The sequence below is a fragment of the Passer domesticus genome, chromosome 4 (genome assembly GCF_036417665.1).
Source record: "Passer domesticus isolate bPasDom1 chromosome 4, bPasDom1.hap1, whole genome shotgun sequence".
NCBI lineage: Eukaryota > Metazoa > Chordata > Aves > Passeriformes > Passeridae > Passer > Passer domesticus.
The window spans coordinates 59,637,849-59,696,090 of NC_087477.1; the positions used below are offsets into that span (position 1 = coordinate 59,637,849).

General features: G+C 38.5%; 2 protein-coding genes and 1 long non-coding RNA gene across 7 annotated transcripts; 1 reads left to right on the forward strand and 2 right to left on the reverse strand.

Moving 5' to 3' along the window:
- Positions 1 to 11,377: 11,377 nt before the first annotated feature.
- Positions 11,378 to 21,372, reverse strand: LOC135299355 (uncharacterized). 2 transcript variants are annotated; one of them, XR_010361340.1, is made up of 3 exons: positions 17,318 to 21,372; positions 14,850 to 14,920; positions 11,378 to 12,372 (listed from the first exon to the last, which is right to left on the reverse strand). It is a non-coding gene; the product is annotated as an uncharacterized LOC135299355 (long non-coding RNA). The 2 variants fall into 2 exon arrangements; XR_010361339.1 differs by having other exon boundaries at positions 14,803 to 14,920.
- Positions 21,373 to 21,476: 104 nt separating this feature from the next.
- GNPDA2 (glucosamine-6-phosphate deaminase 2) lies at positions 21,477 to 29,162 on the forward strand. 3 transcript variants are annotated; one of them, XM_064418288.1, is made up of 7 exons: positions 21,481 to 21,621; positions 23,029 to 23,196; positions 23,488 to 23,585; positions 24,034 to 24,216; positions 24,527 to 24,711; positions 24,805 to 24,979; positions 28,140 to 29,162. In XM_064418288.1, the coding sequence occupies exons 2-7, from the start codon at positions 23,069 to 23,071 to the stop codon at positions 28,196 to 28,198; spliced, it is 828 nt and encodes a 275-aa protein (XP_064274358.1). In that variant the 5' UTR covers positions 21,481 to 21,621; positions 23,029 to 23,068; the 3' UTR covers positions 28,199 to 29,162. The 3 variants fall into 3 exon arrangements, with proteins under 3 accessions (XP_064274356.1, XP_064274358.1, XP_064274357.1); XM_064418286.1 differs by having other exon boundaries at positions 21,477 to 21,621; positions 24,527 to 24,979; XM_064418287.1 differs by lacking the exon at positions 21,481 to 21,621 and adding an exon at positions 21,638 to 22,001 and having other exon boundaries at positions 24,527 to 24,979.
- Positions 29,163 to 32,131: 2,969 nt separating this feature from the next.
- On the reverse strand, positions 32,132 to 51,427 carry GUF1 (GTP binding elongation factor GUF1). Of its 2 annotated transcripts, XM_064418284.1 has the most exons (17): positions 51,188 to 51,427; positions 49,945 to 50,056; positions 48,837 to 48,985; positions 48,561 to 48,641; positions 47,823 to 47,900; positions 46,927 to 47,010; positions 46,409 to 46,473; positions 44,400 to 44,603; positions 42,770 to 42,909; positions 41,499 to 41,622; positions 40,997 to 41,129; positions 39,482 to 39,625; positions 38,458 to 38,591; positions 36,478 to 36,579; positions 34,384 to 34,503; positions 33,463 to 33,499; positions 32,132 to 32,476 (listed from the first exon to the last, which is right to left on the reverse strand). In XM_064418284.1, the coding sequence occupies exons 1-17, from the start codon at positions 51,314 to 51,316 to the stop codon at positions 32,339 to 32,341; spliced, it is 1,974 nt and encodes a 657-aa protein (XP_064274354.1). In that variant the 5' UTR covers positions 51,317 to 51,427; the 3' UTR covers positions 32,132 to 32,338. The 2 variants fall into 2 exon arrangements, with proteins under 2 accessions (XP_064274354.1, XP_064274355.1); XM_064418285.1 differs by lacking the exons at positions 46,409 to 46,473; positions 46,927 to 47,010; positions 47,823 to 47,900; ... (2 more) ...; positions 49,945 to 50,056; positions 51,188 to 51,427 and adding an exon at positions 43,913 to 44,058 and having other exon boundaries at positions 44,400 to 44,539.
- Positions 51,428 to 58,242: the final 6,815 nt, after the last annotated feature.

Here is a 58,242-nt window from a genome sequence, read left to right on the forward strand (position 1 = left end):
AGTCAGTAGCAGGGTTCTGAATCTCCAAATCACTGTTGGACAGCAGACTGCAGGCTGGTTTTTCAAGGGCAGAGCTACATTATCCACATTACCCCCATTCAGTCAAATACTCAGAAGAGATAAGTTTCCCTGTTGGATGTGGCTGAGAGAGAGACTTGTGAATGCTCTGCCCTTGACAGCACAAAAAAGGGCACACCCATGTGCAGTAAAATCAGGTTAGGATGACCTGAGCTCACACATTTTCAGTCCTCCAGCAGTCATCCTTCAAGGCTGAGGCATTCAGACTCACCAGCTCAGCTGCAATGCTAGTTGAAAAATATTTGTGCAGCACAAAACCAACCTTGATGACAAAGAATTTCTGTTCTCTTTTGTTTTTTTAGCATACAAGATATTCTAATAAGACTGGACAGGGCAATGCTCCCTCCTAACCTTGAGAGTGCTGGTCAGGACTGGAGTCCCAGCAGGGGTCACAGTCTGCTTTACCAATCTCCCAGTGGCACACCATGCTCATCCCCCCTTTTTCCTGATTGTTGGTTCTCCTATGCTGGCAGACTAGATAAAAAGCCCAGGATTGCCAGGCACACACCCAGCAACAGGTGAAATAAAGACAGATAAATACATCTGTACATCACATCTGTATGTGATCCCATGGCAATTTCTATATGGGTCTTCTAACACTTATGATCTGGGGCAAACTGCCCCTTTACAATCCCAGAAATTTAATTTAATTTAACTCAAACAATGTAATTATTCACATAAAACCAGGAGCTTCAGTGTCTGGGTCTTTTGTTTGTTTGTTTTTTAAAAATTTACATGGTCACTCAAGCAATTCTCAATTTATGTACTCCAATGGAACAGAGCAAAGAATGCTGGGCACCAAGATGCCCATTATTTTTATCTGTGATTTAGGAAAAAGTAGTAGAACCTACATAATTTAAAATGTAATGCTTTAAAACACAGGAAGAGTGTGAAATCTTTTGGCACGGTTTGTCCTTTACAAAAAATCTTGAGAATTTAGCAATCTAAATACGTCTTAATAGGATCAGATTTAGTGCAAGTTAATCTCCTTCCACTTCTTCAACCATCTCTTTTTGTTATGTGGAAAGGCTAAATGATTTTCTGTAGCAAGCTTTTTTTAAACCTGCAGTAATTTGACAGTAGGAATAACCTCCAAGCCCTCTTGCTCTACAGAGACCGAGTTCTTACAATCCATTATCTGTCAAACAATTTCTAAGTGCTGCCAAGCAGCTACTGTCTCCTTTGTGTAGCCAACAGTCAAAAGCAGACACCATGTGCATCTGTTCCAAGTACTGCATATGAGACAGCATCAGCTTTGCTTAACTGTTGCCATTAGGAGGTGAACCGTGTCATGTCCAAGCATTTATTCAAGCCATCACATAAAATAAAAAAAATTAAACCATAGTTCTGTCTCGATAAATCAAATCTGTTAAGTTGAAAATCCAGGAAGCAAATCAGTGGCATTGAAACTTTATGGTCCCCAAACGAAATGCTTCATTTTTCAATGCCTCTAATGGGCAAAGTAATTTCTTATTTCACGGGCTGTAGTAGATGTTCCAGCTAAATTAAATCACACGTTGCTGGACTATGAATGACAACAAAACTACTGGCACTGAAAAACAAAGGAAAAATATATTGCCTTCTAGACAGCATCTGAACTCTTGCTCTAAACAACTTAATTGATATTCTGGATTGATTGTTCATATACAATCAATCTACGTAGGAGCATAGGTCTTGTGTGAACTTAAGAAAAAAAGTTTTGCTTTTAAAAAAATACATGAAAGGATATCAATTTCCAAACTATTTGTCTGTGGTGATCAATAATAAGCTAATCATTCACATGCTTACCAGTGCTAGAGAAAGCCCATGCAAGCCATTAGAGCAAGCACTTACCAGATGTCTGGGGTTACCTACAGGTGCACCTACAGATTGCTTAGTCAAGTTCATTCCAAAACCAAGATGAAAGACCATTACCCTATGCTCAAAATTGACAGCATAAATCAATGCTTGACTCCCAGGAATTTTGAAAGTGACACAGTGCAGGTAAGCAGGGATCCATTCTGTCCTGGAACTTTCTTGTCTTGGTGGTACAGGTTGAATTCCTATTGTTTAAATCACTTTCAGTTTCTCAAAAGTGCTGCTTCATGCTCACTCATGAGGGGATTAACCTATGTTTTATGACTTCTTAGATGACTCTTCCTTCACAGATTTGGCATGATTTTAAGTGATCTGGTTTCTTTCCCTGACAACTGGCATAACAACATGCCTGCTCAGTTTTAAAAGATACATTATATTGATTAAAGAAAAAGAACTAAAACCAGGATTAAAGCCATCCACAAAATCAGTACTCGTATCAAAATATAAAGGTGATAGAATTAGAAATGCCATTGTTTTGCACACATATGCATCTATAAAAAGATTCTAAACTAAAACAATTCCATCTTAATTTTATCAATACACACATTACCAGGCCTTGAAAGTTTACATTGATAATACCTCAATACTTAGGATTACATTGCTTAATAAATTAGATGTTCCACTCTCCCTTTGTATGACACATTTTTCAGTCTTGAATTGCAAATAATTAGAGGGATGTGAACGATCTCATTTTCCAAACTGAAGTTGAGATACAAGTGCAGCTCTGTCTTGAAGCTGTGTTCTGTAGCTCCAGCATCTTTTACAAGGAAAGGTTGAGGGAGCTTGGCCTGCAGTCTGGAAAAGACAGAGAGGACCTCATCAATATGCACAAGTATCTGAAAAGAGGATGTCAGAGGATGGATCCAGGCTCTTCCCAGGGCTGCCAAGCAATAGGAAAGAGGCAATGGACAGAAACTGATGAACTGGAAATTCCACCTGAGTACAAGGAAGAACTTTACGGTGCCAGTGACCACACACTGGAACAGACTGCCCAGAGAGGCTGTGGAGTTTCCCTCAGTTTCCCTGGAGATATTCGGGAACTGTCTGGACACAATCCTGTGCCCTGTGCTCTGGGATGACCCTCCTGGAACAGGGGGTTGGACCCAATGACTGCTGTGGCCCCTCCCAGCCTGACCCTAATGGGGACAGCACAAATTGGAATCTCTCATTCTGCTGACATAAAAAAGTATATGCTCCCCTACTGTGCATTGGTCAGAATTCAGCAGCTTAGTTTTCTAACAAACCATTAAAAACAAATAGATTTTTATTGCTATACCTCACATTTTTTTAATGCTGATGCTATCAGAAGAAAGGTATGTAAACAAATTTAAGATTGCAAGGGAAAAAGACAAGTCATCCCCTTCTCACTTCATCTGGTAAAGGAATTCTTGAGTTGTGACAGTTTTTCTAGAAGTCTAGAGAACTAAAAAAAAAAGCTAGCCTGCAATACTGTGAATAAGAAAAGCCTCAGGTGTCACATAATACTTGTGACAGAGGAAGCATGTGTGATATTCAAAATACTAGTGAGACAGTACCATTTTTAGGATTTCACTCAAGTAGCATATGGGAGACTTTAAATTTCTATTTATATTGAATGTATTCAGCCAATATAGGCAGGGAGGGAAATCCAGAGAAATAACCTTGGGAGTATGATTTGGGCCCCATTTATTACAGACCTGGTGAATTGAGTTTTTCTCTCTCCAGAAAGACTGAGTGGGTACTGCAGAAGGTACTGTAGAGGCAGGAAAAATGGATCTCTAAATCACTGTTTGTCTGGCTGCTGTTAAAACCAAAGAAGCATGTATCAATTTCATGAGTAATTTTATGATCATAATCCCTAAATAAGATGTTTGTAGGCATTTATACTACACAACCTCACATGCAAATTCCATAGGAATTTAATCAGGACCTGGAAGCTTAACTACTCATGACAGCCACAGTTTAATGCAATTTTAGGCCTAAAATGAAGAGGACCAACAAATTTAGCATTATACAGCTCCTGAGGATCATTTGATTGATAGAAAATTAATGCTTCTGTAGTGCTCTGTAATATGTTTTTGCTCCATGCCTGGATCTTCATTAGCAAAAGATGAATATTGAACTAGAGGTTGATTTAGTGCAGTACATCAGCTCCTGTTGTAAGATCACAAATGGATTTCATTAGGGACTAGGAGTAAAGTTGCTGGCATACACTGCCATTGCTTGGTTCTTATTTAAGCTTCTGAAAACAAAAATTTGTATTAAAAATGATGAAAAGTGAAAATTGCTAAGCCCCTAGGCACCAGAAATATCCACAGAGTAGGACTCAAGGCAGGTCAGTCTTGCTGGTTTATCCCAGATTACCTTGGTATCTGCAGTGATACATCATGCTTTGGATTCTTCCCACACACAATGTTTTGGACTTTAGCAGCCATGTATTTATGCCTTTACACAGCAATGTTGCACTCAGAATGGATTTCCCCCCAGCCAGACCTGGGGCTGGCACTGAATCACCATCAGAGGGTGGCCATTCCTGAGGATATCTCTCTGTTCAACGCATCAGTATGACTGACCCTGTATCTGGAGGTGATAACACACCAGTGCTGAATCTTCAACTGGCCTCAGAAGCTTTCAATTTACTTTGTTTTATTTCTTTCTTTCAGAATACAGGGGGTTTTCCTGGTAGAAAAGTAGCAAAAATAGTGCTAAATAAAGATTTCTGGCTTCTATTTCTATTTTGATGTTATCCAGTTGCTTGTTTAATAGCTTTGGCTTATAACAAAGAGATTGGTAAATTGTCTCATCCTCTGTCATGATCACTGGATCTCACTGGACTTACAAACCAAAACTAAATCATAGAATGGTTTGGGTTAGAAGAGACCTTAGAGGTCTCATTCCAGCCCCCCTGACATGGACATGGACACCTTCCACTAGACCAGGCTGCTCAGGGACCCATGCAACCTGCCCCCAGGCATGGGGCATCCACACATTCTCTTCTTGTTCCAGTGTCTCACCTGTTCCACCTTCTAATCTGTTCCAGTGTCTCACCACACTCATAGTAAAGATTTTCTTCCAAATATCTAATCTAAACCTACTCTCTTTCATTTTAAAGCCCTTACCCCTTGTTGTATCACTACACACCCTTGTCAAAGGTCTCTGTCCACTGGCATCTCAACAGTCTTCAAGTAGCTCCCTGCCTCTGGCAGCTTGAGAAGTCTATGCTGCACCTTGCAGCATCATGATGGAGAGACACTGCCAAATTGTTGTAAATAATCTGCCACTGGCCAAATACAGCCTCATCATCAAGCATGAGAATGGATATGCAGGTGCTGCCATGAAGCAGACTGTCCTGATGACAGCTTGTACTGCCCCCTCATTCTGAATTCTGGAGCTCCTGCCCAAAGCATTGCAGACTGGCAGTTCTGGCCCAGATTTTTCTGTTCACATGAGATTAAGCAAGCTGTATGGCCATGTCTTCAAACCATATGGAGTTCTCACTCCAAGACATAAGTTTGCATAAAGCCATAATATTATTCATGACACTTGATTAAAAACTCTTGCCAGTGTTCCTAAAACAAGAGTTCTGAGTCTTGAGGATTACTCTCTAATCACAGCACTGTCCTGAGCACATGGGAGAAATTAAATATTTACACAGTAAAATCAAAGTGATGAAGACAGCAAAGGTGAGTTTTCCTAATGCTCAAGAGACCGAACAGACTGCAGAACACACCAGAATGGAAAACAAGCTCTGGCTGGAGAGACATGAGTCAGAGGCTGCCTGCCTCTGAGCAAGGCACACAGATGACTGCTCTGCCTTGCTTATAACATGGAAACACATGGTCTGCACCCAGGGCAGCTGCTGGCACACACTTCATTGCTGAAAAATGTGTAAGGAGAACATAAAGGCCCCAGATCAAAACAATTCTCACATAATGAACACAGGTCATTCCACTGTCTAAGGCACCCTCTGTGACACACTGCCAACTGTTTAGTACAATACTCTTACTTTAAGTATTGGATTTTTGGATTGCTTTTAAACAGAAAGGACTCCACTCGAAGTGCAAGTTAAAGTATATACATCAGAAGGAACAAAAGTTTCATCCAGTGCAGCTTGCATTCATCCATCATTTCTAGGGCACAGAAGAGTTAATTCTTCAACTTGTTTATTTAGATATGCAAGCTGAGAGAAAGGGACTGGTAGATTTGTAGAAAAAATTTGCACATATTGCTTGCCTTTTTTTATTTTTTTCAGTAGTCAGTGGTCTACCAATTTTATATTTTAGAACAAATTACTGACCAGCTCTCCAATATGTACAGGTAATTCACATTTTAAGTTTTCAAGTATGATTCATTTCTATTGATATAATAGAAATACTATAATTTGTTTTTTTCTAGATATAACTTAAAATCAGTTCAACGCAGTTTTGTTAGTGAAGGACTTAACTAAATGGCAAAGGCCTCCATCAGAAACCTCAGCTCTCTGCCCTTCAGAACAACACAGCTATTGAAAAGGCACTCTTTGCTATATCTGTGTAGAAATAAAACATGTTCCATCTTCTCAGCACTCAGTCATGATCATCTTCATCTTCACTGTTAGTGAAGTGGAAAGACCTGGAAATGGGTTCTGCTTCCTTTTTTGATAGTGTGAAAGAGTGATTTCATCTTATCTGAATTTCACCCATTACTTTCCCTAGCTTTGTAGCTATCCTGAGTCATTTCCTTCTCTTCTGTACTTTCACCAAAATTAGAGAAATTGAATGCTTTGAAGGATCAAACTTAAACACACTTGCATTGACACTTGCTGTTACAAAGCTTGGGAAAACAACTTTCCTATCTATTTGGCACCCACAGAAAATTCTTTGTGTCAGGAAGTGGCACTAAATCTTCTTTCCCTTCTTTCCCCCCCTCCTGTTTTTTGTCTTTCTAATGTACACATCTTCAACAGATGGAGAGGAAGAAAAAACATTGTCGTTTTCATCACAAGGTCAAAAGCCCTATATTTCTCCTATTCTTTATAAGAGATTTGCAAGTAATTTTGTGACTGCAACTTTCTTAGTTTAATCATAACTCTCTTGCAGAAATGTTGCAAGAACCAGAAGGGCTCTCACAGGAGACACGAGAGAGACGGGGAAGAGGACCTGAGTGCTGAGGCTGAACAGACTGCAGATATCTCCCTCTGAGATATCCCATGCACTTTTCATTTCACACACAACTCCTTCTTAGATGTTAAACTAAACCCCACATCCAAAGCTTGTATGTTCTACTTTCTTTTACTGTGACTTTTGAGCAGTTTCTGGCTCTATCCTGTCTTTGTTAGATGGGTTTCAGACCCACTCAGAAAACTATACCTAATGATTATTTAACAGAAAAGGTGGAACATGATTAATATTCTGAACAGGCAGTTAGCCAGAAAAATGGAAAAAGCAAGCTGTTCTCTTGTCTTACACAGAAGCAAGGAGAAAAAAGATCTATCAAGACTGAAAGACTGTGGGCTGTAATGTCTAGGGATGGGAGAACGGAGAGGAAACATCAGAGTGGTCTTCAAAAAGAAGAAAGGCATCTGCAATGATAAAAGGAATCCTTGATGCCATGACCTCTGCGTAAGAAGAAAATGTAATTGTATCAAATTACACAAGCTGGAAATTTAGGTTAGACATCAGAACAGACATTACAATAGCAAGGATAATTGAGCACTGGAGGAGACTATGAAATAACCACCAGAGAAGGTTTTAAAAAACAGTTTAGACAAGAAACAGCCTGGAAAGATATGACTACAATTAAAGCTCACTAATGGACTTAATGCTGTCTTAAAGACAAGTGCTTTTTAATGACTTTCTGATTCCCTATAGACCTATGGCCTATTCATGCCATGAACTATTCCCTGGAAATAAAACTAAACACCAAGAATTGATTTATCTGTATTTTATAATATAAAAAACCCCCAGATATTGGAATTTTTCCTCCTGATCCAAAATGTGGGAAACCTTGATCCATGTTTTGCCTCTGGAGGTATCAGCAAGCACTTTTCTTCTTGCTGCTCACCTGTAGCACCTGCAGTGTTTTACATATTGCTATGCTCTTCTGGCACAAAGACCTACCACCATGTTTTCCAGAATGTCTGATTTAGCCCAAACTGGTCCAAATTTGCTCCTAGAATCGAAATGAGGAAATTGGCAGAGACAGCAGCAGAACTGCCAACAATTTAGTCATTTTATTGGTGACTATACAAGTGTTTAATCTCATATATTATGCAACTGTACTTATGACTGCTTAACTTCAATGACATAGAAGAGAAAGGACAGCCCAATACAATGGCAAAAGAAGAAATACAAGCTCTTCCTTTAAACATGATCAGAAGATCTTGATTTCATGCTTGGGTTGCTGTTGTCTGTGAAGGGATCCTTATCATCCTGCAAGTTATGTAAGCTAGCACTGGCAGAAGAAAACAGTGAACTAAAAAAAAAACTCTGAAAGAGAAATCTGCAGCTTTCATGCACTGAGATTGTACAAAAATTTGTAGGCAGAAAAAGCATTTTAGGAGAACCAAACCCTCTATATTCACAAGAACAACATGCAAATTGCTGGAATTCTTGCCTTGTTCTCAGGCACAGCTTTCTAACGTCTTGGTGTGCATTTTCAGGCTGGAACCAGAAAAACAGCATTCAGAGGCACATCTCCTAAATGCCCAGTTTGCTGCGCACACATCTGTCTGCATTTTGCATTGCTGAGGGACTCTTGACCAGCATTAACACACAGCAAAGCCCACCTGGCTACTTTTGAGATCAACAACAAAGGGATTATAGCACCTCTGATAAAGGCGCTATAATTTTACCCAGCTGTAGATAGGAGCATAGGATATTTTTAAGAGATTATCCCAGACCATGTGTATTACTGGGAGACAGAGAAATGTGGGCACAGCAGGTCAAGTCTTGGTGGAAATCCTGAACTGCCTTGCACAGATCACTGGATTTGAGGACAACTACCCACAGCAGCCTCTGTAATTTCCTTCTTGACATTTTCTAATGAAAAAAACTTACTTTATCAATTAAAGATCTTATCTTAGAATTATTGCTGCATCTTCAACAGCCAAAAACAACAACATGAACTTGCCCATACCTTCAAGGAATCTGAGTATGTTCCCATGACAAATAACCCTCCAGCAACTGAGTGTCTGGAATGCTTTTGCCTTCCTACCTGCAGAGCAGCAGTGGTGCATGATTACGTGACTGTTTTCACTGGGCTGTGGCCTTCCCAGCCAGAAGCACAGGTAAACACAGAAAAAAGGCCAAGGCTTGTATCAATTATCTTACATGTGATGGTCTCAAATGACTGTGACATGTTGTGTATGATATGTAACTGGGTCAAGAAGAAAGTTTTTTTCCTCATTGTCCAATATTTTGGCTCCCACAGAAATTCTCAAGTTCTAGCTGTTTTCCTCTCCAACAGATGTGACAAAAAACCAACCAACCAACCAAACAAAACCAAAAAAACCCACTCTTTGTTATTGCCATACTTTTTTATTTTCAGAAATATCCTCCCAGGATGATGTGTACATTCTACTTTTACTGTGATAATACATAGATACTGTGTCACTGTGATATTACTGTGGCAGTGTCTCTGCCATAGTAATATCACGGTGACATAGCATTTATTGAAAATGACAGTCTGACAGATGGTAGGGCAAACCCTTTAATCCTAGTTCTTGACAGTGTAGTGCACTGTACATCTGATGCCAAGGAATGTTTTCCTCCTGTATGCAAAATACATGTGCTCCCTGAAGCCTTCAAACTCCTGAAGAAATGATGGAGGTGTTTCAGTTCAGCATAAAACACCACGCACCTTCAGATGGTCAATCAATTGTCTTTGGTTTGATAGGTATTACATATTGCACCTTACTAGCTGAAGAGTTAGATAAGAAGAGGGAAACAAAGACGTATTTTGAGGAGAAGTTTTCAAAAAGTTCCTTCCGTGCAAGTGTCAGGACACAGCAGCTGACTGCTGTAAGAGGCTACAGGAGATCACAGGGCACATTCAGGACAACCAGTGGATCAGGTCCAGCCAGCATGAATTCGTGAAGGGCAGGTTCTGCTTGACCAACCTTATCTCCTTCTACGACAAGGTGACATGCTGAGTGGGTGAGGAAAGGCTGTAGATGCTGTCTACCCAGACTTTAGTAAACCCTCTGACACCATTTCCCACAGCATTCTCCTGGAGAAACTGCTGGTGGCTCCGATGGGTGCACTGTTCTCCAGGTCAAAATTGTCTAGATGGCTGGGCCAGAGCTGGTGGTGAATGGAGTTACATCCAGCTGGAGGCCAGTCAGAGAAATGTTCCCCAGGGCTCAGCGCTGGGGGCCAGTCCTGTTCAATATCTTTATTGATGATCTGGATGGGGGTCTCAAGGGCATCCTCAGTCGGTTTGCAGATGACACCAAATTGGGTGGGAGTGTTGATCTTCTGGAAGGTAGGAAAGGTCTACAGAGGTCTGGACAGGCTGGACTGATGGGCTGAAGCCAACTGTAGGAGGCTCAACAAGGTGAAGTGCCAGGCCCTGCATTTGGGTCACCGCAGCACTACTGACTTGGGGAACAGCAGCTGTTAAGCTGCTCAGCAGAAAAGGACCTGGAGATGCTGGTCAACAGCTGGCTTAACATGAGTTTGCTGGTCTCATGTGGCCAAGAAGGCCAGTGGCACCTAGCATGTATCAGAAATAGAGTGGCCAGCAGGGCGAGGGCAGCAGTGACCCTCTGACACTGGTGGGGTCACATCTCAAAGCCTGTGTCCATTTTCAGGCCCTCCTCTATGAGAAGGACATTGAGGTGCTGAAGTATGTCCAGAGAAGGGCAGTGGAGCTGGGGAACATCCTGGAACATCAGTCTTACAAGGAGCAGCTGAGGGAGTGGGGGTTGCTGAGCCCGGAGAAAAGGAGGCTCAGAGGGGACCTTATCACTTTCTACAACTGCCTGAAAGGAGGTCACTCCCAGGTAAAAATGGATGAGAATATAGGCTCAAGTTTTGCCAAGGCAAGTTCAGATTAGATATCAGGAAAATTTCTTTCATTGAAAGGGTTCCCAAGCATTGAAACAGGCTTCCCAGGAAAGTAGGGAAATATCCACCCCTAAAAGTATTCAAAAAACACATAGATGTGGTGCTTAGAGACATGGTTTGTGGTGGACTTGACAGTGTCAAGTTAATGGTTGGACTTTATGATCTTAGAGGTCTTTTCTAATATTAATGATCCTTTGTTTCTGTGAGTAAAATGGTCTTTCATGGAACACATTTCAGGTCATCAAGTGCCAGAATTAATAAATTACAAAAATATGACGCACAAGCAATTTTTGTTTTCACTAAAAAAAAAACAAAAAACAAAAAAACCACCCAAAAACAAACAAAAACAAAACCAACCAACCAAACAAAAAAACGAAACCAAACCACCAGCAACATTTCCTTGTTTGGGGCTTTTTTTTCTGTTTATTTCCATATAAACAATACAGATAAACTCAAAATGTAGGGTAGGTAATATAAATTACAAATGATTTAATGATTTGACAATCTTTCCTCTGAATCACAGTTTTACTTCACAATTACTGTCCATAGACTTACATGCTTAAATAGCACAGCATAACATATCTTTGTGATCCTATGCACAGGAGGATCATCAGAGGAATTTCCAAGCCAAAAGTTTGGTGTCTCCCAACCTAGGAAATATGCAGGAAAGGCAGTGCCTTTCAGAACAACCTCAGAACTACACAGTGAAACATGTAGCTGTTTAGATGTTTCCTGCCCTAAATCCATTGCTTTACCAGGGTGTCAGCAGTTGGGACTCAAGTGAGGAGTTTCAAATTTGGAGTGTCTCTTGCCCCAACCCATTGCCCTTGCTGAAGTATACACCCACTGCCCTAAAAACCATGCAGAACACCTGCCCTGTGGATTGGGAGAGAGGTGGAGATACAAGGCATTTAAGCTGGGAATAGGGGAAGGAAAGGAAATCACTACCTTTTGGGCTTTGATGGGGAAACAGAAGGGTGAACTGGAAAAAGAGGAGGTTTTTCAGGGAAATTAATTTAAATGAGATGGGCTAGTTCAAGAAGCACAGTTAAACTTGTACAGTCAAAAGGCTTTGCAAATTAAATGCATGTGCATGTCTGAAAACCTGCAAAGACTAACTTAAACACTGACACAAAATTGTTTTGGACCTCTGTGCACAGAAATGAAACCCAACTCATGCAGAATGGGTTCTGTGTTTTGGAGACAGTAAAACCATACTTTTCCTCTGTATCACCTTCTCTGTATGTCTCTAGTGGTTCTCTCCCACAGCCCATCTTCACGTTTCTCTTGGTTCTCTCAGATTTTCTTTGTATTTCCAGCTTCCAGTGCTTTTCCACAGGATTAACTAACAGTATGTTCTTCTCAGCTGGCTTCTTCTGTGTCAGGAATGTTCCTCATCTGCAGATAAACTCTAAGACAACGAAATTTTAATTTCCTAATTAAATTTTAACTTTATATAATCATACTAGTTCTATATAATAAAATATATTATTTATTTATATGGTATTTATAAATAGATTTTAATTTTATAATTAAATGTTTCATAAGAATACAAAAGAACATCTGGAATGGATCAAAGCAAAGATCCATCTAGCCCAGTAAATTCTATGATGGGAAGAGGAATTTAGCATAGTTTTTTAATTATAAGCAGCTAAAAGGATGGAGGCAACTGTCCCTTAGTCAAAGAGCATTTGACATATCTCCAGATTGAACAGAGAAATTGTTCTTTAAGCAAGTGGCCATCTGTATGCAAAACCCATCCATATGATTTGTTCTCAGTACACCCCTACCACACATCAGCAAATCAGTTATGAGCTGACTCCTTCCAACAGTTTGTGGCTTCTTGTTTGTGGATTCATGCCTTGCCTAAATTGAAATCAGCAGGAGCACCTACTCCTAGACATAATCTGGCTGTGTCAGTTGCCAGCAGCAATTACAGGAACTCATGGGGAACATTGGCTGCAGGTTACTGAAACAGATGTCAGCTGTAACAACACAGGCATGAGACTGAATTTCAGAGTGCAAGCAGCCTAAGGTGCCATGTGCAAGTTCCAACAGGTCCAGCCACAAATCAGACCACCACCTAAAAATCACAATTTGCAACCATCATTCATATTCAGAGCAAGCCCTACTTTCATCTGCCTCATGGAATCACAAACATATTGCAGCATTAAAATGCTTTTTTATTTCCTACTGAGTCTTTTTAACCTTACCAGAGGTATGAAAATTAGAGAGGTGGAGATGTGACAACAAGCAATTAGAAACAAAAGTTATTGCTATTGCAGGAGGACAGTCATTCCAGGAATAAGGCTAACAAAATTTAGAGATTATTTGTACTGGAAGACTTCTTTTTAATTTATTGAATTTTAAAGCAAATGAAACCAAGAAATGTTTCTGAAAGTTTTTGCTACTATCACTTCCAAATGTGCTCCCTTTGTAATTCACATCTCTGCTCTGCATAGGTGAAAAGAGGGAAACATCTTGAAAAGGCCAAATATGCTTATGCAAATAATCAATACAAGTGGCCTGTCTGCCACATGTTAAGACTTGTCCTGAGCCTGCCCCACCTTGTTTTGTAATCAATCTTATGGCCACAAGCAGAGCCCTCTGTCCTTCCAAGGTAAAAAACCCCTAAGGTGAGAGCAGGACCAACACAGCAGAGTGAGTTTTACCACTTATATTGCATCACAAGTCAGGCCCGGGTCTACAAATTCTTCAAATATTTCACAAACCCATTGGTCATCCCAGCTCCCAGAGTATATTCTGTACTTCCTCAGAGTACCCTTCTCCCTTAGGGAAAACCACAGCAGGAAATATGTAGCCTGTTTTCTGCATTATCTAAATATCCTGGGGGAGTGCTAGGGCAGCCTGAAGAAAACAGCTCCCCATGTACTGGCTGTTGTCCCAGTACAGGCAGCCACCAATCTGGAACTTCTGAAAGAAGCTCAGCACAAAGTACATGTTTTCCACTAACAGAATAAACATTCATATCACTGATAACACACAAATTAACTGAAATAGGCCATTGTTATAAAGATTGCCTATAAAAAGACTAGTTTTATATGTAGCTAGGCAAATTACTCACTGAAAATTGTCATTAGCTACATTGTTCAAACCAACACTAGGAGAGGCCCCATCCTTCCTGCCAGAGAAGGACATCAAGCACTGTGAAGCCTCAGCAGGGACAGACCATGAGAGGAAGGTGGAAAGAGTGTGATGTTTAAGGATGGCACACTGAGCATGGAGAGGCAAACTCATAAAGCCTTGTGTGCAAACCCTCAACCAAAGAGCAGTGACACCCCAAGTCCCTGCTGGGGTGAGTCAGATCACCTGTGCCACCCTTACATCCCGGCCCACAGGGAGAGAGGTTACTCCTTTTGTCAAATTTTTTGTGCGTGCAACTCTGAGTGCCAGGAAAGCTCAGCAAACAGTAGCCATCCTAAATATTTTCCTGTCTTTTCCAGCTTTTTCTACCTTGTGGCTATTTGATTTGTCCCCCTGTGCCCCTGGAAGATGCAGGAGATGCTGGAGTGGCAGACACTTTCTGCCTGCTCTGCCTGCCTAAGTCAGATCCTGGCACTTTTTCAAGATTGCCTGAGTGTCTGCTATAAGCAATAGTTAAAACAAAAGGTAATGCCAACCAAAAATGTATTTCCTTCCACAAACTGCATTTACCTTGAGGAGAATTAAGACATGTACATTTTTAAAATTCTGTGCCGGTATTATCCCACCTGTAGAGTATGAATAGATTTTATAGGTTTTGAAGTAAATGGGTTGCATTTGTATATTTTTAGATCTTAAAAAAGGAATATGTATTTGGAAAGCCTGACTCTACACAGACCTTGTTAAAGAAATACAGCATACAATGTTAGAGAGCCAGGGACAAACCTGGCCTCAGGTCTTTCAGCTCCTCTGCTGCTGATGACCATCCTCTTGGCTTGAGATGTGGCAACAGAGATCTGACAAGTCAAATAAAATAACAAACTGTTTTACACTCACACACACACACATATATACATATATATATATATATATATATATACACATATATGTATATATATATGCCAAACCATTAGTTTGGTACAATAAAATATACCTTCTGGAGGCTTTGTCACATCCAAATAGTCTCTCATCCCATGTTTTATAACTGCTGAAGCTAAGGTAGTTTTAAGACATATAAATACATTTCTAAAGGGACTATTTAACTTTGTTACAATTTATTTCTCTCAAAGTTCAAAATTACACAAAAAAGTTTATGAGAATGATGAGTGCTCTTTCCAGTGGCAGAATTTGAGGGAAGTTTTCACTGGTTCCATGATAGGGGTAGAATGAGTGGGAACAGCAACACATCTGCATTGCTATAGGAGATCTCTAAGTCCTCATATAAGCACAAAAATCACACCAAAAACCAGTCAGTTATTCACTAAGAGAGAAAAAGGGTCCATAATGGAAGTCACCAGATCAGCTGTTTTGTCTCTGAAACAGGTGCATACAAACCTCAAATGGTACAGTCAGCAGAGAACAGCCCACTCTCTGGTGACAGGCAGCTGCTCTTGTTCTTTGGGATTACGAAAAAGGAATTCTCCTGGGAGAAGAATTTGTTTAAGCCTCCTCTGTTTTCTCAGTTCTTTTGTAATCCCCAGGTTGGGCAAGAAGCACTATCTTCCCTTCCGGGAACGTGACCCAGGCAGGAGCCACACTTCAGCAGCTGCACGGTGTGATAACCCATTTTCTAAGCCCTACTTGATAGTGGGCTGTTGCAGACAAGTGTGTGTATACTGAAAAAGTCTCTGGTTAAAATGGTAGCACAGAAAACACCAAGTGAGTGTAGACAAACACCCAGCAGCAGTTCTCTGTACATTCTCCAAACTAGGTGTAATTATATTTCTGATCTGCTCAAGCCATGCCTCAGCCTAGACAGAGAGCAAAGGACACCAGCAGAGTTCCCAAAAATAAATTTCTATGCGCGTGAAAGAAATCAGCTGTAAAAAACCAATATATGAATCCCACTTTACTGGAGTCTTTTACACAGATATAAATACCAATCTATTTATGGTTCCAAGGAGTCTAAAGGTGATTCTGTGTGTTTGACGGCAGCTGTCGGAAGGCAGGCAGGCGGCGGCCCGAGCGAGGAGCGCCGGGAATTCCAGGGAATCTCCGGGAGCGGGCACTGCGCGGGCCGCTGCTGCCACCTGGCGGCCGCGCCGCGCCATCGCCCCGCTCCCGGAGATCCTGGAATTCCCGGTGTTCCTCGCTCTGGTGCAGCTTCAGCAATCACCCTGCCCAAACAGCGGCACTGGGGAGTAAAAAAGGATTAAAAAAAACAAAACCCAAAACGTTTACTCAATACACTGATAATAGGTCCAAATTACATTTCTTGAATATTCTTTATAACTGATCTCTCCATGCTTTTAATAAAAAAACAAAGATGCAAAAGGCAAAGTCCATTGCACAAGAAAGCAACAATCTTAAATTGGATGCAACGTTCAAGCACTAAAAAAACTACTTAGTGGCACTTACTGACTTTTCTGGCGAGCTTCCAGCATCTGTGAATACCTAGCATGGAACTTTAAATCCTGGTTTGGTTTTGCATGAACACAGTCAAATCAGAATATTTTCATGAACACTAAGGACTCATGAAGTTTCTTGATGTTATATGATAAATAACATATAGCCAGAAACATGCTGAAGCACTCAGTTGATTGGCATAGAATGGCCTGCTGCAAAACAGGGAACCTACTTCCTATTGCACATCTGGAGTAGCATGGAGTATTAAACACATCCTGTGTATTTCTGTGCCCAGTCTAAACTGTGCACTCTGAAAGGAAGAGGCTTTAACAGCAGCCGAGAGCACTATCAGAAATTTCTCTCACGATCCCCGCACACATCAAAATGCTCCAGGGGCACAGCCATCGATCAGTGCACCCACACTTGTGATGCAGCTGACACATCAGTAAAAGGCAAAGATCTGACCTGGACAGAATGTAGCAGGCACCTCTGCCTGCTTCTTCTGGCAGAGAGACTTGCAGAGAAATAGCCTGGTACTTCAGGCACACAGGAAAATGGTCAGCATCAGATATTTCTACAAGGCAAAATGAAGCAGTACCAAGTAGCAAACTCCCACACTGAGCTCTTACTCTCAGAAGAACTGAAGAGTTCACCAGCAAAAAGGTAACAGGGTGACCATACAAAAAATAGTCATCACCTCTACTGTTTATTCTGTAGTGACCAACTCTTACATTCAGAACCAGCTGGTACTGAGTGACTGTTTTGGTAGAGACTCCACCAGAATCCATGTAGGAAGCATCAACACATTGCAAGAAGAAAACCAGACAACAAAAGCATAGGGTACTTACCTGTTACTGCATAGAGCTTCACAAACTGACTCAAAGCCTCGCCTGTGAAAATTAAGATGGTGCTAAATATTAGCTAGGTGCTTCATGTGTGAATCTGCTGACACAGTTCTGGCACCTCATGTTTCCTATTTCACTGGAAAATGGCTCTCCTAGATTGGGAGCATAACACATAACCCAAAAGACATCACATGGCATGTATGCCTCAGCTGATAGAAATGTGGTGAGACCTAACCAGAGAAGTTTTGAAGAAAGCTGTGACAAGTACAGCAATGTAATGCACATGTGAAACTATCTTCAGTCTTTGTGAGAACTAAGCAAAGCTGCCAAATGTATTTGGTCCCCTCAGGCTTATGTCCAGAATAGAAATGAAGTTAATGCTTCCTGCTTTGATGGCAGGAAAGCAGTAGACTATTGACCCTCTGGCATTAAATGAAGTACCAGGGGTAGCTACCACTGTCTTCACATTCTTTCAGAGCTCTAAATATTAGGGGAAAAATATCTTCACTGCAGTTTGTCCCCTTCTCCCAGCACAGTTACCACCCTCTAAAAGGTCTCAGCTGCTATGTTATTTTGTATCCTTATGCTTGATTGCACAGGTGTTGCACAGCAGAATTGTGGTGGGTTGACCCTGGCTGGACACCAGGCACTGACTAAGCCACTCTATCATTCCCCTTCTCAGCAGAAGAGTGTGGGAGAAAATAAGCTGGACAAAATCCTCATGGATCAAGATAAAGGCAGTTTGATAAAAAAAAAGACTGCATAAAAGCAAATGAAAACACAAGATCTATTCTCTACTTCCCATTAGCAGGTGATGTCCAGCTGTTTCTCAGGAAACAGGACTTCAATGTGTGTACCAGTTGCTTTAGAAGACAAACAAATAATAAATTTGTTATTAACAAATACCTGTCTCTCTCCTCCCCACACCCTTCCTTCTCCAGCCTTCTTAGATGCTGTATCTGAGCAGATACCTTATGTTACAGAATATCCTCTGGTCAGTGGGTCAGCTGCCCTGGCTGTGTCCCCTCCCAAGATCTTGCCCACCTCAGCCTCCTGGCAGGGGAAATGTTGGAGAAACAGCCTTGATGATGTGGAGGGCTACTCAGCAGCAGCCAAAACACTGCAGTGTTACTGACACCCTTCCAGCTACCAATGCAAAGCACAGCACTGTGAGAAATGCTGTGGGAAAACTATCCCACCTCAGCCAGACTCAACACAAGTGTTTAATTCAGCAAGGTAATAAGAGCAAGTCTTTTTCTTTTAAAGTGTTTTCAGCAATTACTTGTTTCTCAATCTCTACATTTAATGCCTTGGCAAGTATTTTCATTGCAACCTTTTTGTTTTGTTCTCAGAGACTTTCCTATGTGTCAACATCCACATGAGTAATTTTCCCTCATAGGTCCCAGCTTTGTGCAGGATCCTTTGTTCTTCCAACTAAATCAGAGGGAATATGAAGGAACAGAGCTATCATGTTAAAAGTCTGGATTCACCTGGAGTTGAGGTGGTCCTCCTCAGGTAAAACTCAATGTAGTTTGGGTACTATTGAAGTGCATCCAGTTTAAATTCATAGTTACTTAAACACAGGTTTTAAAAAAGAGATCTGATCATAGCAGATGTATATAAACCAGATCACCAGGAGCAGAGTAAAATAAAACTTAAAAGAAGGGGCCATTTAGAAAATAAAATAAAAATCACAGAAAGACTGTTTCCAAAAGCAACATGTAAGAAATACCTGTGAGACTTTGAAATCTCTAGTTATGTTACTCAGTGAAACATAATAAGGAACTAAGATTTTTGTTTTAGCAGCACCTTAATTAGTCATCATTAGCTACAACATTCAGTGCATATAGAGCATTTTTCATCTGCTACTAATTAGAAAGGAAATTCTGAAGAATGACTTGGAAAATCATCCCCTAGGTATTAGCATACAAACAATGAGAGTAAGAATTGAGTATGTTTACAAAAGACAGGGAATTTTGTCCGGCTAATAGGAACAGTTGATAGCATTGTGAAGTTTGCTAAAAGGCAACAGACAAGCTGCTGTTCCAAATTTAGGGGCAGCAGGAAAAATGACAACCTCTACTGAGTGTGGAACAGTACATCATATATTCTCAGAGCTCCTGGAGAATATGCAACAAGGGGGAGACTATTACCTGAATTTTAAGAGTTCTTCTGTAGTGATGAAAAAAAAAAGAGAATTTTCAAGTTGTAGAAACCAACAGAGCTTTTGAGGGAGGGGTGTGATTTCAGGCTTGTAGGTACCTAGGTGTGTAGTAATACCAAAGAAATGTGTTAACTTGTCTACTGTATGCAGAAGTAGTTTACCACTGAGTTAGTGTTACACGTGGTCCACAGAGGTAGGAAAAAAACCAGAACTTAAATCTAGAGGCAAAACTTATATTACTGCATAAAATCTGAAAATCACCTCCACTGCAAGAATACTCTGAAACAATGAGAGCAGAAGAGGCTCAGAGCATCACTCAAGAAATGGTGCAAAACATTATTCTTTAGGACCTGGTAAAGTTTTTGAGATAAAGACTTTATCAGAAGAACATGCATGAATTAAAACTGCTTATATTAGAAAGTTAAATTCAAATGGAAGGCCAGTTTTGAAACAAAAGGTATTTTTATTGGTTGCCTGCTAAGCCCCAGAGACCTCAGAAATATGTATTTTCCCTCACAAGCTTGCAAACACACCTTTCGTGCCCTTGGCAATGTATTTCTCAATACTTTGAAAGAGAAATACTGTTTCTCTTTCTAAACCTTGCTAGACAGGCTCACAGAACGACAGAATATACTGAGTTGGAAGGGACCTGCAAGGATAGGTCTTAAATGATTGAACTATATGGGGATCAAACCCACATTAAAATCTTGGCATTATTAGCATCATGCTCTAACAAACTGAGCTGAACTCAGTCTAGCAAAAAAAAAAAAGTATCATTATGATCATGTATGTCCCCAGATTTTTTTTTTTTTTAATACACACTACCCTTTATTAGCTTCCTGTTTTACTGTTCAATCATGTTTTTCCTCAGACAATTACGCTCCTGCCCAGTAAACATTTATCCTGATCTTCTATTATGGCAAGGCTTCAGTGAAGCCTACAAGTATATGCATACACATATTCAGAATTATGCTGGTTGCTTACCACACTACTCCAGTTTCCCCACTCCAGTATGAAGCACCACCCTTTCAGATTATTAGCCCTTTCCACACATCAAGATCTATCATCCCACACCTGTTTAATTACAGCTCACCTAAGACTGTGGAATTACTTGACTGCTTTTAAATCAAAAAAGCAAATCACAGAATTGTTAGGGTTGGAAGGGACCTCTGGAGATCATCTGGTCCAACCTCCGTGCTGAGGCAAGGGTCACCTGGAGGTGACACAGGAATGTATCCAGGTGGGTTTTTGTCTCAAGACAAACTTCATGACCTCCCTCGGTAGCCTGACCCACTGCTCTGCCACTCTCAGGGTAAACAACAGTTCTTCGTGTCAAGGTGGAACTTCTTGTTTTAGTTGATGGCCATTACTTCTTGTCTTGTTGCTGGGCACCACCAAAAAAGGTCCAACACCATCCTCTGACACCTTTGAGATGATGCACTGAGACCCCCTCCCAGATTTCCCTCTGCAGACTAAACAGGCCCAGCTCCTGCAGTCTCTCCTCAAGAGATGCTCCAGACCTCTCATCATCCTTGTGGCCTCCACTGAACCCTCTCCAGTAGCTTGTCTTTCTTGTAGTGAGGCGCCCAGCCCTGCACACGGCCTCAGCAGGGCCCAGTGGAGGGGCAGGATCAGCCCTCGGCCTGCTGGCCACGCTGCTCCCGATGGCATCCCCAGGACACCACTGCCTTTCCTGCCCACAGAGCACCGCCGGCTTACGGCCAGCCTGCGATTCACCAAGACCCTGATGCTTCACCTCATTAATTTGTCTCAGTAACTACGGACGGCTTTTGCAGCTGCATCATGCAAACATTTAGGTTACAAGGGGAGCCTTTTTCCATTAAGATCTCACTGTGCTCCGCAGCAGAGGGGCTGCCAGAGGAGCACAGCCGTGCTCCAGGCTGGAGCGCTCCGTGCCGGGCTCCCGGGCCCGGAAATGACCACGGGAAAAGGAGAAAAGGAGAAAAGGAGCGCGTTTCCCGTCCCCGCCTGGCGCTTCCGGGTCGCGCGCCGGGTTCCGCTGGAGGCGGCGGGGCGGGAGCTGCGGGGCGGGCGCCGGTTCCCGTCCTCCTCCTCCTCGTCCTGCTCCTCCCCGCCTTCATCTCGTCCTGGTGCCGCTCGTGGCCGCCGCGGGCTGTCCCGGGTGAGCGGGGCCGGGCAGGGCGCGCCGTCGCCGGCCGTGCGGGCGCCCGCGGGCGGGGAGGGGGAGGCCGCGGGGCCCGGGGCTGCCGTGCCGGCGGCGCTCCGGCTGCAGGTCTGTTCTCTGCCAGGGCAGGTTTATCACCCCTCCCTCCCCACCATCGCCAAACAAAACAAAGTGTCCTTAGCCGAAAATTCGCGGTGGTTCTGCTGGTGTCCTTGGGTCCCTGCTCTTGAGAGCATCCCCGCGTTCCCAGCGTGAAATTGCTGGGATTTTATGAGACCGGCCTAAAGCCGCGCAGTCTGTTCCTGCTGGCACGCTTTTCCTTCTCGGGGATGTGCGTTAACTCTTGGCTATGTGCGAATAGCGGTTCCTCGGCAAAGGTGAGTCTGACTTGTCACGGCTCAGCTGTCCCGGGAGATGGAGCGGCACACGGTGATGATCACTTTCTTCCTTCTTTAGTGGGACAATCGCGGTTAAGTACTTTAATTAATATTTGTTTTGAAATCAGCCGCTCATTTGGCGTCAGCTAGAAGTAGTGCGATCTGTCACATCGGTGGCCCTAGGCTTCTGGCAGCTGTGTTGTGTTCCAGCTAATGCCGAGCACACCCAGACCTGGGAAAAGAAGAGTAACACATCCCAAACTGGGGAAAGAGCCTCACTCTTTCTGGAGTAATTACCGGACGCTGTTAAGCAGAAACTCATGGAAAAATTAGTTTCATTTAAATGCAAGAGATGCTTGTATGCTTCTAGCAACCAAGCTTGTTTTCTGGATATTCATCTTAAAAATTGATACAATTGCACTCAAAGCCTTTAAAATTTCTATTTAAATTTATGTGGCAAAGAAAAAAATGTGACATCGTATTTTTTCTTGTGAATTGTAAACATTTCAAATATTTCTAATGCTTTAATTTTTTTTCAGATTAATAAACATATTGAAGTAGTTAAGGAGCCTAGAATGAGAGTGAAAGGAGCTTTAATTATTTAGTCCCAATTAAGTATTTTGATTATAGAAACATGTGATTACTCTGGGTCTTGTTTTTGAAGTTGTAGGCATTCAGCTGGTCATAAGAAACAGGAATTAATCTTGGTATTTAAGTATTTCCTCTTTTCTGATGGTAATGACAAAAATATTGAAGTTCAAAATGGCATGTTCTCATCTTGTTTTAGCTTTTTCCTATTAGTTGTTTTAAATGAGTCTGTGGATATGAATAAATATTTTGACTGTAATATATCATTTGGATTGTGTAGCTTTTCTCTTGATTGTCCAGCTTGAACTAGGACTGCAAGAGTGTGGTATGATAATGCAAGTCATTGGTATGGAAGATTTTGTTTTATCTCCTCTGTAATCTAAGAGTTTTGCAACTACTCATGTGGTGCTTATTTTTAAAACTTCAACATTTTCTCCAGGTTTAAGTTTGCTTTATCATACAAGTTCTTCACTGCCATAATGAGGCTAGTAATTCTTGAAGATTATGATCAGGCTAGTGAATGGGCAGCCAAATACATCTGTAATCGTATTATCCAGTTCAAGCCAAGTCAAGGAAGATATTTCACGCTTGGTCTACCAACAGGCAAGTTTTATTCAAAGTCTGTGTAAATAACTAAGTCTAGAACAATGTATCACTGGTAGTAGATACAGTATTTAAAAGAACATAAGTATTTTTGGTAATATTCTAACTTTAAAAAAAATATATGGATTTGATTTCTGTGAAAAGTTGTGATAGTTTGAGAAACTGATAAATACTAAATGAGAAACAGCAGATTGCTTGTATGCTGAAAATCACTGTAACAAAATTGACTGTGAAGACATTTAAATGAAAATGTGCAGATACACAGAACAGTAGAAAAACTTTATTCAACAGGGAGTACACCGTTGGGATGCTACAAAAAGCTGATAGAATATCACAAAAATGGAGATCTCTCTTTCAAATATGTGAAGACTTTCAACATGGATGAGTACGTAGGTAAGATGTGCTATTATTTGAGAATGTACTGTTTTTTTAATAAAAACTATTAAATATTTTGTCAAAGTACAAAGTTAGTCTCGTATATTTGTATTCCTGTATTAGACTGGTGTCCCAGCATTTTTCTCGGTTCCTTTATCCACAGAAATAAACACTGGGCTAAATCCAGTGTTTCAGAGTACTTCTGTAGAAATTATGTTGTCATGTAATATTGGGACTGCGTTTCTGTTCAAGACTTTCCACTCTGGGATAAGGTGTATGTGGAGGGAATATAAACCAGTTACCTTGTACGTGCCAACAGGAAACCCTTCTTCTTGATGTAGTTTCAAATCTTGCTTTATTTGATTCAGGTTTGCCTTGCATGCCTTACATCTGTTACATACAGACTAGAATTAAGGCTCTTTGGTTAAATCTTGTCATATGGTAATTTCACTGTAAATCATTTCAGGGCTTCCCAGAAATCATCCAGAGAGCTATCACTCCTATATGTGGAATAACTTCTTTAAGCATATTGACATAGATCCAAATAATGCTCATATCCTTGATGGGAATGCACCAGACTTGCAGGCGGAATGTGATGCATTTGAAAAGAAAATTGAAGAAGCAGGGGGGATTGATCTGTTTGTTGGAGGTATGAGGAAATGCTCTATGGTTAGTTACAATTCAAGCATGTACACCGATTCTTTCATCGCTATTTTCATGACTTGACGAAAACCTAGATTTTTCAATTATTGTGTAAGAAAGTTCTGTGACTAACAAAGAGTATTATAAATTCCAAAACAGAATAGTTGGTGTCCAAGTTTCTAATGACTTAAGTAAGTTTTTATTGAAAATGGGGAAGCAAAAGGAAAGGATGAGGCCTTTTTTATTCATTTACAATGTTTGAGGATATGTGTTGACTCTCAGGTCTGGAATGATTTATTTTTTTTAACTTTGAAAAGGCATTGGTCCAGATGGCCACATTGCATTCAATGAACCCGGATCAAGTTTGTCTTCAAGAACAAGATTAAAGACTTTAGCAATGGACACCATTTTGGCAAATGCTAAATACTTTGATGGAGACTTATCTAAAGTACCAACTATGGCGCTAACAGTTGGTGTGGGTACAGTGATGGATGCTAGAGAAGTAAGAACTCATTTAGTTCTAGTTGCATGTGTGTTTTCAAGATTAGTTAGTATTGATACTGGGATTGAAAGTAAAGAGACCTTTGTTTTGCAGGTGATGATTCTTATAACAGGTGCACACAAGGCTTTTGCATTGTACAAAGCAATTGAAGAAGGAGTCAATCATATGTGGACAGTTTCTGCTTTCCAGCAACACCCTCGCACTATCTTTGTGTGTGATGAAGATGCTACTTTAGAACTAAGAGTTAAAACTGTGAAGTACTTTAAAGGTGAGCACTGAATCAGAGGTCACATGTTTATGCAAAACCGACAGCTTTGAAATTATCCTGATTTAAATCTGAGCCTTCCAACACTTTGCAGTCACTAATGTATAATGTTATATAGTCAAAATATAAATATAAATATTAACTTATTTCTTGTGTTTGGAAAGTTGCCAGGAGGCATAACTTGTGCTACCTACATTCCAGACAAATCTACTTGGGAAGAGTATTTCCTTTGCTTCCAGTTTGAAACAATAATTTAGTAATCTTTAACTTTAAACAGCAGAAATCTCATGTTCCAGAATACAGGTCTTAAGTATACTGGAAAGTTTAGTTTAAAAAAATCTTAATACATTTATTAATCCTGATCCATTTCCATGCTGCTTCTGCTGTGTGCTGTAATGTGATGCTTAGTGAACTGTGATATAGACTTTGAAGCCACCTCAGAACATTTTTCATGTGCAATTAGCATAATAATCTATACTGCCTTTGAAAAGATTGCAACCTTTTACTGTGTGTGTGGTTTGTATTTGTAGTAAGTATATTGGGGCAAACTTAAAGTAAGTCAGGGTATTTGATAGTAATGGAGACTTCCTAGACTGAATTCTGTTTGGCTGAGGCAGTAGAAGCTGAGGAAAGTAGTTTTCTCCTGATTGTACTAGCACAGCACATGCAATTGTGTGACTCAGTTGTTGTTCTCACTAGCATGGGTACCTGTAGTAGCTGAGGTATCAGAGATCAAGATTGTAATTCATTAAATTCTTTTTTAGAGCATTATATCAACATGCTCATATATGTATTGGATTGCAATTTGGACATTTCTATGATATTTATCCTGATACCTCTTGTGGCCAGCTTGTTAATTTTGAAATTTTCAGTATGCTGTTCTCTGCTATGTATTTGTGGGGGCAGGAGGGAGGGTTAGTCTTTCCTTGTATCACACTGCTAGATAGCACTTACTGTTGTTTTCAAAGATAAACTTCTCTAACTGCTTGGATAAGTTTTAAACATTATCCTGTATTTTATATAAGCAGAGACTTTGCTTGGGAAATACAAACCTAATGTAGAATCACTAAATATAAATGACACTAAAAATTGCTTTAAAAAACATCAAGGGCTACAATTTATGAATGTGTGCTGTGCTATTGTGTCACTGTATTTAATTACTCCGTAATACATAGCAATAGAACTTTTAAAATGATGGTATACTTTAAACTTACTTAATTTTACCTACTCTCAAATCAGTGAGATTTTTTTCCCCTTGTAAGATGGAGAAGTCAGTGTGGGTCAAATTTGGAATTATTTCTCAAGCTTGATCTTCAGGTTAGACTTCTTAGGGAAGCTAGGCAGTTCTTAATACTGCTATTATGGTAGTGATTTATGGAGATTTTTCACTTAAAACTTTCAATATGAAACTGCAATTTTTTTTGGTTTATAACCAAGTACCACACTGGCTGGTAAATAGATTAACTTATTCCATTTTTTCTAAAATTCTGAAAATCTATAATAGGCTAAAATTATCAAGCGTGCTTATGGTCTTACTTGCAACTTTCTTGAAGAATGAAACAGAAAATGAATTTTGAATTTACTGATTTATCTGCAGATAAGTTAGTTCAGAATAGTTTTTTCCATACTTACACATGCTCATCTTAAAACTGTGTGCAGAAATCTGTTTATTCAAAGCATGCTTGAATATCCAGTGGGACTTTCCTTTGATATAATTGTTTCGGCATCTGCCAAGTGCATTCCTTAAAAAAAAAAATCTTTTGTTTCTCACTGTTTTTCCTGTAACACTTTGACTAACAGGATTTAAATATTCTTCATTAAGTATGACAGAAGCTATACATGTAACCATTTTTCATGCATCTAGGAAGTGTGTAACTATTTCATTTCCTCTTTTTAGAAGAGTAAAATATTGGTAGGAAATGAAATGTTTTAAAGCTCAAAACATGTTTCTAGTTTACACAGTTTATGCAGCTGTTACTCTTTCTGGACAAACGACTTTTATGTCAAATGTATAGTTAATTTTTTGTCACTGTTAAACTGAAAAAATATTACACTTGATCTAACATCTGTATTTTATATTAAATAATCACATAGTGATTAGTAATAGATGCTGCATAAGATGCCTTTTTTATGGTCACCTACAGTAATGACCTTAGATTGTACACTTAACGCGAATTTCACGTTGCTGCAGTGACACCAAGGTTGCTACCAGCTGCATCATGTAGCAGACGTATTTGAATATTCTTTGCCGTAGATAATAAATATGCAGTAATGTGAGATTTCTTTCATGGTTTTTAAGAAAATTACTTTTAGTGTTGCATATTTTAATTTTAGAAGTTAAATCTTTAGTTCAGTATTAAAATGGACTTTTACTTTGTGGACTGTGAACACTGATCACTACTGTTATTAGTCCTCAAGGTGAAATGAGGTCAAAAACCTGCCAGTGATCCAATGTCAAACACCCCTAGATGTAGGTAACATTTTTACTAAGTTATAGCAAAGTTAAGAAGGAAGCATCTTTTTTATTAATTGCACTTCAGCATTTTCCAGTGTTAAAGTAGTTGAAGAGGGAAAAAAAAAGTCCCCTAATTGTAGTTGTGGAGGACTTGAATATGAGAAGAAATAGCCCGGCTAGAACAGAAAACAGTTGAACTGCTGAAATTGAGTCTGCACTAGGAGTCTGGATAATTTAATTTGATTTTGCCTGTCTAGGACCACAAGTACATGATTATTACAAAGACAGTATTACTACAATGCCAGAACATTGCAAAAGAACTCAAGCTGTCAAAGTCTCTCTATTGTGTGCATCTGATTTTTATGGCAAATTCTGGTGTGAGGGAATTACATTGCTGTTACACGTTTTAATACACGAAAGATATATTCAGTTCATTTGGAAGTATTCCAGATATGTTTTTTGGGTCTGTTATCAGGGAACTGTCTGGTCCCCGCTCAGCTGATACTGTATATGTTATTAGCATGCAAGTGAAAAGGAATATATCTGCTGTCTCTGACTCTGAACTGCTTTAAATAGCCATTGTTGTTCTTTTCAATGAATTATTTTAAATGTATACTTTGAAGCAAATTCCAAATAAAAATGTGGATAGAAGAACATGTGAACAAAATACAACTAATGTAAAGCTGGCATTGTTGCTTTCCCCCCAAGGTTTAATGCATGTGCACAATAAGCTTGTGGACCCACTGTACAGTATGAAAGAAAACTGAAAGAAGACTGAAGAGGAACTCCATGTGGGTCAGCAGCAACAGTTTTAGGTAGCAGATGAGTTCACTGCTATGCAATATGCTGAAAACTGTTTAAAATGGGAAATCCTAGGTACTGTATTTTTACAAAGGTCCAATATCTGTACATTCACATTCCATCTGTTTGCTGTGTTCTGCATTTTGCTTTAACATTTGGAGATCCGCTGTTGGCCTGTACATCACTAAATGGAACAGAACAAACTTGGGAGAGACTGCACGTTATGTAGAGAGGGGAAACGCAGAGCACTTATTCTAGCACAGCAATGTACTGCATCTGCCTCATGTTAGAGATGATGACACTTCATTTCCCAGAATTCTTAATTTTTGGCTTGGTTAGTGTAACTACATTTTGCATTTGTGTCTCTAGGCAGAATGGTTTTGGCCATTGCTAATACTATGGACTTGTAATAGTTGTACAATTTCTACTATGAAATATTCTGTTTACATATATCTAATGTACACTGAGCTTTTGCACTTGGTTGCCTTAAATTTGTCTTAAACAGTTTTTGGGCATCTCAAGTCCTGCTGTATATTTTGGGCAAATGAAGATAAAAAAACAGTGCCTAAAAATGCACCAAATTCTTCAAAGTTACAACTTGCTCCATGGATAAAAATATTAAACTTCTATAATAGCACTTTTTCCTCTCATGTACTTCAAATTACTTTAGGATTTTTATATTTTTGGTAATCAAGCTTTATACATAAGGAAGAAATCTCAGTGTTCCTTCCTGGAGGTACCTGGTCAATTATATAACTGATGTTACAATTAAATGCCTGAAAAGAGCTTAATTTACAGGACTATAATGTCTGCAAATGATAATTTAAAGCCAACTGTTAATCACTTTTTCATTGTATCATTGTAAACATTGAGCTGTTACAAGGAATGTTATTTCCTACTTTGAATATAAGTAAAACTTAAATATATAAATCTCTTAGTTTCAAAATTGTTTCATTTCTAATATAAATTATTGTGAGTAAATAGTTCAGAATTTCAGGGAGTGATTAGGCACCAAAGGAGAAAGATAGGAGTTTACTGATGAAGACTTTTTTGAGAAAGTCCTTGTTGAAAATACTCACTGCAAGAAAGTACAACTAAGCTAACTTCAACAATTTAACTTTTCACCCAGTAGTCTTTATTACAAAATCACACTATCTCCCCGCGAATGTCGTAGGCTCACCTTTCATCTAGGTGACTTTCTAGGCTCATCTAGGCTCACCTTTCTCATAAATGGTCTTACAGGATCTTTTCAAATGTGGACTGTTCTCTGATTCTGTGAAATTACAAAAACATGGAAGAATCTGTCTGTAGTAGTGCAGGAAGGCAGGCTTAGTGTTGAACATCCGCACATTTAAAACAGGTTTTCAGCTTTAAGGCTCGGTTTATGCACATGTATATTTTTGAAGCATAATGCAACATTGTGGGGGAAAAAAGTTGAAAAGACTTTCAGAAGAAAGCCTTTCAGAAGAATGCTGTTACAGGTATATATGACTCAAAATGCAGTGTTAGGTTTGCTATTAGCCTTTACAGCTAAGCAAGTTTATAAACAATTCTATTACAAAAGCATGAAAGTAAAAGTAGTAATGAATTTAGGTTAGTATTAAAGGAATTGAATCAGGTTTCATCTTGATGATCATTAACCTTCACATGCCAAAATGGCTAGTTCTATTGAAACAATATTCTTGTTCTTCATTCCAGCACACTTTTCAGTCCTGTGCCTTGTTTGGCACCCTTACTCACTAAAGCCCTCTGTGTTCTCAAGATGTGCCAGATCACAGAATTAGTATCTTTCTCCCGTTTTAACTACTCGACCTTCTGTGAAACACAGGCCAGTTCAAATATGGTACAGCAGAACCTGTCTGTCCTTGAGTGGGTCTGGGACTGTTACTGCCTCTTTTAATGCACAGTTTTTGGTTGTTTTCCAGCTTGTTTCTCTTGTTACACTTTTTTTTTTTAATTTTGAGTGCTATATTATGTAATTTTTTTAATTACCACACTGTTTCCATTATTTCATTCCTTAAGATATTTCCAATCATTTTTTGAAATATCATTTGTTCAGGAGAGTACCTTCCAAACTTGTCCACTACTAAGAGCAAGTCAACCCTTCAGATTGCATAAAATTTAACTTGTTACTCTGCAGTAATGGCAAAGCAAGCATTTTCAAGTTCAGGCGGTCTTAAAAGTAAATTCTAAGTTAGCCTAACACATTAAGGTTACCATTTTATTCTTTTTCTCATTTTAAGGTACTTCCAAAGGAAAGGGGGAAATGGAAAACTAACTAGATAGATAGAATCAGGTACATTTGTGTCAAACACCAATACTTCATGTAGTTTACAGGTACTGACCAGTTCATTTAAAGTACTTGTTCTGAAAACTGATATATGTACAAGTCCTATCAGAATTAAGACTACAATTTGTATTTTTTTTCTGCTTCAGGTGACTATAGTAAAGCTAAAACAGATTCTCAAGGCAGCTCTATCCATCTATGTAACTCATTTAATTAGGTAACAGACACTTGATGTGTATCACTCAACAAGGATATAATTCACTGTTTGAATAATCTCTAGCTCATCTTTAGCTTCTGCCTTACTCCTCAGTATAGAACCAGTGCTTGTAGGTCTAGTTCAAGGAGTGGGGAGGACCTTGTTTTAGCTCCTTTGCTCCTAGCTCCCTGCAGCTGTAGTTCCTTAAATGCTAGTTTTTACAAGGGAGGAATAATAAATGTGTTAGAGAGTCTTTATCCACAGCATCCTTCCTTTCTCAGTGTCAGTAGCAGCAGCTTAGGTACCTTGAATAAAGGTACCTTGTTCACATCCAAGTCTTTGTTTTTTCAGTGCACCTGAAACAGCTTCAAATAAAAGAAAAAGCCCAAAACACAACAATCACAACCAAAGAGAAGAAAGCCCCAACAAATTATTAAAGTATCAGAATTCCCTCTCCCCTTTTTCTACACTCTGAAACTAATACAGGTTGAAAGGGAACATGTCCTGTTCCATTCTATCCCTCCAAAGATTTTCCCAATTCCTCCTTGTACACAGGCTGAAATAAAACTAGTTTATGATTGAAGTGTAGGTACAAGCCTAAATTTAAGGGCAGACTTTCCTGGTGATTGAGTACTTTAGTAGGTATGACTAGCAATTTATTCTTTAATAAATATATAATAACGAAATTAAGATTTGTGAAGAGCAAAACTAGTCCCTGAAGATCAAAAGAATTAATGCACCTTAAAAGCTTCTGGAAGTGGGTAAAGAGTTGTAAATACAGTATATAGTAGGGTCATTAACTTATAATTGCTTTGTGAACACTTCCAAAAGTAACACTTCATGTTACGCACACTACACTGCAGCATTTAACAGGGAATGCACTGACAAACTTTCATCAACTACACCAAGATATGCTATAACCAGACCTTCATGGTAAATAATTTTTTTAAGGCCTGAATTAAGGCCTTACTAGTAGACCAGTTACAGATCCCGTGTTTTAATGTATGAAAACTTGTAATTTCCCTGGAGATGAGCACAGCTAGGCTGAACTAATGGTAAATTTACACACTTTAACTCATTTAAAATAAACAGCGTGGTAAATTTAAAGTTTTGATTTTTTCATCTGTGGTTTCCCAGCATCACAATTTCCTGACAACAGCAACTTTAGAGAAAGTGAAACAGGAAACAGCTTGATACTTTTGTGTCAACAGTTCAAACCTTAAAAGAAAAAAAAACAAACCAACACAACATTGTTTGTCTATACATACCTTTAAATGATTTCTACAACCTTTTTGCCATATGGTTCCTCTCTATATATAGACTTGCAATGTAAAAAAACCCCAAAATTATGTACATTTTAAGTGTTAAAAGTAAGAAAACAGCGTAATAAAATGAAAAAAACAATATAATGTGAACTTTTAGATGCAGTCAAGTAACTTTAATTTCATAATAATCTACAAATATATGTACATTTTTAAGTCAATTCATCTTCCCACACAGAGTAAATTCATACCATTTAAAGTCAAGTATGTTCCCTCTCACAGTGATAAATCCTGTATTAGCTCACTTTGCTACTGTCTGCAAAAAGCTGACATGATCTGGAAGATCAGATGTCACTGATCTCTATTTGTCAGTTTCTCTCTTTAGAACACGTATAAAGGCATCTCTTGGAACCTCAACATTGCCAATTTTTCTCATCAACCTCTTGCCTTCTGCTTGCCTCCTCAGAAGCTTCATTCTTCTTGTAATGTCACCACCATACTGTGAAAAAAAAAAGTACTAAGTGTAAACTACAACTGCAGCTAAAGTACATTCCAACCACACAAAACTCAAGTGTTTAAAAATAGTCAGAAAGGTTGGTCATATTTTGACAAAAATATTACTTTATACTCCAAATAGTTTGGCCTAAAGGCCAGTAGTTAGAAAGAACAAGGAAGCAAATAAACACATTAACTTGGACAATTGAGTGTTAAACTCTGTTACCTAAATATATACATTTCTGTAAGCCTGGCTGACACTAGACAACACTGTACATCCAAATCCCCTTGGAATAGAAGCAGGATACCAGCTCAGATACACTGTGCCCTCTTGACTAGCATTAGGTGCTTACATCTAGAAAAGTGACCTAAACCCTTGTACAGTATTGAACAGTCACCATCCCACAGCTGTGCTTAGCAGAATTCTACTGCAGCTGTGAGAAAGGGACACTTGTTTAATATTTTGCAATATGTTCACTTCAGAGAGGTAAATCCGAGCTAAATAAGAGGTGTCACAGTTTTCCAACAGCTTTGTTGTGTCTTGTCCATAGTCAACTACTGCACATTAAAGCTTTATTACAATGTATTACTCCAAACCTAAGTAGAAGTTTAATCACAATCACATTTATATTTCCCTCTAACACCTGGAAACCAATCTAGGAAACATGAAGTTACCTATATGCCTGTGTACACACACACATTTTGTGTGCCTACAACTATTAGAAAATGATGAGGAGATGAAACAGACACACTCAAAGTGTGGGACTGAAAATGCCATTATTTTATCTGATCCACTGCAGCAAGAGATTACAAGAGTTGGATTTTACAACAAAAGCTTAAAAGTATCTGCTAGAATTCCACAGACACTTAGGAGCACAAGCAGAGTATGTCTTTGCTGGTTTTCTAGGAAGAGATGGGCATATCATCTTAGCAGGACTCTTAAAGTTTACAAATGTCAGAAACATGAAGAAAAGGGAAAAAAATACCTACACATTTTGCCACAACATTTTTTCTGTAAGGCTTCAGCCTGCAAAATAAAATAACACATACACCTTAACATATTAGAACATCTGCATGTGAAGCTCAGTACTTGAGTTGTTAAAATGTTACTTGTTTTTCTCCTAGTTTTGTAAGATACTTTGCCATCATAACATTTTCAGGTTTTGTGTACAAAATATGAAGCTTTAAACAGAAGATGTAATTCAGTTTTCAATTCTAGAAGCATCACTTAGGGCATGGAATATGTACATAAAGAAATCACAGTCTTGGCTTTTTAGCTGGAATTTCTCCTATGACTCACAGAAGTGTTACATCCATGTGTATATACATGTATAAAAACAAATTCTTACAGCACCTCTTGCCTGAATTCTGACCTTTAATTATTTTACCACTATTTAAATCCTATTTAAACAGCAACAGAAAAATATGGTGAGAAACACCACATCAAGGAAATAGTTTGCTTTGAAGAAGTGTGTGCTAGGAAAATGTTTTTGTGTTCAGCTGCAACATATTTCCTTTGGAACAGCACAAATCAGCTGTTTTTTTGCTGACTCTCACAGCAAAGTATTCCACAACTAGCTAATTTTTTTCAGTAGTAAGAAACTTTTTCCACTGCCAAAGAGGAAGTGAACACATGTGTTGGAAGTTACACTAAGTGCAATTCTGACCCCAAGCAATCTAAAATAAAAATACAATTTCTTTGTATAAATTTAATTCAAAATGTTTAGTCAATAGTCACTGGTCAAATGTGTTTTTTTTCTTCAAGTAGCATGTGTCAAGAAAAATACAACTTTATAGTAAAATCAAAGTCCTCTAATGTATAAAACTAGGTAAGACTTCACAAGTTTGTATTTTATATATCTCAAAATACAGACAGAAAAAAAAGAAGGGAAATAAAAAGGCTTGACTTACGTTTCTCTTGCAATGATTTTCTTGCCAATGGCAGCCTGGATGGCTATTTCAAACAATTGTCTAGGAATAGTCTCTTTTAAACGCTCACATAGGAGTTTACCAGCAGCATAGGCTTTATCACTGAAAAAAAAAAATTAGCAACACTAAAAATATATCCATAAATCAAACTGTTTGATTGAAGGATTTTAGTAGAGGTTTTTCTCTTCTTAACTCAGAAGATAAGCTGATCAGATTAAATTTTACTTCTAATCAGTGGTCTCTGTATGTCACCTGTTTCATACTAACAGGTGATAACACTGTATTAACCTCAGTATATAACATCATATAAAGTATTTATAAAAACACCCTGATTATCCATCACAAATGAAGACATTTTGAATACTGCCACAGTTTCAAGTGAAATTTTAAACTAGGTCAAGGAGAATTTTCATTGATTGTAGGCCCAAGCAGTCAAAATATACATATTGCAGAATGCTTTCAAAGTCTGGTTTTATATCACAAGAAAAAACATAAATTAACATACTCTTGTCATCTGCTAATAAAAATTATCTAACTAATTCAGCATCTGCTTATGCTTCAGGTTTTGGAAAGAGAAAAAACCAAAAGGTGTAAAGAAGCTACTAGCAGATACTTTCAGATACTTTTAGAAAGAAATGGCTTAAAAATATATAATACTTAAAAATATAAAAATACCCATATATAGCAGACATTTTTACCAACATACATGTTTTCAGGTAGTGGAAATGTGACTCCTTGCTACCTCTATAGAACAAACAGTTTAAACATGAAGTACTTAAGTCATGTTCATTGAGCATTACACTTTAAAGAGGCACATATATTTACTTGTACAGTAAGAACAAATGATGACTATCTTAATACCAAGCTTACAGTAATCTCTTTCTCTATAAATGTAATTCAGCATAATTCTTACAGATGCAGTTTTTACAGTGGGAAGACTGAGAATACCTGCAGCAAGAGCAAAATGACTGCAAATATGAGCTGTAAAAAAAAAAAACCAACTGAAATCTAAAACCAAAAGAAAGGTTGTCAGTTTTAGTGAGTAAAACAGTTGAGGGTACAAGCTAAATTGATAAAAAAATACATGTTAAAGCTATAACTAACTTTTACAAGGGAGCCCACTCCATTCTGCATCTTTTCAGAGTAGGAGATGCAGGTAGATTGCTGAACACTGCATGCTTATGAGAAATGCATTAACTAGCAACTGTATGCAAGACATTTATTCCCCTTCAGCCCCATGATCCTTTTGAACATGGCAAGGGGTTTATTTTCTATGTCAGCCTTCTGGACTTACAGCATTCTAAGGATTTCAAGATTGCAGTTATGTAAAAAAATACACAAATATTTAGAAACTACAAGTATTTTAAGAAGGGAAACCAAAAACCCACAAAAGTAGGCATTATTGGAAAGCAATGCTGAAGTTACAGAAGGGAGCCTTGTAAAAACTTTGTGAGAAGATAGGGGACAGGCTGGAAACAGGAAAGGCATTATTTTCACCTCTAATGCCTGAAATGGTCATAGCAATGGAATCATTTTAGCAAAAAAAAATCTGAGGTAATTGCACACAGTAAATATTTACATTCTCCTGGTACTCTGTCTGGAAACAAGGAAACAACAGAATTCTATGGAACAGGAATTACTGGGAGAACAAAATAATTTTTTGTCAGTATTAAGCATCATAAATTATTCATCTGGCATCTTCCAGATGGTCTGCAAATAAAATTTTTCCAGCCCTTTAGAAGATCGGCATTTTGCATTTCTTTCTCTCTGCCTTACATTTTCCACAAAATTATGATACCTAGAACTTAAGCTGAGAAAGGGAAGTAAAAAAATTGCTATTTATTATTTCCTAATTTTCATACTACAAAATTATTTTCTTTTTCAGTGATAATGAAGGTGGTCATATGGAAAAATCTTAAAATGCTAATCTTCAAACAGATTTGTAACACATACACCTAGAGTAATTTAGAATCATATAATCACTTAGGTCAGAAAAGACTGTAAGATCATGAAGTCCTATTAATAGACAATATTTTCATTGTTATTCCTTTTGAGTAAGGAATCCAGTAAACCTACTTGTGTATGATAGTTGCCAGTTCTTCAACTGGATTTCCATTTAGAAGAATATCCATTTTGATTAGGTCTGCTGATTGGTAACCTGCATCTTCATAATCAAAACTAAAAAAATAAAAGCAGTTTGAAAATTAGTCATGATATTGTATAAATTGTATTTTGTATTCTTTGTTTCATAGATTTTATAGACATATTTCTTAATAAAACACTTGAACTTTTTAATATAATGGGAGTAAAGTTTTTAGTAGTCTGTCTCTCAGTACATCTTCACACTAGACATGTACTGCACGTAATGTCCCCTCCAATGCAGAAAGAGGTCATCTTGACTTCGAGGATGTCTTTCCAATCTAATGAGCAATTAGAAATCTACATGCTCAATGCAGTCTTAAAGAACCCTTCGACACAGCTTTTGAACTCAATGTCCTGAACGTCACAGGAATCAAACACCAATCCAGGACTGTCTCCTTTTCATCCTCTCATTTGACAAACGTTATATGTGATCCCTATTATCACCGTCTCTGACAATTAAGTTTTTCATTTAGTTTCCAAACCAGATTTCTTCTTTGGTAGGTTGGTGTGGACCTTGCTGTCTGTGTGGTAGTTAGCAAAAATTCTTAAAATTGAAGAGATTTAGAGGTGATGCATGCAATAGACAGATGATAGATAGACAGATAGATAGATAGGTAGATGGTGTGTAAGTATAATTGTGGAGGATGATCAGTATTACTGTAATGGGGTCAAATCTGAAATAACAGAAAAAGCAGGGGGGGGATAATCCTTTGAGATTATTTCAAAGTACTTCTATCTTTGTTGGCTTAATAACCACAAATGTGTGAATGGATCCATATAACAGAAATATGATTACTGAGAGCACTACATACACAAGCTGTATTAAGGAGCCAATTAGGAAATAAAAACTGATAAAGAAATAAGATAATGCAACATCATTGGCAATCATCCCTGAATCAAAAGAAACCCAGCAGAATTCTGCTAATGAGATAGGTTCTTGATAAACAGGTTAGGTTTTATGTAGTAGGGGAGCTAGATCCAGAGAGGAAATTCAAAATTTCCATCCCTCTGTTCCTTCTACCTTGCCTCTCCACTTTTGTTCATGCTTTTGCTGCATATATATATAAATCTGGGCAAGACATGTCTTACTTACATTTATATGACATAATTAAACAAAACATAAACTCAAAGCAAATTCAGTCCTTCAATAAAATGCATTTTCATGTTTATAAAATGAATACTGTAATTAGATATACCAGTTCCTGTTGTGTAACATATCCCATTAATGACATCTCAACATACCAGGTTTGTGAGAGCAATTGAGCCTCCTGGGGCACAAGCTCATCACCATGCAGCATTTTCACTTCCATTAAACTCACAAAGGCTCTTCACAAACATCTGAGCACTGTACTAGACTCTGAATTCATAGCAGACACCCATAACAGAAAATTCTGTCTCAAAATACACATTATTTTCTTTTTTCACATAATAAAGTATGTATGTAAAGTAAATACCATTTGTTTAAAATACCACATTGTTTTTACTAGCTTTAAATAATCAATGTGGTTATTTTCCTTTTTCCGCCAAGAGAGAGTTCATACAGTAAGTAGTACAATTTCAGTGATTCCATTGAAAAAATTGTACAGTGTCACTTCAGACAAGGACAGACCATTTAGCTCTTACTCATATAGATGAGCCAGTGCCACTCCAAAGGGTGCACTTGAAAAATACACGCATTGCCAAAGACAGTGATTATTAGGTAGTGATATACGTTTCATGTTTTTCAGACTTATTTCCATCCATTTTCACAGTGAATCTAATCCATTCAAGGTGAGAGAGACTAGATTTGCAGCACCACCATAAAGCAATATTCTTTATTTGTGCCCTTCCAGAGCTGTTCCTCAGGCCTTTTTTTACCATACCTTCAGGGTCCAGGGTGGGAGGAGAAGAAGGGGGAACAGGGGAGGTAGTTACCTTGCATAGCCAGAAGACAGAGACTTAAGAGCATCATAAAAATCCACCACAATTTCATTCAGAGGAAAGAGGTATTTTAGCATAACCCTGTTTTCATCAATGTACAACATATCTTTCTGGACCGCCCTACGATCCTAGACGAATAAAAATTGTTTCAGTTTCCCTTGAAATTTTCTACAAAAACATACAAAGCAAATTAAAATGAACAGCAAGCAAGCTACACAAGAGAATTCCTGTACTTAAGCCCCAAAGTAACTTTCTTTTTGGCAGCGCACTGAAGTCCCAGGACAAACTGCAACATTGTACCAAATGAAGAGATGATAACTAATGCTGAATTCCTGAAATCCTTAATAGCTTCTGCTAACTGCTGCCACAGTAGGACTTGAAGGCTCATCTTCTTTCCTCCCAGGAGGCTGTTCTTAAAAGTTATTTTAGAAATTCTTTGCAAGAGATTTTATTCTTTACTGTGCTGCTTTGTATTATGCATTTTGGAATGTTAAAAGCTAAGAACAATATTGTGAAGAAATAATATAAACACAAGATGCATGGCAGTTAAAACATTTTCAATTAGAAGTATTCCAAATACAGTTAGGCAAATTTGGCCATCGCTATTCTAAATTTACTTTCAGGGAAGTACTGAAAAAAGCACATGGACACATATTCAGAAGTGTTGGCAGAAGTTGTATTCCCATGAATATACTTCTAAAAATACCAATACATCTTATTCCCCTGCTGCAGACTCCATTCTTTCATGAGAAAAGAACTAGCTATGAATTAGTCTAGTACAGACCAAGCACTTTTTTGTCACTGAACTTCATCATTAACTTTTCAGTTTATGGATTTTGTACTTCAGAATTATACAAATAAAATGTTAAAAATTATTTTATCTTTCAAAAGTATTCAATAATTACTTCAAAGATACTGTTTACGTAGTAATATCTATCATACTATCTTGTATCTTCACTTTAAGTATGAGGTGAAGAGCTTAAAAATGCAAAAGACAAAATTAAAACTATACACCAACCTGACACAAGGTAATTATTTTCCCAATATATTCAGGAGGTGTTACAATAGTACCAAGAACAGTTGGCTCCAAATACTCTGATACTGAAAGTTTATCAGGAAACTGAGCAGGGTTGATAATAGTAATCTGGTCATTTCCATACTCCTGAAAACAAACAAATAAACCAGATATTGTCATTTTAGAAGTAGGTAAAATTTAACAGCAAAGGAGACAAATTTAGCATTGAAAAAATGCTAAAAAATGTTTATATTGCCTGAAAACATTGGTGCATTATGCAACCCAAGTTTAAACCAAGGATGATTTTAGAAGAGATTTTTATAAAACATATAGAAGTCTGTTATCAGCATATCCCTAAATATCATTATGCAGTAATTAGCTTTTGGCTTGGAAAATTATAGAAATACAAAAAACCTTTCAATCCATCTTTCTGGGTCTCTCTCTCCCCTGTAAATTGAGGACCTTCCTTCTTACTTCATCCTGATCCTCTAAGTTATTATTACACAGCTTCAACAGAAGACCCGCTCTAAATATTTTAGAGTTCAGTGGTGGGGACTTTCTTACCTAAGTAGAACTTTGGGTTCAGGCTCCCTTACATGCTGAAGTGGATTTAGAAATGAAGTTTTTGATTTCTATGTAAGTGCTTTCATTACCTACTTTTTCCAGTCCAACATCCCAGTAAGGGCTGGAGTTACCCTTCCCAGGTAAAAGGAAGGTTATGCTGATTTTGTGTAAATGCAACTTCTCTCTCCTCCAAATCAAGTGATTACATAATTTCCACTGACAGGGACCCAACTTCCAGCATTGTTTGAAAAGAATCCCACATCAACAGCCCAGAATCACAGATCAAAAGTGTCAACTACTTCATTCAGCTGCGATACTGCCTCAGTAAGAAAAAAATAAAATCCAGAGAGATAAAAAGGTCTATGCCTCACACCTTGCAAGTACAGAAACCTTTCTTATACAAGTAATTAGGAATTTACAGAACAGTCAGCCAGTCAATTTGCAGCCTCCTCTGTCAGCAGGTGCTCGAAGTCTACCTCTTTCTCTCTCTAAAACTCAAACACATTCTATAATTCTATTTGCACTCAGTTTAATGAAGTTAGCACATACCCATTTAACTGTGATCAAAAAATCTCACTTTCTTTCACCAGCCCCTGCCAATGTAGAGTATCATCACAAGCTATTCCTAGAAATGTTCATGTTTTCTGATGGATATAACCTGGAAGATTATTTCACCTGCTTTTAATGCAGTCCAGTCAGTAAATACTTAAAAGAATACAGCAAGATATGTGTCCTATACATCCATTTTCAAGGGAAAGTATAAGACATAAAAAGAGAGTGCTTGAAATGAAAGGGGAAAGAGCAGTTAATATCCTTAAGAAAATTAAAAACTATTTAAGTAATACTTAAATTAGTGTTTCTAATGCTTACTATAAAATACAGTACTAGCCTAGATTTAAAAAGAGACTCTAGATGTTTATTATATTTCCGTAATTTTTAATGAATTTAACATACCTTTATCAACTTTGCTGAGGAAAGAACAGCTTTATATGGAACTGTAGGTGCAGTCAAAATAACAGACATGTTATACTCTTGCTCCAAACGCTGATTGAAGACTTCCATATGTAGAAGACCAAGGAAACCCAATCTGGAAAATAAATACCCTGTTGGTAAAAGCATTTGTGTATCCCCTGGAATTTCACAGTGGTCTTTTTCACTCTCCAGCATGCTTACAGTGCTAGTATGGCAATATCAGGCAGAGCAAACAACCTTCAAGGGTCCAAATAATCCTACAGTTGAATAAGGCTTGGAGAACAAAAACTATTAATCACAAGAATTTTCATTCTCTGTGCAAACAGAGAATGTAAGAAAATCAAATGAAATAATTGATCTTTATCATTAATTTGAATTACAGTTTCTAATTTTGAATTAAGTTTAATTCTACCTTCAGTTTACTTAAACATGCATTCTCAACTTATGAATGGTTTCAAATAAGAAAGCAGCACAAAAACCTTACCTCCATCCAGCTCCTAAAGCAAGGCTACTGTCACGATGAACAGTTACACTGGAGTCATTCAACGTCAGCCTTTCCAAAGCACTTTTGAGATTATTATATTCTGTTTGATCTATTGGATACATTCCTGTCAAAATATATTAAACAGAAATGATGTGACAGAGAGCTTTAGCTATTGTGTACCTGGCTTTCAAATATGCCACTTACAGTTAACAGAGTAATAAAATCAGGAATAGTTACTTTCTGCTCCATCAGTTTTTAAATGTGAAAAACAACATGAGGATTCTTTATTCCTCAAAAAATATTAGTCAAAACATAAAAATGTTTTAGATTACCTCAGAATTAACATCTAAACCATAATGGTAGGGTCACTGTACTCATCTAATCCTTCACATTTGTGGAAGATTCACAGTTGAGTATAACCACTGTTTTGCAGTGTAAATGTATAGACTCCACTGAGATGTTCCCTCAAAGCTAAGAGTGAGTGAAAAATAAAAAGCATCATTTCAAAGTTCCAAATATTTCTCTATTCTTTCATAATTAATAAAAACAGTTGTCTGAAATAGATTCTACTGGATCACTTCTCACATCCTTGTATGCTCAGAAAATGTCATCTATATCAAAAAGCAACACACATGCACACAAAAACATTACTTACAAGATTAGACTTTTCAACAGTCACTGAGAGACTGCCTAGTCTCCATGAGACAGTTCAAGTGAGTTTTACACATTGCTTCACAACAGGTCTAGAAAATTATTTACAGGATTTTTTCTAAAGCCACCTTCTGTAGCATTTGTAGTAGTTACTGAGGCTAGTTGCAGCAGCTCAATGGAACTATTCAAGCTCAAAAAGTCAAATATTTTACAGGATCATCTGCATATTAGCTCTGGCAGTTTACCATGTTAAACAAAAATGAAGCAGCTGCTAAATTTTAAAAGAAGAAAAACCAACACAATAATTACAGAAATCTGATTATCACGATGAATAATTCCCTCTTTTTTTTTAAAATTCAAGCCTTCTTTTCCAGCTATTAAGAGTTTACTGGCATTAGAAACAATAATCATGTTTGTGTTTATTCATGCAAAACCAGTCAGCATTTATTACTAATCCTGTTAAGTCACAGGGAAAACACACAAATCTACATAACTGATGCACCTCGGCTAAAATTCTAATCCTCCCAACTCTTAATATACATATCTTCTTTTAAAAGCTCTAACAGCTCTTACTGTCAATGGAAAAAAGTAACTCCACTTTATATTGATTTACTCCTCACCTGCAAAAACCATTGGCTTCGCTGACTTAAAGCCAGGCAAAGGCTCCACTGGCTGTTTATACAAAAACAGTGTGTCTCCTATTTGGGCTTCCGTTACTTCTTTCATTCCAGCAATCAGGTAACCCACCTGTCCTGCATAGCTAAATAAAATTGTTATTATATGGATATGATTGTTGGCATTAGCAGCATTTCTACTATTTTTCCTGCTTGATTTAGCCCAGCCAGAAATTCAAATAAATCACCCCCTTAAAAGCCCATATCCAAAGTCCAGAAGGGAGATTTAAGTTGTTTCACCTCTGAGTTGTGAACAGTCTCAACTAGTTCTTTTTCTGTTACAGATGAACAGTACATTTATGGATTTTGAATACTGTCTTGCTCTCAGTTTAAAAGCTGGAGCTAGACCCTTGAAAAGCTCCTAAGACAAAGAACCCAGAACAGTTCCTAGCTGCCAGCAGAGGAAGTTTCATAAACCAGTGAGATGAAACTAAACACTTTCCATCAGCACATTATGCTAATAGGAGGGGAATACGTGGTAAATATTGAGTAAAACACAGTGTACTGGTTTTGGCTAGGATAGAGTAACTTTCTTCAAAGCAGCCTAGTATGGAGCTGTGTTTGGAATTGTGACTGGAACAAGTGTTGATAACACACCAATATTTAGGTATTGCTGAACAGGCTCTCTGGGTTTCTCTCTGTGTCCCTACAAGCCAACAGACTGGGGGTGTGCAAGAGACTGGGAGGTGACACAGCCAGGACAACAGACCCAAACTGGCCAAAAGGGCATTCCATACCACAGAACATCATGCTTAGCAATACAAAAGACGTGTCATCTTTACAAGGCTTTTACTTGAAGACTAGCAGGATATCAGTCTGCTTTTGGAAGGTGGTGAATAATGGACTGTCTTTGCATCACTTGTTTTTATTTTTTTTCCCCCTTCATTTCTTAAACTGTCTTTATCTCAATCCCCAAGTACCTCCTTAGTTCTCATCCTGCAAGGGCTGGGGAGTGAGCAGGGGGCTGGCTGGGTTGCTGGCTGGGTTCAACCACCAGACACAGTAATGTAACTTGAGAATGCCCCCAGTAAAGTTAGTAACATGTATTTGGTTGCAAACTGGTAAAACTTCTCCACTAATGCTAAGTACCTGATTTTCTTCCCACTGCTGCCATTGAGAAGCCAGTTTCTGGAAGCTGTTGCATTCATGGATTTTAAGTTTTCCACCCTCAAAATATGCTGCAGCAATAACTAAGATGAAGCCCCATTCCCTTCCACTTTCAAACAAGGCAGTTCCTAGAAATAAATTGGACAGCTGAATAAGAATATTGAACACTAGCCTTTAAACACCTAGCTGTCCAGATGTTCTATGTACTACAGAAGATAATGGATTCCTCCCACAGCAATGCCCATAAAGCACTCCCTAAAACCTTCTGCCTCAGCGTGCCCAAAATAAAAAAATGATAGAGTGCATTAAATTGCAATCAGTAATTATTAAAAAACCCACCACCACAGAATAAGAACAAAAAACCTAGACATCTCTGAGTTTTTACCTCTCAAAGCAAAAATCAGAAATGCAGGACATTATAGCTTACCCCAATAGATGACCTGCTCCACTCTAAGAAGTTTTTACTTACAGCTTATGTGTTGGCTGTTCATTTGGAGTCATAATTCCAACTTCATTTACTTCATATCTTTTCTTAGTGTGTGCAGACACAATTTTCTGTCCTTTTGCAATCTCCCCACCAAAGAGTGCAATGTTAGCTATGACACCTCGGTAGTGGTCAAAGGTAGAGTCAAATACTAAGGCTTTCAATGGATCAGCAGTATTACATTGGGGTCTGTCACCAAAAGAATGAGAACAATATATTATGCAGTGTGTTTTCATTCAATATTGAGTGAGTAAGCATGCCCACCCCAAACACTTTCAAAGAATCCTACCAGGTTGGAAGGGATTTCCAGTATCACCTGATCCAACTTTTCCTGGCAAAAACATGGGCTTAACAAGATGGCCCAGCACCCTGCCCAAACAAACCAGAGTGTCCAATGGTGGGGAATCCACCACTTTCCTGGAGAGATTACTCCAATAGCTCTTTGTAGCTACTGTTTAAATACCAGAACACAGCAAAAGGTCTTCCTTAAGCCTTCTTTTCTCATGGCTGAAGAAGTCCATTTTTCTCAGCCTGTCCTCAAAGGGCAGGCTGCCCAGTCTTTCGATCATCTCTGTGACCCTTCTGCGGCCCCTCTTCAGCCTGTCCACATTTTCTGCACAGAAGGACCAGAACCGAACACAGTATTCCAGGTGTGGACTGACCACCACAGAGCAGAGTGGATGAAGGACTTCACCTCTGCTGTTGATATCCCTGTCCTTGATGTCCTGAGGTAACCCAGCATGCTGTTGTCTTTCTTTGCTGCAGCAGCACACTGTTCACTAATTTTGACTTTGCTGTCCCCAAAGACCTCCGGGTCCACTTCCACAGAGCTGCTCCCCAGCTAGGTAGATTCCAGCCTGTGCCGTGCTCCTGAATTATGTACTCCCAGGTGCACGACTTTTGCCTCTATTGAATTTCATAAGATTCTTTTTAGCCCAGTTTTCTAGCCTATCTAGGTCTTCCTGCAAAGTTGCTCCCCTTTCTGAAGTGTCTACTTCCCCTCTCAGTTTGGTATCACTGGCAAACTTCACTAGGGTACACATCCCAACTTCCAGATCACTTACAATGCTGAGAAACAGAACTGAACCCAATGTGGAACCCTGGCAGATCCTGTGTGTGGCCAGTCTGAAAAGGAGATATCTACCAGCACCATCTGGGTGCAGCCTGTCAGACAGTTCCCATGACACTCCAGACTGTAACACAGTGGTTTCTCCAGGAGTCTGTGAGAAACCTTATCAAAAACCTTAAAGATCCAAGTAGAGAGAAACCCAGGCTGCCAGTGTCACTCACACTACACAGCAGGTTACTGTGCTGTAGAAGGTGATCAGGATTGCCAAGCACAATACGCCCTAGGCAAATCCCTGCTCAATTTTCCCACTCACTTCCTTCATCTGACTTGTCACAGCCCCCAGGAGGATTTGTCCCATACCATTTCCAGGGACTGCAGTAAGACCGATGGGCCTCTAAATTCCTGGATCCTCCTTTAAGCTCTTCTTGAAAATTGGACATCAGCATTGTACCAGTCTTCTGGGATGTCCCCTGATCTCCACGACTTCTCAAAGATTACGAAGAGCAGCTTTGCACAGACACAGCCAACTCTCCTACAATCCTCAGGTGGATTCTGTCAGGGCCAATGGATGCACAGGGGTCAGGCCCCTGTAATAGTTCACATACCAACTCCTTCTTTGCTGACAGTGGGTCTGTGCATCAACCTGCATTTTTGCTCCACAGGCCTAAAGCCCAACAGTGCTGGTAAAGACAGAGCTAAAGAAAATGTCCCTTAGCTTTTCAGCCTCACTGGTGATTAATTCACCTCTCCTGTTTAAGCACAAGACACTATTTTCCTTCTGGCTCTTCTACATCTCTCTATAAAATGTTTTCTTTAAATGAGATGCATATTCAGTGTAAAACTACTGCCAATACCATATAAATGCAACTCATGATTTTCTAATTACTTTATATGGTTAATTAGATACATAATTAAATACACTTACGGTGGGATCTTCTCAATGACCTTTTGAAGAACTTTTTCAACATTCGTTCCTTGTTTAGCAGAAATCTAAAACAAATCCAACAACAACTTTATAAGACATATCTTACACTTATTAGTTAAATAGTGTCATGTTTACTTAGTTACACAGTTTGGGTAGCACCCATAAAAGCACTGAAAAGGATACTTTAGAATGCTTTTAATAAAAAATACTGTTTTTTCTTTTGTGAATAGCAATTATTTTTATGACAGAAATGAAAACCATTTATGGATTGATAGTGAGAAATAATTTAAAATCCTGGATTCCATTACTCAAAAAATACTAGAATTTTTAGCTGACGGTTATTTTCTTCACTCTTATAGGAAACAAATTTAAAGAAATTCTTATTTCTTTCTCTGTCTTTCTGTCTTTCTCAGACAAGAAGAGGCAGACAGCACTCCCTTAATTTACAACATGCACAAAGTGTACAACATGTTACAAATTTATATTATCAGCCATGTTATAAAACTTAGAAATCTTACCCTTATACATTCATCTGTAGGGATATCAAACAATTTCTCAATTTGTTTTTCAACTCTTTCAGGGTCTGCATTTTTCAAGTCAATCTGTAAAACAACAAACTGCTAAATATACAAGAAATCACACCTCCCACATCATCCAGTACTGTAGCTTTCAAAAGTACAGCAAAGAACCTTTATGTATTTATGAGTAAATATTGTCAATCTTTAGGAAAAGATCAATATTCATTTTACAAAGGCTTCCTTGATTTTGGGGAGGATCCTGTCCACAACCAGTCTAGTTTTGGCTTGTTTCATTAGGGAAAACACCTTTCTCCAAGAGCTGGTAAAAATCTTTAGTTTACAAAATAATTTGATATCATTAAGTGCTACCTACACTGTTTATAGGATCACATATTAAACTAAGTACAACATAAATCTACAAAAAGCATTTAACATAAGCTGAGCAGTAATTAATCTTGTGATTCCAATAACACAGCCCTCTGTCTAGAAAATAACTGTATAGAAAATAACACTTGGAATTTCATTTAAAATTAAGACTCCACTTTTTAAATATTGAGCTCCTAGTCATGTCATTTCTTCAATATCAATGAACTTTTAACATCACCAATTCCAACCACAAACCCAGCATCGCAAAGTCCACCAATAAGCATGTCTTTAAGTGCTACATTTTTAAAATATCTAAATGTATTTTATTCACTTAAAAATTTCACAGCAGTTACTGTAAAATTTTACACAAACGGCAAATACAGAAAATTCCTAGTGATGTTATATCTAAATCCTGCAAACATTTTGATAAATAACTTTGTTATGTACTTCTCTTCGAGGTTGCATTTCTGATCAGCACTATACACAGTTAAACAACCCAAGTATTTAATAGAAAATGCTAAAAATGTTACCTTATTTATGACAGGAATTATTGAAAGCTGTGCTTCAAAGGCGAGATAGAAGTTTGCCACTGTCTGAGCCTGAATACCCTAGAAAATAACACTGTAAAGTTTAACACAGAAACCTTCTCAGTTTTCGTGTGACTTTGGGGAGTATTTTTAGGCATACTATACAATTTAGGATGCCTAAATGCCTGTGTGCTATTGCACACAGGTAAGCCAATACCTACAGTGCATCCAAATTAATCTGTGTGTAGTAAGGATAATGTTTTTCTCCAAATACAGCTCCTATACTCATATGCCTGCTCTGGATCTCTCTTTACTACCCAAATTCCATGGGATCAATCCAGCAGTGAACTACATTAGCAAATTCATTACTGCACAAACCTAAGTCATTTTACACTCCTGCTGTCTGCACTACTTATCACTTTCATGCAGCCTTTTGAAACCAAATCCTTCTAACCTAAAAAGGAGTACGAATTTTATACTGATATCCTGAAATTAAACCTCCTTTAAATGCCTGCTATTCTATCAACTCCTTAATTTAGGAGATGGATAAATAAAAGGTGACTGATTATATGCAACTGCTCTAAAATCCCATTACTCTTTTTCTGCAGTGTAATCCTTTCATGGACATAGACTGGGGCAAAAACACTGCCAGAAAAAATTAAAAACACCCACAACTTAGTTTCCCTCTAGCTTAAGGAAATCCTAAAATACTAAATAGAAAACAAGAATTAAGTACTACACCTCATTTGCATCCACTACAAGTATGACACCTTGACAGGCAGATAGTGACCGTGATACTTCATAGCTGAAATCTACGTGGCCCTATGGAGAAAACAAATGTTTACAATTTCAGGTATTTCTGCAAAGATTTCTGTACTATGTTGTTTTCATTTGTATCTAAGTTCACATTCTTATGAAAGAGGAATTGAATAAACACAGAAAGCCAGAAATCTCCTACTTTTAACTATAAAGACATTTAGATTTGTGTGATTTCAACACTGTTTATATTTAACTTACTGGTGTGTCAATAAGATTTAAGAGGTAGTTTATTCCTTCATGATTGTAAAAGAGAGATGCAGATTGGGCTTTAACTGTAATTCCTCTTTCACGTTCCACTTGAAGTTTATCCAGCACTTGTTTATTACGGTCAGTTTTAGAAATTGCTCCTAAAAAGAAGAAAGAAAAAAAAAAAAAGCTTTATTACCTTACTTACTACACAAATCTTACAAATGCCATTGACCAAAAGTTAACCAAGAGCAAATGAAGTTTTCCCATACAATTAAGCTAAACGAAGATTTTCCATCAAAAACAAAACAGTGCATCAACTCTTTACATTTGTCAAATAAAGTTTATACAATAAAGTTACATAAAATACTATCCTGAATAAGCAGGATAAAATGCTTCACCTAAGAGATTACGAAGAAGCAAAAATTCCCTTGAATTGTAAATAATTTTGATACTTAAGGAAACTTCCCCTCCTATCACTGAAGAGGAGTGGCCCACAGCTCTAAGATCAATCTCAAGTCCCAGATGAGCATTAGCCTAGAGTGAAAGACCTGAATTAAAAATCCCATTCTACCACAGGTATCAGGCAAAAATGCTCATAGTGATACATGGGAGGTAATCACAAAAAATAACTTTGATCAGAAGTTTCTCTCCCTCGTTTTGTTTCATTCCTCCTTGAATAAGAGTCCAGAACTCTCAGGTGTTGACAGTCCCACCCCTTCTGTCCCACCTCAACCACCAGCAGCAAACATCACAAATTTAACATGTACTGTTCTAAATGGATGACTGGTTATAATGACAGGAGTGACATATTGAACATGGAAGATGTTGAGACAAGGAACATCTTGAAAATCCTTTTCAGTGTCTTTCAAATATATGGACTTCTTTAAACGAAGTACACACTTTCTTATGCCTACGTATAGGCAGATGTCAACAACAAAGTCCATATATCTGCAACACTACACAACTGAGAGCTTAAAAGCACAAGCAACACTAAGAGTAAAAATATTAGCAATACTTTTGCAAAAATATTAGAAATTTTAGTAATAATCAATGGTACAGAAACTTAAGACGCTACCTTCCATGTCAAGAAAAGGTAATATAAAATGAGAATGCTTACCTGTAATTTCCAGCAATCTGTCTGCTAGTGTACTTTTGCCATGATCTACATGAGCTATAATACTGAAGTTTCTAATGCTTTCAACAGGATACGTTGACATATCTATTTTTTCCTGAAAAACAGGAATTTCTTTTCATAAATCAAGGTTACAGTCTCTATACAGCATATGACCTGGCCTTTATAAAACCAAATTAATTTTTTAAATAATTTTTCTCTAGAAGAAGCACAGGTTCTTGTGATACAAAAGATACAGAGATACAAAAGCTTGAATTGTCACCATTGTTTAAAATATCAGCATTTCACTTTAGTCATATAGACACATGTATTCTTTTATCACTAAACAATCATGAACTATGCTGGACTGTGTGTAAAAGGTACTAACTTCTTATGTACATAGGGAGCTGGAAAACTCTGTTTTACAGTTTCACGTTGGTGAAACTACTAAAGGATTAAGAAAACTGGATTCAGGGGGCCATTAAGGCCATCCTTCTTCACAAGCACTGTATGAATACAGAGCCATTACCTAGAGACTCAGCCAGTTGTGACCTTATCATAAGGAGCAAGCAAACAGTGAAAAAGGATGCGACAGTGTGGAAGAAGCCAATCCACACACAAAAGCCAAAGTATTTTATTTATTTACAGTTCTATGCAGAAAGGGGCACTTGGAAAATCCACAAAGCCAGCAAACAACTATCAAAACTTTATACTACTTATAGATTTTAGAAAACAAAGGCATTAATATCCACTGCCTAAAAGTTACATAGTTGTCTTTTAATTCATATTCTATTGGTTAAATGATTCCCTCATTTCTTATGCTCATTAGCCAGCATGGTCTCTTTCTCTTGAGTCAGGGAGTTTCTTGGGTCTGTGGTCTCTCCCAGCCAGAAGTGCTTTTTTACCCAGCCAGAGCCGATTTCTGCACACCTCTGAGTTGGATTTGTTAGTTCTTTCCTTTTCCTGGCAGCTCTGTCCTTCTGGCCCGTGAATTCTGCATTCTTTGTGCCCACTACTAAGCATATCCTTCTCTCCAAGCTCTGTTAATCTGTGCCTGGAACTGAGACCACTGAAACGTGTCAAGCCCTACACCTTAGCAAGGCAGGGCTTGACACGTTTCAGTGATCTGAGGAGAAACGCATCCTTCTCATCCTGTAACCCAGCGCGGCTGCCAGGCAATGCCGCATGCCCCAGGGCAGCAGCAGCAGCAGGCGGCTGGGCCAGGCGCAGGGGCTGCCCGCGGACTCACCTTGCCGCGGGAGCTGTAGGGCCGCCCGCACGCCGCGGGCAGCCAGGCCGCTCGGCAGAGCGGGGCGGCGGCGCCGGGGCTCGGCAGCCGTGCCCCCCAGCGCAGCGCCGCCCTGCCGGCGAGGGCCATGGCGCTGGCAGCAGCTCAGCCCAGCTCCGCTCAGCTCAGCTCAGCCCAGCCCCGCTCAGCTCAGCTCAGCCCAGCCCGCCACGGGCCGCGGCGGCCCGGAAGGGACGGGACGGGAGGCGGCGGCGGCGGCTGTGATCCGGCGGAAGCGCTGCCGGGGCGGCGGTGTGAAGGAGGGAGGGACGGTGCTGCCGGGGATTGCTGCTCTGCTGGGACTGCCGACGGGTTTATTGCCTCTGCTGGCATATGGCTGTTGTGCTGTGTTAAATTCTGGAAGCAGAAGAATGCTGTATTCTCAGACGCGTTTTCCGTGTGTTACTCTTCATCACAGTCTTTGCGGGTCTTCCAGATATTTTTCTAGCTTGTGTCTTTCCTATTTCGGCGTTTGTTTCGCTATTTTTTTCTAGAAATGTTTGCATTAACCAAAGGGTGTTTCGCACCCCTTGGAAAACGTGCAGGCAATGGTCAGTGTTCTGTTTACATATATTGGCTCCTCCTTTCTCTTTTGCTCAATCTAATTAAGATTTCAGCTGTAGCTATGTAAAATATTTCAGAAGTGCCAGCAGAGCACTTAGCTAAGAAAACTGCAAATGTTTAATCAGATTCGCGTTCTAGACATGTGCCAAATAAAGCAAGACAGTAAAGTTTTAGGGCAAAATCATTTAAAGGAGGTTTAATTTCAGGATATCAGTATAAAATTCGTACTCCTTTTTAGGTTAGAAGGATTTGGTTTCAAAAGGCTGCATGAAAGTGATAAGTAGTGCAGACAGCAGGAGTGTAAAATGACTTAGGTTTGTGCAGTAATGAATTTGCTAATGTAGTTCACTGCTGGATTGATCCCATGGAATTTGGGTAGTAAAGAGAGATCCAGAGCAGGCATATGAGTATAGGAGCTGTATTTGGAGAAAAACATTATCCTTACTACACACAGATTAATTTGGATGCACTGTAGGTATTGGCTTACCTGTGTGCAATAGCAGAGAACACCAATGCATAGCAGTCCTGTCATTCCTAAAGGGATGAGCGTCTTCACTGTCCTAAGGTACATGAATATCAAAAAATCTAGGGAAGTGCTCTGTTAGCAGGAATTAAATTAATATGCTTTAAATACTGTATTAAAGAGAGAGCACTCTCTTGCACTGAGCAATTTATATAGATGGCAGATTTCAGCAATTCTAGAAGAACAGCAGCAGGGGGCTGTTCACACTAAACCACATATTCACACTACCAGGAAGTGTAGGGACGTGCAAAATCATGCAGTCTCAAAAATAACAAAAAAAAAAAAAAAAAAAAAAAAAAAAAAAAAAAAATCCAAACATAATTCAAACCAAACAGGTTGAACTTGCACTCCATATCTACACCTTAGAGAATAAAGGCTTCTGTTTGCACCACATGCACTCTCAGCTGGCTGGATGGATTCAAGGAGCTGTGCTGGAGTAACTGAATGAGCTCATGTGCTGCATCTTCATCCTGGAACTTATCCTATTTTCATCAAGTGAACAGCTGTGGAGTGACTGCTGGTCCATACTGCGAGACAGCAGCCCTTAATGTAAAGCTATTTGCAGGTATTTTAGAGTTCTGAGATACATGAAGGAAAACTGGGATAGAACTGCATTTCAAGCCTGACTCCTAATCATATGAACAAAATACATTAACTTCAATTTCAGATTGGAGGTCCATCATAAGCTAGGATAGAGCACAGAAAAATTACAGTCATCTGTCCTTATTTTCACTTTTCAGCTCAGATAAATACACAAATCAAATACTAAGATTTTTGATCAATTTGAGCTCTATATGCAATGGAACACATTCACTCACTGGAAGTAGAGAACAATGTACACTTCATCAGAATAATAAATATTAAAATATTTATGTGACAGCAAGCCAGAAGCAAGAAATATTAATTTTCAAGTGATCATTTATATGTCAAAATGTGATAGATGGATGCACACATTTCCTGAACATCAAAAGCCATTTGTTGTAATGAGGATAAATTAAATGCACCTGTCACTAGCTGCCTTTACTAATACTGGAGCCAACCATATAAATGGTAAATTCAGATACTTACAGATTCCTGACTGAAAAGGTGAAAACAAAATACAAGCATGTCTGATTCCCAAGTATCTTGTTTCAGTTACACTTGACTACAGGTGTTGAATGTCCTATCAATAACCATTTAAGTTGAAGACATAATTGCCATAAAAGCAAACCAGTTAGTGTTATGTATTATTTCCTGGCAGTTGTGTTCAATAGAAACAAATATGCCCCCTAGATGACATGGTTTCATAACCTGAGTTTTAACAGGAATTGTGTTTTCCCATAAAGTGAAAATATTGCAACATTAAACATTTACCCAGTCAGGGATCAGAGTTATCTGCGAAACTTCTGAGACAGTCACACAGGGTGAAATAGCTGACCCTAATGAGTAATACAAAAGGTAAAGAAGCATTTCCTTGGTAGTGAAGTATGAGCTGATAAAATGCAACTAGGATTTCATAGTGTAAGTTACGTATGCATGAAGAGGCCAAACAGATCCATAATCAGTGGTATCTGTGAAACACAGCAGAGACTGCACCACCTGCTACTCAGTCATCAGTGCACCCCATTTGGAAGCAATCTTTGGTAGCATTGTGAGATTGTGGAAATGCAAAAATAAGAACAAAGCAACACTGAATAGCTGTAAGTAAAAAAAATTACTTCATTAGTGAGGATTTCTGTAACAGAACAGATTTCTATTTTCCACAAGTATTTGCAAATGCAATAGCTGTGACAAAAGCCTTTTTTGTCACTGGAAGCACTGCTATCAGCAGATGCTAAAAGGGAATTACTACCTAAAAGATAATGTTGGCAGAAATTTCACTATCTGTAAAATACATTCTCTTAAATTCAAAGACTTTATATTACACAGTAATGACCTGAATTAAAAGGACAAAGTTTACACTGAAAAAAAACTGAAGTCTCAAACTAAACACATTACAGGACAGGTCACTAACATTCATCTTCCAAATAAATGTCTTTGTGGCAGAGAGAGGTGCCTGAACAGACACCTCAATTAACTAACCTGGTCTGCCAGTTCTTTAACTGGAGTAGCCACCCAGTTTTCCTCAGAGTATTTGAGTTTGACAGGCCCTTGTTCTTTGGAGGACAAAATCTAGCAAATCCTTTATCTTTCTTCCCTTATTTTCTTCTTTTCTTCCTTTTTTTTTTGTCGTCATCAAAAAGTGTCCTGTGCAATATCCATACTTGAGTTGTATCTACTCTACTCCTTTCTTAACCAAAGCAATGATGGACAAAGGGGCTGCAGTGACTGGAGTTAATATTTTGCCTCTTAGGACAAATTTCCATTTTGGAGCTGTTCCTTGACACTGACTTGTCAGATTGCTGCAATATATCAAGGTCTTCTCCAATTGTGCTTGAAAATCCAGTTTAATCTTTTATTTCTTGGCACTTCATGATGCTGATGGCCAAATATTTCTGTTGTAGACAAGCTGACAAAAGCAGACACATACATACTTCTTGCCTTAAAAATAAAGCAGAAAAAGTAGTATCTTCCTGTCTAATCTTCAGAAGTCACAGCAGAAACTGAGGAAAATGGAAGTATTTTAGTCTGTGAGGAAAATTATCTGAGATTATTGATGTCTGTCTAATAAAAAGAAAACAATGCATTTTTTGTGTTCCTATAAGTAATGACAAACTGCATGTTTCTAGGCCATAGCCTACAGAGGAAGAGGAGTATATAGTGATATACATAACTGAAAAATTGCTATTTTTTCTTCATATTGGAAACTTCTTTCATTTAAGACATGTATTTTCTATATTTTACTTACCAGAAAGATAATATTTTAGAATTATATTCTGTTAACTTCCTTGGGCTCGTAATTTGAATGTATTTTTAATAAGCAGTGATTAAGAAAGTTTCTTCCCCTTCTTATCCCCTTTATTATATTATTGGTATACAGAGCTTTGCATGCATTTTCCAGTCTAATAGAAAATTGCCTATTTTAAGATCTTTTTGGAAGGCTTAATGAATACTAGATAGGTTCATATTAGCTTGATTTGTGTTTACAAAACAGTTTGAACATATTTAATGGGTTTATCCCTGTTGGTACAAGATTGGGGATGAACAGTTTGAGAGCAGCCCTGCTGAGAAGGACTCGGTGATGCTGGTGGGTGAGAGGCTGGACAGGACCCAGCCATGGGCACTCACAGCCCAGAGAGCCAAACGTGTCCTGGGCTGCATCCAGAGCCCCGTGGGCAGCAGGGGAGGGAGGGGATTCTGTCCCTGTGCTCTGCTCTGCTCTGCTGAGACCCCACCTGCAGGGCTGCAGCAGCTCTGGGGCCCAGCACAGCAAGGACACAGACCTCTTGGAACTGGTCCAGAGACAGGCCATGATGAAGATCAGAGGGCTGGAACATCTTTCCTGTGAGGAAAGGCTGAGAGAGCTGGGGTGTTCAGCCTGGAGAAAAGAAGGCTCCAGGGAGACCTCAGTGTGACCTTTCAGTACTTGAATGGTCTCTTGTAAGATCCGATTTAAGCTAAATCTCTAAATCTCTGTGTATAAACTGGAAGGAACTTAGAAGGTTCAAAATATACCCAGAAACAAGATTAAAACCAAACTAGGGTAGATGTTGGTGCCAAAAAAATATGCATTTTATTTAATAGTAAAAGAGGCAAAGAGAAAGAAAGAAAAAAAAAAAAGAAAAAGAAAAAAAGGAAAAAGGAAAAAGAGGTATGCAGGGGGGATGTGGGGAGAGGAATAGGGATTAGGTGGAAGCATATCACCATCTGAGGGTCCCAAAGACATCTTGTTGCTCCCCTCCATCTGGTCTCCTTGGTACTGAGGGTCCCCTGCTGCAGCTGCACCACACCACACCACACTGCCCCATGCCCCGAAGAGTACAGAATTCCATGGATCAGTGTACACTTTGGGCCAGGTGGGAATGCCCAGGTGTCCCCCTTGCAGGGGGCCAGTTTGACACCGTCCCTTGCAACACTGAGGGTCTGTTGCCTCATCTTTGGTGCTCTGGTGCAGGGTGCAGGGACCCTTTGATTCTGAATTACTCAGCATCCTGTTGCCAGGACTGAAAAGACCATCTGGAAAGATTTTTTCTATAAGTTCTTACCTGATTAGTAGCTCCCCCTTAAGGAGGTATTTGGTAAAGTAGACTAAGTTCCCTAAGGTTTTGATTGAAGGAATTACATTTTTTTTATTGTGTTCCTTCATTTTCTAGTTAATCGATTTTCCTATCACATTTGCACTGTTCTCTATTAATGATTTTTAATGAGAAAAGGCTAGTAGCATAGCTTTCCCTTCCTCATTATTGAACTATTTATGTGTTAAAGGATAATTGTATTGCCACAAAATTTCTGAAGCTGATGCTGCTGCCTTAGGAGCAGAAGCCACTTTCTTTGTACCTAGATAGGTAACGACATTTGGCCCCATCACAAATACCAGGTCTGATAATGCCCACCCTACAGTACAATTCAAATTGCTTTCTATCAGTGATTTATGCTTCTCATTATCTAAATAGTCCTCAATCTTTATGTTATTTTAAATTGCATTAGAAATTACTTAGAAATAATAAACAGAGTTGTTAAAATATTTATAAGCAAGAAAATCTCTCCTAGACTTCCACTAGACATACAAGTGCATGATGATCATTTCCTCAAACCAAATATTTGAGAGCTAGGAAGTACACTGATCCATTTGATGTTGAGTTTAAAAGTTTTGTTGCAATTTTATAATAAAAATGAGCATGTTATTAAAGTTACATACCAAATAGAAATCTACATATTTTGTACTGAGAGTGTTATTTATTACCACTGTCAACTTAAATTGTAACCTTTTTTAAACAAGAAATCATATTATTTTGATGCAGTATATTTTTTACAAATCCAAGTTGACTGGCATTAATTATGTTATCCTTCTTTAATTTTTGATTATAGTCCTGTAGCATCCATTCCATTATTTTGCATATGATTGGCATCTAGCTGACAGGCCTATAATTGCCCTCTTTAAAAAGTTAAACACATTTCCTCTCTGTCACTGTTCTTGAACTGACAGCATTTCAAGAGTTGCTGGAAAGCCATGTTAATGGTTCACAGAGCTTGTCAGGCAGTATTAAAAGTTTTGTATGCAAATTATCTGGATACAGCTATTTGAAAATCGAATCACACAATGTTTTCTAGTATTGCTATTAGAATAACAAATTTAAACCTCCTCATTGTGTGACATACATATATAAAGGTTGCTGGATAGGATTTTGACAAAAAATAGGTGTTCTCTATTAATAATATAAATATTATTTTTTCTTCTAAAAGGTGAATCACCTAAGGTATAAATATGATCGGAGATTTTTTCTCCTGAGGAATGGATTTTATTCCCTGAAAATATTGGTGTCAGCAATTAATCATCTTTAAATTTCCTAAAGAACTCTCTTACCAAGAATCTGTAGTTCTCATCTCCTTCTTTACAGCAATTTTTCCACCTTACACCTTCTTTAATTTCTTGTTTATTTTTTTTATACCTCTTCTTCCCTTCTGAGATTAATGGTTTGTTGAACCACTGTGACCTCTGTCTTGGCTGAGTGCCCTGAGGCTCCTTGGGCACTGCTATTGCCCAAATCCAGTGTTCTGGACTGCAGCTGGAGCTCTGTCTCCTAGGCCCATACTTTTGTCCTTTGGTTTTTAAGAGGAGCTAAAGGCATTGCACCCTACAAGCTGCTTTGTTTCAAACTGTTAGCAGTTGTCTTTTCTCTCAAAAACAAATCAAATTTTTGGAGTGGCCATGTCAAAGCAGCCAAGCCTAGCCATTCTTCAAGGAATCGCAGTTGTAGAACACTACTCTGCATTTGTTCATTTCCCCATCCTTTCCAAAAAGGTATGGACATACTTTTTGTTTCCCCAAAAGCCATTTCCTTTTTCCTCC

Excerpts from the sequence above, each read along its gene's own strand:
- GNPDA2 (XM_064418286.1), top strand. The coding sequence starts at position 23,069 with ATGAGGCTAGTAATTCTTGAAGATTATGATCAGGCTAGTGAATGGGCA. Across the intron at positions 23,586-24,033 it reads CAACATGGATGAGTACGTAG|GGCTTCCCAGAAATCATCCA; the intron begins GTAAGATGTGCT and ends AAATCATTTCAG. Across the intron at positions 24,980-28,139 it reads AACTGTGAAGTACTTTAAAG|GTTTAATGCATGTGCACAAT; the intron begins GTGAGCACTGAA and ends TTTCCCCCCAAG.
- GUF1 (XM_064418284.1), bottom strand. The coding sequence starts at position 51,316 with ATGGCCCTCGCCGGCAGGGCGGCGCTGCGCTGGGGGGCACGGCTGCCG. Across the intron at positions 44,604-46,408 it reads GTCATTGAGAAGATCCCACC|ACCCCAATGTAATACTGCTG; the intron begins GTAAGTGTATTT and ends TTTTGGTGACAG. Across the intron at positions 32,477-33,462 it reads AAAATGTTGTGGCAAAATGT|TATGGTGGTGACATTACAAG; the intron begins GTAGGTATTTTT and ends TTTTTTTCACAG.